General features: G+C 33.1%; 5 protein-coding genes across 7 annotated transcripts in view; 2 read left to right on the top strand and 3 right to left on the bottom strand.

Annotated features, from left to right (window-relative positions):
• The first annotated feature begins 2,228 nt into the window (after positions 1-2,228).
• On the top strand, positions 2,229-9,674 carry LOC132729355 (metaxin-1-like). The gene is made up of 8 exons (XM_060715122.1): positions 2,229-2,357; positions 3,041-3,110; positions 3,808-3,884; positions 4,175-4,267; positions 4,706-4,885; positions 6,081-6,157; positions 6,629-6,789; positions 7,638-9,674. Exons 1-8 carry the CDS (start codon positions 2,274-2,276, stop codon positions 7,817-7,819), a joined length of 924 nt encoding a protein of 307 aa, XP_060571105.1. The 5' UTR covers positions 2,229-2,273; the 3' UTR covers positions 7,820-9,674.
• An 8,659-nt stretch (positions 9,675-18,333) lies between these two features.
• Positions 18,334-46,092, top strand: LOC132729359 (threonine--tRNA ligase 1, cytoplasmic-like). Of its 3 annotated transcripts, none has more exons than XM_060715125.1 (20): positions 18,334-18,482; positions 21,377-21,439; positions 23,156-23,337; positions 23,779-23,894; positions 24,461-24,587; positions 25,061-25,178; positions 26,052-26,116; positions 26,742-26,820; positions 27,090-27,236; positions 27,955-28,053; positions 35,826-35,921; positions 36,150-36,220; positions 37,918-38,080; positions 38,575-38,712; positions 39,176-39,253; positions 39,942-40,042; positions 41,194-41,301; positions 41,752-41,824; positions 44,097-44,211; positions 44,619-46,092. In XM_060715125.1, the coding sequence occupies exons 1-20, from the start codon at positions 18,348-18,350 to the stop codon at positions 44,765-44,767; spliced, it is 2,223 nt and encodes a 740-aa protein (XP_060571108.1). In that variant the 5' UTR covers positions 18,334-18,347; the 3' UTR covers positions 44,768-46,092. The 3 variants fall into 3 exon arrangements, with proteins under 3 accessions (XP_060571108.1, XP_060571109.1, XP_060571110.1); XM_060715126.1 differs by having other exon boundaries at positions 18,402-18,586; XM_060715127.1 differs by lacking the exon at positions 18,334-18,482 and adding an exon at positions 18,818-18,909.
• A 2,256-nt stretch (positions 46,093-48,348) lies between these two features.
• Positions 48,349-56,950, bottom strand: LOC132729358 (uncharacterized). The gene is made up of 6 exons (XM_060715124.1): positions 55,851-56,950; positions 54,687-54,799; positions 52,703-52,823; positions 51,098-51,207; positions 49,553-49,620; positions 48,349-48,742 (listed from the first exon to the last, which is right to left on the bottom strand). Exons 1-6 carry the CDS (start codon positions 56,482-56,484, stop codon positions 48,592-48,594), a joined length of 1,197 nt encoding a protein of 398 aa, XP_060571107.1. The 5' UTR covers positions 56,485-56,950; the 3' UTR covers positions 48,349-48,591.
• A 1,049-nt stretch (positions 56,951-57,999) lies between these two features.
• On the bottom strand, positions 58,000-59,325 carry LOC132729360 (uncharacterized). The gene has a single exon (XM_060715129.1). It carries the CDS (start codon positions 59,323-59,325, stop codon positions 58,000-58,002), a length of 1,326 nt encoding a protein of 441 aa, XP_060571112.1.
• Positions 59,326-69,394: 10,069 nt separating this feature from the next.
• Positions 69,395-72,089, bottom strand: part of LOC132729356 (uncharacterized) — a 3,817-nt gene continuing 1,122 nt past the window's right edge. The window contains exons 2-3 of the mRNA XM_060715123.1: positions 70,602-70,732; positions 69,395-70,246 (exon numbers count right to left, since the gene is read on the bottom strand). Of these exons, the coding sequence (XP_060571106.1) occupies positions 69,974-70,246; positions 70,602-70,732 (404 nt within the window). The 3' untranslated portion in view covers positions 69,395-69,973. The remainder of the gene's footprint in view (positions 70,247-70,601; positions 70,733-72,089) is intronic.

The raw sequence follows: 72,089 nt of genomic DNA, 5'->3' as shown, positions 1-72,089 counted from the left end.
ATTACTACGCATTTGAACTCAAACCGTGCATTATTCTACAACAATGCACTCAGAATTGATATCTATTTAAGAAATAATATATCCCAAACAGTGATTTTATCGCTCAATAACATCACTGTTTGGAGTTCGGATGCGAGGAATTATATCACGAGGGCGTAGCCCGAGTGATATAATGATGCGCATCCGAACGACAAACAGTGATGTTATCAAGCGATAAAATCACTAATTTGGATATATTATTTCGATTCTAACACGACATCAACAAATAAAATTATGTTGCCGTACTTGATAGCTAAGCAAAATTGCGCCTGATTTGTTTCCGTACTTATTTTCAGCGCGTCGGATTTTTAGTGGTTACGTCGCGTGTATAATGATTACGTCACATGTCTAAATATAGAACGTCAAACTGTGCATCTGTTGCATAATAACACACATTATTTCATGCTTTCCAGTGTTTTATTGTAATATATCAGATGATTATATTCTGATAAACCACTAGTGAAATTTATAAAATATAATTTTCACTGTAGCCGGACTATATCTGAATGCGGATGAAAAGAAAATCAAAACTGAATGGAATAACAGGCAAAAATAAATGCCGTCATGCGTAAATTTTGCTTCTTTCGGAAAAGAAAGTTGAGGTCACCATACATTATGTTAAAAATGTAACAAAATTAAAGAAATTTAACAGAACTATATTTCAAACTTGTTGATGTGACGTCATGATGTGATGACGTCACGAAGGAGAATGCGCGACGTTACGCGGCAAAATCAGTAAAAATTACTTAAAATCACTTAAAACGCATGAAATAAAAAGAAAATTTATTTGTTTTACATATAAGATTGAAATATATTTCATTCGTGAACACCAGCTATTATATTTTCACTCGTGGCTACGCCACTCGTGAAAATATTGCATCTGGTGTTCACTCAGTGAAATTATATTTCAATCTTAAATGCAAAACAAACAAATATCCTCTATCTTTCTGTTCTTCTATGTTCAATAGGGAAAAATGCGGGTCGTGTTAGAATTCCTAATTAAATACAGCAATACAACAATTGAGCGATGCAAATAAGAATTATTTCAAGTAAATGAATGAAATAAAAAGAATCTTATCACAATGTCTCAATTAAGAAGGGTAGTTCGCATGAATTTGGAAGAAAAGAAAATGTTAAAAATTAATGTAAAACTCTCAAATCCCTTTTATACAACGTAATTTAATACGATTGGGCATATACAAACTGTTCACAAAATTGCACGAGATACGAACATAGCCGAATTTTCTCGGACGTGAATTTCCGCTGCAAGAGTACGTACGTTACGGTACCATCCAATGCAATACAATAGCAGACGCCACGGAAACAAAACGACAATTGAGCATTCGCGGACATTCACTATATACTGTATTTTCCCGCGCTTAATTGACAAATAGCTAGTGCACGGCAAAATGAACCCGTGACATAAATATGTTGTGGTTTTTTATGTCCATGGGTTTGGCTTGATGATGGTTGGGACCCCATTGGAAATAAGCACACCAGACCACTCTTAACAAAACCATTGTATTGAAATTTTATTATTATTTTTTTTCTTTTAAAATCTATGTTAAACTATTTAGTTTTATTTGTCATGTCTATCAGTAACTTTAAACAATATTCTGTGCTTATTATTATTCTGACTTGTTGTAGTCATAATCTGAACTGTGAATTTTTTAAATAATTTTATCAAATGCCTCATCTTATATTATATGTATATCCTTTTTATGTAACTGTGATTTATGTTGACATTGCAAAAATAAAATAAATAAATAAATACTATTGTAATGATTATGGACAGACTTTGATGATATAAATACAGTAAAGTAGTCATATTTGTATTTGATAATGTGTTTATATGCAGGCGATACATGTGATCTTCTTCTTTTTCCAGTATACTTGCCACCTTCAACTAACTAAAGTTTACTGCCAGGTTAATGGGTTGATGTCTAGTTTATACCTAAAATAATATTCTTTCAATATCTAAAATTTCTCTTGTGTTTCCTTCTAGATGAAATCTTAAAATTTATAATCAATGAACTTCTTTCAAGTTTTTAATTATTTACAGTATTTATTACTTTTTTTTTGGTCAAACAATTTTTTTAAACAAATATTAGATCTATTAATGCTATTTTTATCATCATGCTTTTCCCGTCAAATTGAAATTTTAAAAATCAAATTCAGCACAATTATTTTCGTTACTTCTGTAGTTCCTTTGGGTTTATAAAAAGATACCTAAAATGGACGACAACATTGTACATTTAAATGTTTGGGGAGGAGATTGGGATCTTCCATCCGTTGATCCAAACTGTCTTGCTGCGTTGGTAAACATAATCAAACTTTTACACGACTCTTTTGTAGATCAGTTAAAACAATCATTATTAAATCCTCCAGTATGATGCACACAATAAATATATATTGGTGACCTCTTTACCCCACCCATTTCTGTCAGTGGTGTATAGTGTTCGGATAGGCAATATTTTGGATATCTCTATAAGTAAAAAGCGAAAAGAAGAATGAAAACTTTATTATTGTTGATGAAAATGTTGTTCTAAGGTACTAAATAAAGAATAGACTACATTATCATAAATTTAGGATCATTCTTCCCTAGCATGCCCTCTGACTGTTCTTTTAACTAAATAATATGTATAGAAAGCCTGATTGGGGCCTCAGGCCCAGCAAGGACTGTAGCCCTCTTAGATAACATGCATGACATGAATGTATTATATTGAAATCATTTTAAAATTAAAAAGTTCAGACTTCTGACGATTTTTACTGTGCATGCATGTACCCCTAGCCTTTTGGTTCTTATGTGTGCATGCAGAATTGTGTGCATGAATCATGCACTGAAGGGCATACTGGACATATGTGATTTAGACAGATTGTTACATGTATATCAAATATTTATGTAAGCTTTAACCACTTACAAAAGGTGAACATTATAGCATTTTTCTCCTTAGTGCTAGAATAAATTTAAATACTTGTGTTTCTTTTTTCACATTTTCAGGCATACTGCAGGTTTTCTGGTGTACCTGTAAAAGTTCATAAAAATACTAATCCATGGAGGTCGCCGTCAGGTGAGTAGTAGCAATTTAAGCAGTTTAAAATAAGTTTGAAGACTTCTTATAGGAGATAACTAAGCTATTTCGTTTGTAAAATGTTAAGGTCAATAAAAGATTACTACTCAGACAAAAAACTCATTCAGATTTTGACTGAAATTATTTGATGTAGTTTCTTGTGCATGTTCATAAGACATTAAAATATTTATTAATATCTAAGCTACAAGGTATTTTGTTCGTTCTATATATAAAGTGATTTTCGGTGTACAGTCAAACATGTGAGTAAAGGCCATCTGAAGGAAGGATCACACATGACCTTTATAGAAAAGTGGTCTTTATTTGGAGTATACTCTGTTGTATTTTTATCAATAATATTTGTCTTTATTTACAATATGGTCTTTATTTTGTAGGTGGTATTTAACACAGGTTGGATTTTAAATGCAATCATTGTGTATTTAAATGATGATTATAGCTTTTGATGTTATGAGTGATGTATGATAAGGGCACAATATTTTCTTCTTTATAGAATTTATAATATCTTCATTTCAGGTACATTTCCATGGTTTATAATATCATTATTTCATGTACATTTCCATGGTTTATAATATCATTATTTCAGGTACATTTCCATGGTTTATAATATCATTATTTCAGGTACATTTCCATGGTTTATAATATCATTATTTCAGGTACATTAATAATATCATTATTTCAGGTACATTTCCATGGCTCAAACATAACAACAATAATGAGACAAAAGTTGCAAATATTTTCAGTTATCTGAGAAAACAGGTCAGTTTATAATTTTGTTGAAGCCTAAAGGCTAAACAATTAAAAAAAATGATAATCGGAAAATATGATTTATGTTATGTATTTTATTCTATGTATGATATAATTACCAATATGATATATTGCTGATACATGTATTGAAAGAAAATTAATTAAAACAAACTACATCAAGACAATTTTGAATAAATTACTGAATTTAAGCATGGCAATCATTTACTTTCTATTTCATGAATTGTAAAGAATTCTGTCCAGCAGTTTTGAATATGTATTTATGTTATTTTATTTACTGTCAGAATATGGGATCAGACTTCAACTTGTCAACAAAACAGAGTGCTGATGTAGTAGCATACATGGCCATGCTGGAGGAAAAACTTCTTCCTGGCTTGGTACTCACCTTCTCATCTTAACTCAAGTTCATCACTAGTAAATTGTATCTTAATTAACATGTTTAAATTATTCCTTTATGAAAATTTTAAAAATTTCCTGTTTTACATGTACAAGTTGGTTGCTATTTTAATCATTGACAGCTATGGTTTTACATCACTGGGCTCTTACTGCCATGGGTTTAAATCTTTAAAATGATAAAGTCCTTTCACAAAATTTTGTGAATGAAAGATGTGAAGTTGTACCAAGATGTTCAAATGTGTCAAAAGTAAAATTATTTTCTACACCTTTAACACTTACTTTTAAGTGATCGTTTGTTAATTAGTAGCTTAAAATAGGTAATTATTTGTAGGTTTTACATGTCAACTATTTTTGTACATATACCTTTAACAATTTATCATTATTCCTGGAGGCTGATTTGACCTGTTTGTTTACTTTAGTTACACCTGTGGTGGCTAGAGAGTGAGACATACACAAATATAACACGACCATGGTATACAAAAGCAACCATGTTTCCTTTTAAACTGTGGCTGCCAGGTACAATCTTTAGTAAAGCAGAAAAGAGGGTTTATGTAGCACAGGGAACAGAAAACATATCAGAAGCTGATATTAATTCAAAGGTATTTTGTTTTGTTTTTGATTAATAACATGTTCGGTAATTAGAAACTTAAAGTAACCCTGTTATGCCAAGTGGTTGATATTATTGACTTCAGGCATCTTGCCCCTCACAGGCAAAATTCTTGAAAAAGATTAGTTTTCCCAAATAAAGAAACGAAACTAGGTAAATTAAAGAAGTGGCCATGTGGTCTGAGTACCAAAATTTGTTGAAGGTCTTTCTAAAAACATTACCTTAAAGGCACATTGTGCCTCAGAAATGAATATTTTTTTCCCATATAAGAAAGGGCAAACATCAATTATATAACATTTATATAATGGTTTTAGCATATGCTGGGTGCTTATCACCTGAAGAAATTAGCACTGAATGTTAAATTGTTTGTCTTAAAAGTAGCAAACTATTTTGACTTTCATACAAAATACTTTTATATACTAAACTGTACTAATTCCTGAAAAGCAACAGAAGCAAAATGTAGTTCAGGTAATTGGCCAATTAGTAGCTTTTTGGAAACTATATGACACTAAAAAAAGCGTTTGAGAAATAAAAGTAAAATCATATGAGCCGTGCCATGACAAAACCAACATAGTGCGTTTGCGACCAGCATGGATCCAGACCAGCCTGCGCATCCATGTAGTCTGATCAGGATCCATGATGTTCTCTATCAGTTTCTCTACTCTACTTGTAATCGGGTTTGAAAGTGAACAGCATGAATCCTGCGCAGGCTGGTCTGGATCCATGTTGGTCGCAAACACACTATGATGGTTTTGTCATGGCGCAGCTCATAATAGCCTTTATTTAACAATTGCCACAAGGTCTAAAAAGTGTTGTTTAGCCCTCAGTTCAGTAAAATGTCTGAATATTATTGATGTGACCATTTACAGAAATCATTTGGTTTGATCGTCATCAATCACACACATTGTGAATATATTACATTTATTTTATGTATTGCAAAACTTCTATCATTGTGTGTTTTAGAACTAAATAAAATCAAAGAAGACTATTTGTTCAAGACAAAAAGGACAAAAACTAACATGTTCATGTTGTAGTGTTTTTATTGATACTTTGACACAACATATTTTCATTTCTGTAAAGAATTTACTGCTGTTATACTGTAAATACTACACTAGTATATCTTAATAAGACATCTATGTTGCACTTGTAATTTAATTACAGGGCATTTTTTGTTGTTGTCATTTCAGATTTATAATGATGCTAAAGTTTGTTTAACTCAACTATCAGCCAAACTAGGAGATAAAGAATACTTTTTTGGAAATTTGTAAGTGATCCTATCTCCTTATTTTGTATTGCCAAAGTTATAGGCATTATTTTAAGTTAACTGTTGTAGTATTTATTTTTTCTGGAATAAAGCAACTTGATATATCTATGGCTAAACAAATGTTAATATTGAACATGCTATCCAGTGTTCCAGTTAAAAAAGCAAAGCTTCTTTAGCTGTCAGATATTACTTATTTGTTTAAAATTAAATTTAAGTTATTTTATATGACATGTCAAGTAATCAAAAAATTCCATGAACTTTCAAATGTATGGACCAGATTTAATATAAAGTCTTTGGAACACTAAATTTTTCTGATTGTTGAATGAATAAAACAAATTTCCATTATTATGTTACATATATCTGAAGCAATTACAAAACCAATTGAAATGGATATTTACTAAAGCAATTCAGCTACAAACTCCATGTTAGAAATTCAGTCAAGGACAATATAACATTTTTCACGTGTTTCAGGCCATCATCATTGGATGCTCTTGTGTTTGGATACCTGGCTCCGTTACTAAATGCTCCCCTGACTATGAACCAGTTGACCACTCATCTACGTACGAATTGTGATAATTTATGTATACTATGCACCAGGATATTAAGAGAATTTTTTCCCATGACACCTCAAGGTATGTGTAATATAGTTTTACATAAAGAGTATAAGGACTGGTCAGTAATTTTGTACATGATTATAGTCAGCACAGTTGTGGGTGTGTCCCTGGATGATAGATTAGGGTCATTGACTTCAAACTACTGCCCCTTATCACTGTTAGTTAATATTCCACGAGGAACTTCAAATTCATTCATGTGAGGTAACTATTCAGCTTACTTTTGGAATGTCTTTGGTTCTACTCTGGTGCCTGAAATATAATGCACTTAGGGGCACCTGAGGTCTTCTCCACCAATAGGCTTTAGGCTGGATATATGCGATATGACCGTATATGCAAAAAAGAGAATTAATATTAATGTCTAAACACTGATCAGCTAAAAATAAATATTTATGAAGTTAGATATATGGAAAAAAATCTCAATGCAGAAATGTTAATATAAAAAATATTTTATTTCATAATTTGTTTTATCCAGTAATAGTTTAAGATTTCAAGTAGAATAATCAAACAAACAGACATATTTATAATTATGTTGTCAAACTCCTTAATTACAAAAACAAGCCTTTTTAGGTCCACTTTTCTTAGAAAATGTGTAGCTGTTTTCATAATCTACTTACCGGCACTTGGTAAGGGTATTGGTCCTTTTATTTGTTAATCTTTGTGGTTAAGTTTTCATTTATTGTTATCAACTATAGTACTTGAACAATGCTATTACCAGTTTTCTATCCACTGTTTACTGAGAAAAGTGAAGGGAACTGCTCTTGGAACAGCTCTTGTTTAGAAAGGGGGTTCAGATTATGATTGTACATTTATGTAGTAATGGTGAAGTCTGGTTGACGATTTTCTTTATTATTTTCACCTATAAACAGAAGCTGAACAAAAAGAAGAGGAAAGAAAGAAGCAGACTGAGTCTAACAATAATGAGTTTCCAAACAGGAAGAGGAACATGATACTGGCTGGGGTATTTGCTGCAACAACCATGGTCACTTATGCATTTATGAGTGGACTTATACGCTTCGAAGTTATAGATGATGATGATCCATTAAGTTAAATGAGGAATAAATTAAACATTTATTTGTGGACCCTTTGGGTGAAATTGTGGAAATATAGGGAGTTATTTTGATAAGTTGTTATACATATTTAAGGATCATCTTTCAACTATACTATTATTTATGATTTTTCAACAGATGAAATATGGAATCATTTATGATTCTTGTTTAAGCGTCAGTGTTTGGTACTATCAAGTTATCTCTGTCTAGATAAAATAAAAGTGAAAAAGATATAAATATTGTTATAGTTACAATAGCTTGTGTTAATTTTTGTCATCCTTGTTGTGAATGTGTACAGATGTATACTTCAAACATAACTTTTGTTTAAACCAGTTAATTTACTGTGAAAACTTATTACTTTTATCGGCTAAAATATTCAGCCTGCAGAATATGATCACTGCATGAATGTACATTAGATCCCAGCCTGTGTCAGAAATATATATGGGATTTACCATAGAAAATTGAAATACTGTATTGAATGGAACCATGAATGTCTATCTCCATTATATTGATTTGAGATTATTTTCCATCAACATTTTGTATGCAATATTACATTACCAAAGATAATACTTTAACCTTTGAATGCTATTAGTGATAAAAGATGCTTTTCACATAGCAGTTATTACCTCCCCTGGCCACCAATTTGGGGGTCATACCCTTAAGTTTTAAAGATAAGGTAAAAAATCTGTCATAATTCTATGACTTTCATGAAAACTGATATAAATATTTTACATACCGGTGCTATGATAATATTTTGCTGCATATGTATAAAATAATTCGACAATTAATGTAAAATGGCTGTTTATATTGATTTTTTCATAGTTTGTCAATTACATGTATATAGAATATTAATATTGGACCCCCCATACAAATGGGTGCCACTTTTGGCGAGGGAGGTAAATATTGTAAAAATGGGGAACTATCTATAGATCTGAGGTAATTAGGCTAGACTGTTGGGAAATGCTTTCTAACTGTAGGATATGTTGATAGTGAAATCACAGAAAATATGAATGCACACTTCCAGACTACATGTTTATACATGACAAAGTATTAAGACATTTAGTAAGGCATGGATAAATGTTACAGGTTGTTAATAAAAAAACTTTTAACATTTTTATAAAAATATCTTTCTGAAGCTTTTTACAAACTAAATGTAAAAAAGTCTTTTAAAATGTACATCTTTATATCTTGATAAATTTTGTGTGGAAAATAAAAAAGCAATTAAAATGTAAATATTTGCTAAATGGCTTCATTATTTAGCTCATATTGCTTTGTTGTATTAAATGCTTTTACCTTTATTTAAAGTTATTATCTTGATGAGAGAATGTATGTAGTTCTACTCCAGTACCAGCTGGTGCCTAAAACAATTTGTGGGGTAGCAAATGAGGTCTTCCTTCACCTGTGAAGCAGAAGCATTTCCATGCCACAAAACTCAATTTTAAAGTCAGTTTTATTGCATTTGTTATCATTTACATATTTTCAAATTGTTATTTTCAGATATTTTCTATATGAACTTGTATGATAAAAATAAGATTTTTCAGACCTTTCAGAGGCTTTATGCGACCAAAATATACAGGTCTAGTCTGCATGAACATGTCATATTCTTTTCTGCTTATTAGAATAATCTGGATTTTGATATTGTCTAAAAATCTATGTTTTCAATTGCTTTGAAGAGATGTATTTTATGAGTTTTTTACTGTATTTGTTGTAAAACATTGGGAACATTCTGGCACATGTATTTTAGTGATAGTAAGATTATTTTTTCTGTCATCAAATGACTTTAAAACTGGTTTTCTGTTGTTTTTTTTTATTGGATACATGTATATGAACAATAAATTGATTGATAATTTGACATAACTAGTCTTCACAACTTTTATTGCTGTGGTATCATAAAACAATAAAACACTTGTGGATTCAAGATCAAAATTCTAACATGTGTAATATAATTAAACCAACCAAATTTATAACCTATCTGTACCGATCGGTAATTTTCAGATATCTGCCATCACTGCAGTGATCTGCCATCACTGCCGCCGGTAATACGGTGTGATTAGGTGATTCTGATTGTCTATACTGTATCCCAAGTCACGGATATTAAAATTATGTATTGAACGGCGCATGGTCACGACACGAGAATCTATCCCTTTTCTGTATGTTTGCATACATGTGCGTGTATCTTTTTTATACATGCCTATCAAATACACTCATATTGTTTACTGCACTGTGTCTCTCCAATTTCCGTTTTCGAGGATGACAAGACTTTTTGCCGGCCAGAATTCATTATATGCGTACTGCATGTTATAGGTTTATTTATATTTTAAGTTTCTATATACGTTCTATAAAAAGGTCGTATCTACCATTTACGCCCCATGTTCACAGTAACATGAAATAAACTGCCTCAATATTAAAAGGACGTATCTGCCAGATAGGGCCTTATTGTATCTGTAAGACTGCAGTTACGACCTTATATGATTATGCTTCAGATCCAAAATGCACAAACGACCTTTAATTATTGATGTTATCTGGCTTAAATATTATGTCTAGGGGGCTGGGGACGCCTGCAGGACAGGGTGGACCGTGAGACTAGGCGGACCATATATCGGGACAGGGCGGACCGTCACTCGAGACGAGGCGGACCGTAATTTAAAAAAGTATTTATATGTGGACTAATGTAATAAAAGTATTAAATTATTGATGTTTTTGTTCTTCGTTTTAATATTTCAATGCATATATAAAAGTAAAAATATAAAATAAATTTTAAAAGTTCATGTGTAATTGAATATTAATTTGCTGAATGGACGATGTCACTCGAGACGAAAGTATTTAATTGTGGATGATTTTGGTATTCTTTATAATATTTCAATCTAAACCTTTCTATGTAACATATGAAACATATATATACTGAACCAAAAAAAAGGAAACTTTCGCAAAGTATCATGTGCCAGTTGTCAAGGGTACCACATAGATGTACACACTTGTATATATGTAGTAGCTCGTAAAACTCATTTTGTTTGCAAAATCGGTCAGCTAATCCCCGTTTAAAAGCCCGAAATGTTTATTCAACGTAAAAATCGAGTTTCAAAAGGATTGAAAAACTGTACTAACATATGGGTAATTGAATATGTAATTGAATGGGTAATTAAATATGGCGGACAGTGGTTGCGTTTTTTCAAATCTGTTGAAGTAAAATTGGAAATTTTAGGCTAAATTGTACTCAAAGTGTTTAAAAACTGTTTGTAAGGATTATATTGGAATTTTATAGTGACCTGAAAGGATTATGAATTAAATATTGTGTGAAAATGGAGTTAAATTCAGTTTTTTCAGTACCCGTACATAACAATTTTGAAATACTGAGTGAGCGGGAAAGTGTGAATGAGATTGAAAACAGTAAAAAAGATATGAGAACCGACAGAAACAAGTTTATGAAATCTTCTATTGATGAAAAACTGTTGTTAATGTTCGATGAAATGAGATTTATCCGAGACGAACAAGTAGCCTGTAGCTTAGGAATAGTAAATTTTCAAAAAGACTTTAGTTCAGGTGAAAGAAAAAGTTGGCCAGGTAGTAAATGTTACTAACGCCCAGACAGCCTTACTGAAAACCTTGGCATATAAATCGATAGACGTGGAAGCCAGATCGAGAAGAAATAACCTAGTATTCCGTGGATTTCCCGAAAATAGAGGTGAAAATTGCAAATTTATCATCAAAGATTTACTGCAAAACAGGTTAGATATTTATGATACAGACATATATATTGCACGAGCGCATAGACTTGGTTCACGTGCACCAGGCAGAAACTTTAACAAGAGACCAATTATAGTTAACTTTCGAGACTATGGTGATGTTGAACTGATAATGAGCCGAGTTAACAGGCTAAGAGATGTCCCTGGTATTTCGGTTGATTTTGATTACCCGAAAGAAATACAAAACGCAAGATCAAGGCTTTGGCCAAAGTATAAAAATTACAGAATTTCGAATCCACATTCTAAAGTAAACGTTGTGTATCCGGCAAAGATAGTCGCTGATGGGAGGGTGATACATGACGAATTTCCAGATTGGAATTTCTACATGCGTAACGATAGATTACAAGATATTGGCTTTATCAGCAACCATGGACAAAGCTCTACTCCCCAAAATGAAGAGGAAATAATCAGCAACAAAGCTAAACCAGACAACAGGGCATCAAACTATGGGCCAATATCATCACCAATGGAAACTGAAATACACCAGCCAGACTCGACCCGAAGAGTTCCGCAGATGGACACAGATCCAAACACATTTCAAAGACAATTACCAAGTAACATGTCACATTTATCGGACTTATTAAATACGAGTGAACTTAATCAAAATCATGGAAAATCTATTCAAACTCAAACGAAAAATAAACATTCGTGTACTACAAATCAATCTGAGGATGCAACATACATTCCCGAAAAATCACAAAATGGGAAACGCCTATTTCAGAAATAGCTGTTCTAACAAGTACTAGCTTACAATTATTGGCAGAAAATGATAGTAACAATGAGCAACTTACCTTGAATGCAACTTCAAAGTTATCCCAAGAAGGTTCACTTAATCGAAATGCAGATTATCCAGCTACATCCCAACGAAACATCACTGCACAAATATAAACACAAATGAAAATAGCCAAAATCCAAACATGAATGACATGACCCAAATTTCGTCCTCGAATATAAATACACAAAAAGTAACTACACATTTATCACGTGCAAACAACCGTAGCGTTAAGAGGTCACAATCGTCAAACCATACAATCGTAGTGAATCACGTGGGTAGGAACAGGACTTCCCCAGTTACTATAAATAGGCCGCTCGCGTATACCTGGAGGAGTGGAGGTTAAAAGCTAGGACGATTGGAGAAGGTTTGTTCGATTAGATGTGCCCTGATGAACATACAAGACTAGTCACAAAACGCACAAAAACAAGTTAAATACTGATTTTTTTGAACAATGTTTTCGAAAATAATGATATTGTATTATTTACTGAAACATGGACGAATGAATTTTCAAGTTTAGATAAAGACAATTTTTGAACATTTTGTGTTGCATAGAAAATTAGTTAAAAGTAACAGTAAAAGAAATTCAGGGGGGATTATCATATATGTACGAAATGATCTTGTTTCAGATGACACGTTATTTATATTAGTCAGGACGATATACTTTGGGTTAAGTTATCGTCTGTAAAATTAAACATTAGTAAAGATGTATATATAGGATTATGTTATGTATTGCCTGATGGAAGCAGCCGACAATCTTTAGTTGAAAATAATATTTTTGATAGACTCATTGACTCTATATTACATGTTTGAAAGTAAATCAAACAGCGATAGTTACTATTTCTTGTTGGGTGATTATAACGCACGAACTTCTACTCTTTCTGATTATGTAGCAAATGACAATGTTGATTTAGAACGTATAAATGTATTGCCCGATGATTATACTTGTGACAATGAAATACCAAGGAGATCACAAGATCATGGTCACGTGAATAATAATGGCTTATTATTGTTAGATTTTTGTAGGCAAACCGGTTTGAGAATTATGAATGGTAGGCTAGAAATGATTGCGACATAGGTAAATACACATTCGTTAACAATCAGGGTTGTAGTGTTATTGACTATATATTATGTAAACAAGAATTATTTAAGTATGTTGATAGTTTTGATATTGATTGCCCGAATATATTATCAGATCACTGTCTTGTGTCATGTACTTTGAAGATTGATAAAGTTGAAAATGTATCAATAAATGAGCCATATGAACAAAAGGAAACAATTAATTGTAAATATGTTTGGGATTCGGATAGGAAAGTGCAGTTTTTAGAAAAATTAAAAAATAGTGAGATTGAGCATAAACTTGAACATCTATCAAATGAAATATCATCATGTATGTCTCATGAAAACATAGATTTATGCGTGAGTGATTTTTTCAAAAGGTTATCAATGAAGTGGCAACGCCTTCATGTATAAAATATTTAAATGTTAGTAATAATGAAAATATAATTAGTAGGTCAGAAAATAATCATCCCTGGTATAAATGATGACTGTTATGAGAAAAAACAGATATTTTTAAACATGCTGAATATTTTTTCGCCAAATGCCGACAGACAGTAATAGAGTAAATATGGTGTCTGCTAGAACAGAATATAAGAAAGTGTTACGGAAATGTAGATTTGATTTTGATCATGAAAATACTTCAAAAACTGTTACAAGCTAAAAGTAAAAAATGCAAAAATTTACTGTCTATGTTAAAGGGTTTAGCAGGTGTAAAACAATCAAATATACCATTATCAGAATTTGAAAAATATTTTAAGGCGGTTAACAATCCGGATGGCAATTTTTTCAGTCCGGATGAAGATGTACTCTTATTTCAATGAGAGATACGAGAATCATGAGTTTAATGTTATGTTTAATGAACTTAATAATATGATATCTGTTGACGAAATAATAAATGCCATTAAACAATTGAAAAGTAATCGATCTGTGGACCAGACTTAATATTAAATGAATTTTTCACGGCAGGAAAAGATGTTCTTATACCTGTTTTGCATAAACTTTTTAATAAAATTTTTTTGAAATCCGTTATTTTCCAGAAAAAATGGTCTGATGGCTATGTAATACCATTGCATAAAAAAGTAATATAAATAATGTCGAAAATTATCGTGGGGTGACACTTCTTAGTTGTTTTAGGAAAGCTTTTTACACGTATTATAAAATAATAGATTTAAAATCATGGGCAGAAAATTACAATGTATACATAGAAGCTCAGGCGGGTTTTAGGTCAAACATGAGTACCATTGATAATGTTTTTGTATTAAATGGACTTATAAATCATTTTTTTAAATCAAGGTAAACAGCTTTTCACTGTGTTTGTAGATTTTACGAAAGCATTGACTACATAGTTAGGGACAATTTGTGGTATAAATTGTACAATTAGGTCTTAGAGGTAATATTTTAGATATCATTAAATCAATGTATGAGTCTGTAAAATCACGTGTTAAATATCTAAATAATCTTAGTGAAGAATATACATGTATGCTTGGGTGTAAGACAAGGTGAGTGTTTATCTCCCTTGCTCTTCACTCTATTCATAAATGATTTAGAAGATACGTTATACATAGAGGTTCAGATGGTATAGATATAGATATGTTTAAAATTTTCCTTCTGTTGTATGCAGATGATATTGTTCTTTTTGGAAATTCTCCTGAAGATTACAGCATAGTTTGAATGTTTTAAATGATTATTGTAAACACTTGGAAATTAAAAGTAAAACATATCAAAAACAAAGGTAATGATTTTTAGGAAAAGGTGGACGTTTACCAAGTGATCTTTGTTTTATTATAATGGTGAAATACTTGACATAGTTAACAAATTCTCATACTTAGGTGTAGTGTTCACTTGTGGTGGGTCTTTAAGCACAGCTCAAAGCACCCTGGCGGGCCAAGCTCAGAAAGCAGTTTTAAGTTAAACAAATACTTATATAAAAATTTACTTACATACCACCTCGACATAAACTCGATTTATTTGATAAATTAGTTATGCCAATTTTAAATTATAGTAGTGAAATATTAGGTTTACTAATGATATGTCAATAGAAAGAGTTAATTTGCAATTCTGTAAAAGTATTCTTGGTGTGGTGAAAAAAACAACCCAAAATGATTTCGTTTATGGAGAACTGGGTAGAACCTCTTTACAAGTTATTCATCATATGAACATTGTTAAATACTGGTAAAGATATTAAGAACACGCGAAAATAAGTATATTTATTTGATCTATAACATGTTAAAAATTAGATTTTGAACGAGATGAGCGTAAGGTAAACTGGTGTTCAATGTTAAAAATTTATTATGTTCTCTTGGTTTTTATGATGCTTGGTTAGAGCAAAAATGTTGGTGATGTTGAATTATTTTTATCTTCAGTTAAACAAAGATTAACAGATCAATTTATTCAAAACTGGCATAGTAGACTAAATGTTTCAAGCAGAGCATTATTTTACAGAAACATAGCATTCTTTCCAAAGTCAGCCATATCTTGAATGTTTTTCAATGAATAAATTTTGCCAAGCATTATCTAGATTGCGTGTTTCATCACACAGGTTACAAATTGAGTCAGGTAGATGGGCACGTCCAGTAAGAATTGAAATAAATGAAAGGAAATGTAACTTATGTGGTTATTGGAGGATGAATTTCATTTTGTAATTGAATGCTATCTTTACAATGATTTAAGGAAAAAGTATATACCAAGATACTATTGGAATAGACCAAATATGTTTAAGTTTTTAGAATTGATTAAATCTGATAACAAAACTGTAATTAGAAATTTAGGAATATATGTATACAACGCTTTTGCTATTAGAAATAACATTATGTACGGGCAATGATACATGTAAAATAATGTATATATCTCAGCATTTTTCTTCTTCTCTTCTTTTGGTTGCCACAGCACAGTGGAAATATTACTCCTTTCAAGATATAAAATTCAATACTAAAAGTTTCAAAGAGAAAAGAATAAAAAAATTAATGATATTTTGAATCAATCTACAGTTATTTTGATGATGATGTTTCACGAATAGCCAATGAGTTGACCTTTTCTCTTTTGTTTTCGATTTCGATAAAGGTTGACTAAAAATTGGAGTACTATTCCCATGATTGCATATATATTATAATGTATTGTATTGAATAATTGTTTCTCCTCTATTGGAGAAGTTATTTTAAGGTTGAGTTTCAACCTTCTCCTATATTTCAAATATTTGAAAAAGAGATGTATTATTATCATTATCATGCATTACTCTGTCATGTCATATATATTATGTTTGTAATATGTTGTCCTCATGGGCTTATAAGCCTATTGGAAATGAAATAAATAAATCTAAAAATCATATCTACATTCAAACTTGGAGAGAGTTTCTTTTTTGTTTCAGTATATTAGAGTAGTTTAAAAAAAATTTCTCAAGAAATTATTTGTAACTGCGTCGACTTACGCAAGTGATAATTGACCAATTATCGGGATATAACAATGTTATTGTTTGTATAAGGCGCTAACGCTGCTAAAATTGATAAACTTTATTAAACAATTAGACACATAAAAAAAAATATTTTGTTGTACAATACACGAAATAACAATAATAACGAATAACATCACATTAAAATTATTTGCAATTCAACACAATAACAAAAAAATGAAGTGAATTATTTGAAAAACAAAACTATCTTATTAAAATTTTAATAATAAGCACAGACACATGAAATAAAATGAACACTGAAATAGAATTTATTAAACAATAAGACACATCAAAGAACTTTTAAAACTTACTGTATTTTATATTTTTAATTGAATATTTGAATTGAAATATCAATACGAAGAACAAAAACATCAATAATTACATTAGTCCACATATAAATACTTTTTTAAATCACGGCCCGCCTCGTCTCGAGTGACGGTCCGCCCTGTCCAAAAATACGGTCCGCCTAGTCTCGAGTCACGGTCCGCCCTGGTACGGTCCGCCCTGTCTCACGGTCCGCCCTGTCCGTAATTCATATGATAAATATTCCCATACTCCTTTAAAGATTGAAAGCATGCTTACTGACGAAATCAGCGAAGCCATCTGATCAATAATTGTCTGCACTGTTTGCTATTCAGTAAATTCATTGCATGTTTTGTAATTTTCCCTAATAATGAATGGTTTTGTCCCGCCTGAAAGATGGACAAGTCCATTAAAGATATTCAGGGTGGTAAAGGTTAAACACCACAGAGTTCAAAACCAAATATTTATTTTCCATGTTTTCCTATGGCAAAAAAGGGGTATGTAAATTTAGTCATGGATATGATGATATGATTTACTTTAAAGCCACTAAACATGGTGGTTTGAGCTTATACATTTATATCAGGGTACATAAAGATTTTTTATTCCCTGATTTATATGGAACTGGATGATTAAAATATGTCTTGTTTAAACAAAAAATCATCTTGGTAAAGTATTTGCACTGCTGTAATTTTTAACTGTGGCAATGTTTTATTTTGTCAACTTTGACTTAAATTAGAATCCTGTATAAACATACCTGTTAACTGATTGCAAATAGAACAGTTAGTTGCAATAGAAGTGTTGTGCACCAGGTAGGTTTTTTACAGTATATCGTAGGAAGCTGTGTCTATAAAAGTTCACAAAAACAAAGAGCATATAATGTAAATCGGGTTTAAAACTGGCATTTATCTAGTTCTACCTGCAGCCAGCTGTTCTGTTAGTATATCTTTCTCAAGTGAAAAATTACAACTGTTAGGTCACATTTATCTCACAGAAACTGCAAATTTAATTTCTATGCATATTGATAAAGTTCTGTAAACAAACATGTTGATATTTTTACACTAGTTATGTGAAGGCGAGTACCTTTGAAATGGAAATGACTATGCTTGATGGCAGTTCTGGTACGTTTTTAAATAAATAGAACAATATTTTGTGTTTAGTACCTTACATCCTTCCTAAGGGAGTCGCTTACTGAAGGGAGTAACTTAGTGATGCTCAGCCTTGTAATAAAAATTTGGGATTGTAAGACCTCGCTCAGCGCATGCGTCGTGCCACTTAATTCAGCAAGCATGGCCGACAACGTGGAAAACAAACTGGAAAAGATGGATATATCTGAGAAGAAAAAGGCATGACGCATTTATTTTAATTAAAGCTTAACATGCTGTCAAGATTTTCTTTTTCCTCTCTTCGCAGCCGACTCGGAACAACTGTCAGTCGATTCAGTAGTCGGGTGTGTGATAAATAATTTATTTTGACAGTTGTCTTCTTGAGTCTTGACTAATTTTTACACATTCCACAAATGTGTATTATACTTATAGAAAGATACTCGTTCCTATCATTAATAAATGATTATGTCATTATATGTAATGAGATCCACCCTACTCAGAATCTTGACAAGATAATAAAAACAACTACACGCAAACACACCCGGATTATTTGCGTCATCTATTGATGTGACTTGTGATTGCATCATCCAAATTTAAGCAAATTGATTGATTATGTATTGATATACCTAACGTCTGTAGAGGATAGAATATGGAGGATATATTCTTGGTAAATCATTTATTAAACAAATTGAAGTTTTTAGCATAATGGAATTCCAAAATTTGATATTAAAAACATACAAGTGAAACTGAAAGTAGACCTTATATGAACAGGGAAGTTGGTTTATAAAAAAAAATTGTTCATTGTTCCGTTTTAACCCATTACTTCATGAGCATTTTGTGAAAAATGGCTGTTTTCATTGAAAAGTCTCCCGTTACAAGTTCAAATTGCTATGATACTATTAAAACTGCTTCAACACTAATCAAACTTGGCACAAATGTTGACTGGACCATTGCCCTTGCAACAACATGCTCAGGCTTAAATTTTCTGTTACCATGGCAACGAGGGGACATCTCAAAATTGCCAAAAATCACTATTTTGCGTTGATTTTTTCAATCAAAATTGATTTCAAAGTGCTACAATTTCTCAATGGATTGAGATAGAGTCAAATGCTTTTCAGCGTTGGTTACACGTTACCTTATGATCAATCTGGGGTCATTTACAGCCTCTCACAAGTCCAAAATTTTCTTGGCGATGAGGGGGACTCCGCCTCCCTTCAAACCCCCCAAACATAAGGGGGCACATCCCCCTTCTGGCAACCCCCTGATGTATCTTTTGGTTGGGGGGCCCCGCCGAAAAACAGGTCACTTTTTTTAACAACATTTCTCAAACAAAAACAAGTGTTTGGGGCCTAAATAAGGCATTTTTTCATCATTTGAGACAACAAAAAAGGGGGGGGGGGTGAAAAAGGCGTGTATATGAAGTAATGGGTTAACAGAAAATGATGAAAATACTTGAAATTACCCTAAATCGCGTTTTTTCATGTTTTAACATGGCCTGTCATATAAATTTGAAGAAAAATTGTTTTGTAGATTTTTTGATTTTTTTCATTAACCCATTACTTCATGAGCATTTTGTGAAAAATGGCTGTTTTCATTGAAAAGTCTCCCGTTACAAGTTCAAATTGCTATGATACTATTAAAACTGCTTCAACACTAATCAAACTTGGCACAAATGTTGACTGGACCATTGCCCTTGCAACAACATGCTCAGACTTAAATTTTCTGTTACCATGGCAATGAGGGGACATCTCAAAATTGCAAAAAATCACTATTTTGCGTTGATTTTTTCCATCAAAATTGATTTCAAAGTGCTATAATTTCTCAATGGATTGAGATAGAGTCAAATGCTTTTCAGCGTTGGTTACACGTTACCTTATGATCAATCTGGGGTCATTTACAGCCTCTCACAAGTCCAAAATTTTCTTGGCGATGAGGGGGACTCCGCCCCCCTTCAAACCCCCCAAACATAAGGGGGCACATCCCCCTTCTGGCAACCCCCTGATGTATCTTTTGGTTGGGGGGCCGCGCCGAAAAACAGGTCACTTTTTTTTAACAACATTTCTCAAACAAAAACAAGTGTTTGGGGCCTAAATAAGGCATTTTTTCATCATTTGAGACAACAAAAAAGGGGGGGGGGTGAAAAAGGCGTTAAAAGGCGTGTATATGAAGTAATGGGTTAAAGGTGTCATTCGTTATTTCATGCACTGCTTCTGCTTTCACTTGACACTCTGAACAATCATTATTATTATTAATCTGAAAAGTTGTGATTTTTCCTTATCGGAATACCCTGCCTAATTATTATTCTTGAGTAACATTGAAAATGTGGCTATATCCTGGATTAGACCCCGGGGTCTAAACCAGGAGTATATATAAGGTTCATTCTGTTTTCTTTAGTGTACTATATACAAGTTTTAGACCTGAAAAATACATAGGGGTCAGATTGCCAAAAATGTATGCGCCTGACTAGAACTGACACGGAAAATTTCATTGATAGATATGGAATTCTTTATATTTTATTCTATATTCCCTAACAATTTGAATATGATTGCTTTAAAATAGTATTTTGTTGTAAAACAGAGAATAAAATGAACATCAATTTCCAATGCAAACTAAAGCGATAAATAAAATATTTACGATTACTAGTAACATCAATTCACACGTGAGGTGACTACGCTGGGGGTCACCTGACTCACCTCACGTGACACTATTTGATTAAAATTGAAGTGAACTATGGAGAGATTCAGTTTGGTTTGTTGTCTGTTTTCGAATAAAAAATCTCATTTATAATTGTTATTAATAAGTTATGATAAAAAAATTCAAATTTGTAACTTTCAATTGGGGATATTTTCCTGTGGATTGGGAAAATAATACACTTTTTCAAATTGGAATATGACTCAATAACGGCTATAAAATAACCAAAAAAAAATCCCTGAAAACCCAACCAAGAAAAAAAAGAAAGCTTTCAAAGAACCAGGTGTTAGATTTATATACTATTCCAGAAACTATTATCAGGAATTACCGAATAGTACAACATTGAGTTTTGAAGTCTAAGATGTGTAGTGATAAATAATGCACAGAATGTTTTCCAAAAAAAAAAAGTATAATAGTGTTTTATTGCTCTTGTTTTTTTTCAGTCACAGAAAGGGAAGAAAGCTAAAGCAGAGGCTGCTGGTGATCAGGTTGATAAACTAAAACCGGTAAGCTGTTTATATAGTTACATTAGTTCGCTTTCTGAGTTAAACCTTCTCTTGATCTTAAAGACAAAATGCACAGTATTAAGTTGAACAGCATTAAGCAGTCAGTGGTTCTATGGAACCATGGTACTAAATGTTAAACTGGGTAGAAATTAATATTAAAATCAGACATAAGTTAGAATATTACCTATTTAATAGATGGTTATTTTCAAATGATAGTTATGGAAACCTGACCCACTTTGTTTCGTGTGTTTCACTTTCCTTATTCTTTTTGTGCCCCCACGTTAGTGGCGGGCATTTAGATTTACCCTTGTCCGTCCGTCCGTCCGTCCTTCCGTCCGTCCTTCCGTCCGTCCGTTCACTTTTGTGTCGCACGTAACTCAAAAAGTATTTGACCTAGAGTCATGAAACTTTACAGGAATGTTGATCAGCATGTGTAGTTGTGCACCTGGGTATTTTCATCTGGATATTTTTAGTATTTTCAGAGTTATTGCCCTTGACTTAGTAAAATTTTGCAATTTTCAACTTGTGTCGCACGTAACTCAAAAAGTATTTGACCTAGAGTCATGAAACTTTACAGGAATGTTGATCAGCATGTGTAGTTGTGCACCTGGGTATTTTCGTCTGGATATTTTTAGTTTTTTCAGAGTTATTGCCCTTGACTTAGTAAAATTTTGCAATTTTCAACTTGTGTCGCAAGTAACTCAAAAAGTATTTCACCTAGAGTCATGAAACTTTACAGGAATGTTGATCAGCATGTGTAGTTGTGCACCTGGGTATTTTCGTCTGGATATTTTTAGTATTTTCAGAGTTATTGCCCTTGACTTAGTAAAATTTTGAAATTTTCAACTTGTGTCGCAAGTAACTCAAAAAGTATTTGACCTAGAGTCATGAAACTTTACAGGAATGTTGATCAGCATGTGTAGTTGTGCACCTGGGTATCTTCGTCTGGATATTTTTAGTATTTTCAGAGTTATTGTCCTTGAGTTAGTAAAATTTGGCAATTTTCAACATGTGTCGCACGTAACTCAAAAAGTATTTGACCTAGAGTCATGAAACTTTACAGGAATGTTGATCAGCATGTGTAGTTGTGCACCTGGGTATTTTCGTCTGGATATTTTTAGTATTTTCAGAGTTATTGCCCTTGAGTTAGTAAAATTTTGCAATTTTCAACATGTGTCACACGTAACTCAAAAAGTATTTAACCTAGAGTCATGTAACTTTACAGGAATATTGATCAGCATGTGCAGTTGTGTACCAGGTATTTTCGTCTGGATTTATATAGTATTTTTAGAGTTATTGCCCTTCACTTAGAAAATTTTTGCAATTTTCAACTTAAGTCGCAAGTTTCTCAAAAAGGATTTGACATAGTCATTAAACCTTATGGGCAGGTTGCTCAGCATATTTTAGATTTGCACCTGGGGTTTCGCTTGTGGATTTATCCAGTATTTGTAGAGTTATTTCCCTTGACTTAGTAAAAAGATTGACAGAACAGTGGCGCAGTGGGGGCACCCGTGTCCTATGGACACATTTCTAGTTATTAGTCAAATGATAGTTGTACAAAATACTTTTGCTACTTTCAGCCACTGTATCATTCTTGCTAGCTTTATATATTTTAACTTGAACCTTTCTTGTGAACATGGTACTTGTTACATTGTAATTGGCCTATTTGATACTTTAATAGAGTTTCTGGCCTATATAAAGTTTGATTGTATTTAGATGGATCCCCCACCAGAATTTCTTGCATCAAGACAAGTATTATGGGATAAATTAAAAAAGGAATATGATGACTGGGTGGCAGCACAGGAACGTAAACCAATCAATGTGACACTGCCTGATGGGAAGGTTGTTGAGGGCAAGGCATGGGAGACTACTCCATATGATGTTGCTAAAGGTATCAGGTAAGTGTTTATGTCAGTGGATCTCTATCCACTAAACTGCTGCTCTCATTTATGTTAAATTTTCTGAAAATTGAGACAATCAAATTGAGACAATCTTGACATTTGTACAAATTTGTATTCAAAGTATCAACAACTTTTGATTATAATGGAATAAAGTGGATTATTTAGGGATACAGTTTAGTTTGTTGTCTGTTTTCAAATAAAAAAATCTCATTTATAATTGTTGTTTAACAAGTTATGATATAAAGATTCAAAAACCAACACAGTTTATCCAATCACATTATGCTTTATTCAGCTTATTCATTTGACAAGTCAGAAATGCTTTGAACTTTAAAATAAAAAAATATATATCGGATTGTATCTATAAGTAGGTACAGTAATAGAATGATAATAGTCTTGTACAAAATAAAATGTGTTATAAGACAATGTTATAATTTTCAGCCAAGGTTTGGCAGACAACACTGTAATAGCAAAGGTGAACGATGTATTATGGGACCTTGATCGTCCATTAGAACAAGATGCAACATTACAGTTGCTAAAGTTTGATGATAAAGATGGTAAGTCAGGGTTTTTGTGTATGTAAACTTACTTTCTTTAGACTATTGACAGAAAGGAACAAATGGTTGATTTCAAAAGCACATATAAATATTACACATGTGATATTTTCTGAATTTATACATCTCGAGTAAAATGACAATATGCACTTTATTTTATACCTCAGTCCATGATAGGGTATTTGATATTCATGCTTATTTTAAGCATTAAAATGTATGTTTGATTTGGCAAGCTCTTTGATATTGTTACATACATCTTTATAGATGTTATTGTTATAAATGTTACTATTATTTTCCAAATACCAAGCAACTGGTTTCCTTGCGGCTTATTGACTTGTCTTAACCCAGCACCACTAAATTTGTGTGATTATTTGCTTGAACTGACAATTTTTCTGCGTAAAGGATTTTTGTAGAAAAATCTTGAAACAGAAAACCAAAAGGGTGTAGACTTGTCAAACTTTACAGATGCACCATAATTTTTGGATCTATTCCAAGATATGATGGCAATTTTGATTGATCTTTTTTACCTTTGATGATTGCCGAATAATTTAGATGCCTATATATTGCAGGAGAGTATGTATTCTGGCATTCCAGTGCACATATATTAGGTGAGGCCATGGAATGTTTATATGGTGGACATCTTTGTTACGGTCCACCCATAGAGGGCGGTTTCTACTACGACATGTGGTCAAACAGGTACCTTTTCATTTTGTCACATAGTGAAATAATAACTTCTTAAATTAGCATACATGCAAACCTTTTCCTGTAGAGCCTGAAGTTTTAAAGCCATTAAACATATCATTTGTTCTCTGTTGTATGTTCTAAGTGGCCATGTAGCGATATCACATTTGATGTTAATAAAGCATGTTTACATATGGAAAAAATGTTAAATGATTAGTATGACTGATGGATATATGAGGACAGACATACACGGTAAATTTCTGAATGTCAGACACATTTCATACAAGAGGCTAACATTTGATTAAAGAAGTTTGCAAAGCCTGGATAAATTACTTATAAAAAGTAATTTTTGTTATGTTGATAAAATTATTAACATTATAATATATTTGTACACATTTTAAGAGTTTTTGGATGAGATTTTTCTACTGTTAGTATTTTATGTAAAGTAATAAAATGTAGATAATAGATATTATGTTCAATCATTATAGACAGGTATCAAGCAATGATTACCCTGTGATAGAGAATAGAGTAAAACAAATTGTGAAAGATAAGCAACCATTTGAGAGACTTGTTATGACCAAGGAAAATCTTCTAAAGATGTTTGAGGTAAACAAACAATGGTTATATGTAACCAAACTTCTGAAAAAATGAAGTGTTAACCATCATTGAAAAATATGTTAATACCTTCTAGATATTTTAGGAATTAAGATTACTTATTTTAAGTATAGAGTGACTGTTACATATCTGATAATTTGTAGACATGTTTTAAGTTGTTGCTAATATAAGTAATATAAGTAATATAAATATATGAACTTCTAATAAACTGGCAGCGAAACTGTATGTAATCAAAATATAGAAACTCACCAATTTCTTTTATTAAATTGAAAAACCTTTTAACATATCTATTTTTTGTGATATTAAGTGCCCACAAATATATTGAAAATTATATGCTCTTGGTGGGAAAGAACTGATATTCTTAATTTATTAGATACAGTACATGCAAGACTTGGGGCGTCCCTGGTCGAGTGGTTAAGGTTGTTGACTTCAAACCACTTGCCCCTCAACGCAGTGGGTTTGAATCCCGTCAGGGACTTTGGATTCTTTCATGTGAGGAAGCTATCCAGCTAGCTTATGGAACGTCTGTGGTTCTACTCCGGTGCCCATTTGTGCCTGAAATAATGCACGGAAGGGCACCTGAGGTTTTCCTCCACCAGTAAAGCTGGAAAGTCGCCAAATGACCTATACTGTGTCGTTGTGACGTAAAACCCAAACAAACATGCAGGACTTATTTGATTAGTCTGTAAATATTATTTGGTGTTTCTATATGAAATCAATATTGTTTGTCTGCACCTGCAGGTTGGGTTAAACACTGACAAAGATATTAGATGATTTTAATTTTTCAAAAGATTCATCTCTATGCATAGCTTGAATAAATGCTTAACAAGTTAAACAGAAATGTATTATGATATTTATTTTCAGTACAATGAGTTTAAAAAAAGAATCATCACTGAAAAGGTTACCACCCCAACAACTACTGTGTACAAGTAGGTAACTTTATATTTATAATTATTTCATTGATCCCATTAATCAAGATACTGTATAAATATACTAAATTTCACATTATGGCATGAATATTGTTTAATCTAAAAATGAAGTCCAGGGTTAATGAAAATGTGTTTCAGTGTGTATATAATTATACGTATCTTCAAATGCTGTTTTATTTGTTTCATCATTACAATAGTGCACAAGGTCGTTGACTTCAAACTACTTGCCCCTCACCATTGTGGGTTCGAAGCCCAACAGGGACTTTTGATTCTTTCATGTGAGGAAGCTATCTAGCTAGCTTACAGAACGTCGGTGGTTCTACTCGGGTGCCCGCTCTTGCCTGAAATAATGCATGGAAGGGCACCTGAGGTCTTCCTCCACCAGTAAATTTGGAACGTCGCCAAATGACCTATACTGTGTCGATGTGAAGTAAAACCCAATCAAACAAACAATAGTGCACAACTGCTTGTGATTGGTCCGTTTACTGAAACTGATTTTATATATGATGCTATTCAAGTTGTTGGCTTTTATTATCAGGGTTAACTTTGGCCTTTATTGAGGCCAATAATGGACCCCTTTATCCTTTTAAAAAGTATGTTTCTACCTTTACCTTTTGTATTTTAGATGTGGACCTTTGATAGATCTGTGTAGAGGACCTCATGTACGTCATACTGGTAAAATCAAGTCAATGGCTGTCACTAAAGTAAGTTGTCCCGTGTATTGCATGTATTAATATATTGGGGTATAGATCAGTATACATGGTTTTGTTAGTGAAGTTGCTCACTTTCTCTTAATAAATCCTTCCATAAATAGTACTGATGTTATCTATATATCAAAGTGAACTGTGAACGTTAACTTGCACTTTCTTGCATTGTTACTGCATTAGATTTGACTCAAGCCAGGGACTTGGAATTTATACAATTTGAGGAAATTATTATGTTAGGAAATATAAGATTAAATGTTATATTACAGAATTCATCTACATATTGGGAAGGTAAGGCAGATGCCGAGTCTCTTCAGAGAATTTATGGAATCTCATTCCCAGATCCCAAACAGATGAAGGAATGGAAACATTTCCAGGAGGAGGCAGCTAAAAGAAATCATAGAAAAATTGGAGTAGTAAGTTATCCTTATTTTGTCTTGCTTTGAGTGTTAACAAAGTGCCAAAGGCTGGTTTAACATACATATATGTAAGTTTGTGATAAATAATTGGCCAAAGATCAAGTAAGCGTTTTTCAGCTGCAGACTCTAAAGTTGCAAATTACTGTTGTAACATATTGTGCCATCTGAAATCACCATATGACCTTTATATTGTATTTGACTCAAAAGTTAAAAGCCCAACAAAAATGAAAGAAGTAGAGTGGTTAAGATCTGTCTAAGATTGGTGGTTCTACTCCAGTACCTGTTTGTGCCTGAAATAATGCACACAGGGGCACCTGAGGTCTTCCTCACCAGTAAAGCTGCAAAATCGTCATGTGACCTTGACAGAATTTGTTTGATGAAAAATCCAACAAAATCAACTAAAAAATGTTTGCCTTTTTCTATGGCTAGTCAGATTATTATATGTTATTGTTCACATGTAATGATATTGATACACCATCTATCATAATGTTTCACTGTATTTACCTTTAGCCGGCTGGCAGTAACTGAATTTACCCATGTGAACAGTGCAGACAGTAAAAATGTTCTACACTGTATGGTATGCAGTTAGTATTTATTTTAAAACTTTCCATAAAAAAGATGAATGGTTTTGTCCAGATTTCAAGATGGACAAGTTCATTTAAGATAGCATGGTAATGGTTAAACAGACTTGTACATTATATATTGTATATTTCAGGATCAGGAGTTATTCTTCTTCCACGAATTGAGTCCTGGTTCATGTTTCTTTTTGCCACGTGGAGCACATATATATAACACTCTTATAAACTTTATGAAGGTGAGTGTCTTATGTATTAAATCTTTTAGTTAATCTGCTGGAATTGAAATTGATAAGCCTTTGCCACCAGTATAGATCCAAGTCAAGCTCTATCCTATTGGCTGAACAACTTTAAATTTTTCATCTTGATTTTTTTTAAACTGATAAGAGACTGTTCCAAAAGTGAAACTTGGGCAAGTTCATTTAAGATATTAAGCAGGTTAACCTGTATTAATAAGGTAAGAACTTAAGGTATTAAACAGTCACAGAAATTTTCATTAGCCAAAGTGAAAATTCAATATCACAATTTAAATTCTTGTTTTAATTAAAAAAAAAAAAAAAAACAGCAAGTTAATCTAGAACATTAGGATGAATACAGAAAAAACACCATAAAAGTATATTTCAACATTCATTAACTAATCATTAATGTTTTGCTAATAAATATAGCTTCACATTAAAACATACATTTGTACCAAGAAAAGAGGATACAGTCAAGACTGTCATATGTGACTTTCCAAGGGACCCTTGGAAAAAGGTCACATATGACAGGGAGTCTCTTAATACAGTCTCAAAAAAAATTAAAATACATAACTGTGTGAAGGAATAATATGTAACCAATTGTAAATAAACATAAACTCTTTAAATACTTGATGTAAATAAAATGAGAATCACTGTAAAACATTATAATTAATTGCATGTATATCATATAAAAATAAATTTTATTTTTATATTAGATTTATATTGAATTATTTTAGTACAAATAAACTTGAATCTGATCCATTCAAAATCCTTAAAATAAATATCATACTTTAAGACATATTCATATCTAAAGTTTTTTTTCTCTTTAAATGGAAGGTAGATCTATCAACATTTTCATGTAGAATTCATGTAGCAATGGAAAGGTGAAATAAAAAAATGCTGTCTAAAAAAATCTTCCCTTGGCATTACATAAACAGTAAAAAAAAATCGGACACAAAATGGTAATCCAGTTTGATCAGGTATTATGTACTTCACACCTCAATGTGTTAACACACATTGATTGCATCATGCTTACCATATACTAGTCACTTGATACCTGTATGTACATGTAAACTGTGTATTGATGCAATGTTGTGTAGAGGTTGTTTGAAGTGTACTGACTACTTGATAATAATTGGACTTAATTATTTTGGCCCTCTGGGTGTTAAAACAGGTATTATTTATCTGATAAACGGTGTACGGACATAATCCCCTTCGGACAAAATCCCCTTCATGTCTTTTTGTATATCCGGACATAATCCCCTTCATGGGTGGACATAATCCCCTTCATGTGTGAAATTTTGAAGTGGACAAAATCCCCTTCATAAAATTGCTACCTAGGACAAAATCCCCCTCAGAGGAATTTTTGTTTTTTTAAGTGGGTATGAGAGCCACATACTGCATTATGCTGTGTAGTAAATATCTTAATGTATAAATGAGTAGAACATATTTCAGCAGAAAAGCACATTCAATTAGCAACATTTAAATCACATTAAAATTGCTTTGTTAAAGCATTCATAACAATCAATCAAGTAGTGCAGTGATCTGTGGTTTGATTAAATTATCACTCTTTCATCAATAGAAATTGTAACAATGGATAGTATCTATCAATTAGAATTATCAACTTATACAATCAATGAAACAATTATTGGCTAATAAAAATGTTTTTCATACTAATCAATTTAAAACTATTAAAGAAATTGCCTAATCAAATATGTGTTATGCAGTTGATAATTTACCATAATTTTAATGAAAACTTCTAAACTAAATAAAGGTAACTATTGATACATAATTATAAATAAATAAAAAAAAGTTCATTATTCATCAATTTTTATGGAGCATAATAATACATTAGAAACCTATGAAACAAGGGGATTTTGTCCGGGTAGTGAAGGGGATTTTGTCCAGCCTTGCAAAAAAATGAAGGGGATTATGTCCACCCATGAAGGGGATTTTGTCCGGGTAGGTGAAGGGGATTTTGTCCGAAGGGGATTATGTCTGACATTCCTGATAAACAGACAATTAAAATGTGTGAAAGTCATTTAAATCAGACAAAGCAATGCATTGGGACCAGACAATTATGGTCGCTTGTCACATATGACAGGGATTCGTATAATTCAGACCATTTATATAGCAAAATAAGTAAGTAAGTAAGTAAGTAAGTAAATATTTTATTAATGTGTCATATGTAAACATACAAGCAATGAACAAACAAGACATGTATAAACAATAGTATACACCCGGCCCAATGGGCCTATAAGACACAAACAACATGAAGACAATAAATCTGAAAACACGTGAACAACATAAAAGGTATGTTTAGATAAAAAAAAGAAAAAGAAGAAAGATCTTATTTATCTTCTAGCTCAAAAGAAATACTAATTTATTCTAAATAGTTTAACCACAAGAAAGTACTGTATAAGAAATTCAATGTTGTCCGTAAATATATTTGACAAATAAGAATCGAATGCCCAAAATTTACAAGTTACATTCAAGATTTGTTATCATTTGAAAACGTTGAATTATTATGACAGATTTTTCATAAAATATATGTATCACCTGTTTATAGAACCTTTCACTATGGTTTATCTCAATATCTTAATATGATTGTAACATCATGTACAAATTAAACACGTTTATTGAAAAGTTCTGAATATGTTAACGTGGTATGATTTTAAGTTCCAAGTACTTAACTTTAAACAATACTAAAACGAAAACGAAAATTTAACATTATTCAAAGTTCATTGATGGCTTATCTTAAATTGTAATCTAAAGATAACTGACCACGTCCCTTTAATGCATTATATCTTATAGTTCATAAAAATCATGCTATACTATTTCTAAGTCGATAATAACTCTAACATACAGTTACTGTGATAAATAAGGGATTATCAAAGATTATAGAAAAACCGTTACGACTGTTCAAACCTTAATGTATATCAATAAAATATGATAATAAAGTTCAGATTACAATGTCATAAAATGTCCTAATACAGTGCAAAAAATAGTAAATATTTAAATGAATAAGTAATCACAGTTTCAGTGTCTATGAAACAAATAGTCTCTACGCCTCATATATGCCGATACTAAGAATCTAGCTAGTTTTCTAGGGTGATTCTGAACAATATGTACAAATTTGTCACTGTCTGTAAATTGGGTTAATTGATCATTTGAAAAAATCTCACTTAAATGGTTGAGTCTTATATCATGGTACAAGCTACATTTTAAAACGAAATGCATTTCATCCTCAATAGATCCTGAATCACATAATGTACATAGCCTCTGTTCTGGTAATTCACCGACATATCTTCCTGTTTCTACACGAATTGGTAATATACCGCAGCGCATTTGTGCGAGTAATGAACGTTCGTTTCTTTTTAAGTTGAGTTTAAGGTATGATTCTTGCTCGAAGTTATTTTTAAAGAGTCTATATGTTCTGAGTTTAGAAAATTGAGTCAATTTCTCGCTCCACTCTGACTTATAATGATTTTCAATAGCCGATTTAACGATCATTAAATTCACTGGCGTACGATTGTTAAAATGTTCTACCAGGCCTATTTTTGAAAATATATCCTTGATTTCACTACACCAATTATTATGACAATTACGGTAATCCGTGTTAAATACGTGTTTTGTGATTCTATTTTCGTCCATTGTGATAACCCTGTTCCATATTCGTATCATGTTAATCCATCGTCTTTGATTTGTTGGTATCCATCCAATGTCTCCCGTGATTGCCAGAATAGGTGCGAATCTGTGGACTCCCATGTAGTGTCTAATAGCACGGTGCTGTACATTATCAAGCGATTGGTATTTTTTAAAACCCCAAACACCTGAACAATAGTCCATTATATGCACGACACATGAATTATAAAGCTTTTTGAATTTTTTACAACCAAAGTCTTTTATTTATCGCATTTTTGCAATAATTTTACCGAGAGTTCGACTTGCACTTTTAGCTAGCAATTCCGCATTCATGGTGAAATAATGGTTACTGCGAAAGGTTACGCCAAGATACTTGTAGCTGTCAACAAACTTTAGTACATTTTCACCAACTCTGAACTGAAAATCCGTACGTGCTGATCGTCCTTTCCGGAAGTGAATACATTTGGACTTCTCAGTATTAATAATTACTCGCCACCGTCTACACCAATCACGAACTTTGACTAGAATACGTTGGAGGTCCTCCTCAGATTTTGCGATACATACAATATCATCTGCATATAGTAACATCGAAAGCTTCCTTCCGTCTATGTTAAATCCAAGGTCAAGGTCATTGATCTCCTTCACTAGATCATTTGCGAAAATGGAATATAATGTCGGGGAAGCCGAATCTCCTTGCTTTACTCCAGTAGTACATGTGAACCAGTCTGTTAACTTATTATTTAGACGCACACTTGCCGTAGATCTCTGATAAATGCTCTTAATTGTTGTGTACATTTTCCCGTCAATGCCATTTAGTAGTAATTTGTATAATAACATATCAATGTCTATAAAATCAAAACATTTGCGTAAGTCGATAAAGGATGTAAATACTTCATTATTGTTGCGAATTATACCGCTTAACGAAAAGACATGGTCCTCACAAGATCGATTGCGTCTAAAGCCGTTTTGCTCATCTTCCAGTAAGTCATTTTCTTCGAGATATTTTGTCAACCGTTTATTAACTAGACCAGTGTAGAGTTTACTTACACATGACAATAAACTGACTCCTCTATAATGTAATGGTACACGTGGATCTGACATTGGGTCTTTCAAAATGGGACATATAATTGATTTCCTCCATATAGATGGTATAATGCCGGTATCAAATATCAACTGAAATAGTTCTTTCAAGATGGCAATTAGAGCTGGACATTTCAGAACAAAATACGGAATCTCATCGTAACCGCATGCTGAACGGGATTTAGCTTTCATAACAACTTCACTAATTTCCGTCAACGTAATATTTCCGTTAAGTGTTACATTTTGGTTGTATAATGGATCACTAATATTATTCTCCAACATTGACTTGTGTATTTTAGCCTGATTATAATGCTCACTGTTGAAATCATTAGAATCCGTGCCATTATATAAACATTCAAAGTCACATTTCCATCTATTCAGAATCTCTCTTTCATCATACGTAACATGGCCGTCACCATTAATAATTTCCATTGGGATCGATTTGTTGCTTCTTGGGCCTAGTTTGTTTATTTTCTCCCAGAATTCGTTAGGATTTTTTGTTGTCATTGTTTCAATTTCTTCCGACTTTGATTTTCTATATGCCCGTTCAGCCTGACTTAATGATTTATCAAACGTGTCTCTTGCTATAGTATATTCACGACGTAATGTAGATTTTACACGTCGAGTACCGTTACAACGCAGAAATTCACGTTCTTTTTGTTTTTGTAATTTCCATAGTTCTGACAGAGTTTCATTCCAATATGGTTTTCGAATTTTATGCCTCTTGTCTCTAATAATACAGTTTTGTTTAGGAATTTTTCTGTCTATTTCTTCAAATATCATTCCACAAAAATGATCATAAATGTTGTCCATGTTATCCTGTGTCTCCCGGAAGCTCTCAATTCTCGATATACAGTCAATAATTGCCATCCTCGCTAAATCACTTTCCATAAAATCGTCCGGTACATTTCTTACTTTGAAGCGCGATCGCTTAATCTCCTGACCGGTAGACGACTGTTGACCCACATTTTCTGAATGCGCGGCGTAAAATTGTGTGATAATTGCTGAGTGATCGGGTAACCTTGACCTTTCTCCAAGTAAACCATGTAATCCGCAATTATCTACTATTGACTGCATTGACAGGACGTCAAACGAAAAACACTTTAAATATTGATCATGTGGTACACAGATATAGTCAACGACTGCTTTTCCGCGCCGTGAAACCGATGTCCAACCGTTGCCTATAGAGACGTTACCGTTAGAAGCGTCATTGTTGGCCACTTCACATCGTCCATTGAGAATGCAAAATTTAGCATCATTCAGAAATTCAATAAAGTCATGCCCATGCTGATTAATTGTCTTATCTAACACGTGTCTTTGGGGAATGCTGTCTAAACCATTAATTATATCCGATAATGATCCTATCCGGGCATTGAAATCAGCTGCCAAAAATATTCCATCACTGTCACTATTTATGTATATTTGCGATAATAAATGTGCAAAGAAACTAGAAGCGTCACGACCACGGGCTGAACATTCTGGGGGCAAATAGCATGAAAACACAATAAACTCGTACTCCGAATTTTTATGCAAGAATTTCACTCCTAAAATTCCATCAAACGATTTATCAATAACAGTTACTTCGTATTCCTGATAAATCCATGATTTCACAAACAACCCAACGCCACCTGATGATTTTGGCGCATTTATATGAATTTCTTGTCTATTGTAACCAATCCACGTATATCCAGGCACTGTTAATCCGATATTATCTTTAAGGTGCGTTTCACAAACCGAAATAACGTCACTTTGTAGATAATTTATTATACTTATTCTGAGATCATTGTTATCTTTTGTCCATCCGCAAACGTTGATATGAGCAAGCCGAATTGCCCTTGGCCGGGATATATCCTAAAATTCAGCGTTTGTATTTTGGTCACGTGCATTTTCGGCACGTGCGTCGTTATCTCCAAGCAATCTCTCGTTTTCATGCTGTACTCTCGATTTGATGCGTCCTCTAGCATCGACGCGTAACGATCGTCCTTGGGGCAAATTACGAATGGTTGCTCTTGCATTCATTTCAATAAGTCGTTCGATATGTGACTTACTACTACGTACTTGAACATGTTTGTATTCAGCACTGAAACGTAGTTTGGGCTTATTTCTCAACAGCAGGATTTTTTGCTCTAGTGTTTCTACACTAAATTTCAATATCGGCGGTCTATCGTGAAATCTTGCCGGTAGTCGAATTGCATCCGTTACAATGACTTTTGATTGGACCTCTTCGCCTAATGAGTTCACTAGCTCCTGTGCTTTCTGAATTAAGTCCTCGAACTCCGTGACCTGGATTCCGCTGGCCGTGCATGTTCGATTTGGGTCACTGATTGAATTACCTTGACCAAACGAGGTACCGTTAACGCTTGTATGCGCGGACGCTCTTTCCTGCTCAAAAGAAACCATTCTTTTTTTCAACTGATCAACTTTTGTTAACATCTCGTCAATGCGCACGGATTCTCGAGTGATATCAAATTTGAGCTCATTTTTCAAAGTGTCCACCTTCGAATTAATTGTACTCATTAGTTCCGATTTTAAATTGTCAAACTTTTTTTCAAACGATATACGCATATTTTCTTGACCCAATTTTATTTCCCTCACAGTATTACATAGAAAAGTCAATTGCTCTTTTTCTGACATTGCGCCGTTACCTTGATCTGTGGTCGCCATATTTGATCTCAAATCTTGAGGGGTCTCCTGTGGGGGCTTTGATATCTTGGCAGTGTTTTGAGAATGTGTATGTTCTCTATTGTTTTTAGAAATGGATGGGGATTCGAACACAGACTGTGATAGATTTATTGAATCATCATACGGAAATAATACCGAATTTGTCGCTCCAAGAATCTCACTCACTGTTACCTTGTTCTCCTGTGGCGAACCTCCATGTTTGAATTGCTTGTTTATCTGTGATATTTGATCAGTCAAAATATGTTGGGAGGACTGAAACAAGGTCGGATAAGACAGGGAGTTGTTGAAATCAGGGGGTCCCTAAGGCAGTCTTGACTGTATATACTGTATATGTATATTGAACTAATATATATGTGTATATATTACAGAGTGAGTACAGAAAACGTGGCTTTCAAGAGGTTGTGTCACCAAACATATACAATCATAAGTTATGGGAAACTTCAGGCCATTGGCAACATTACTCTGTAAGTTCACCATAAGATTATAGAAATAACATAACTTTACTGTTCATTTATTTTATGAAAAAATATTACATTAGATATAGCTTTATACCATTTTATCCCATTTTATATTTAAAATTGTCTCTTTACAAAGTTGCTGGATGGTATTTGATTTGTATTAGTATTTAAGTGTATTAACAAGATTTTATAGGATAATCCTTAATTTAATTTAAACTATCGGTAATTTTTCAGGATTGCATGTTCAAGTTTGATATAGAAAAAGAAAAATATGGCCTGAAACCTATGAATTGTCCAGGACATTGGTACGTAATTTCAGATACAATTTATACTAGATCTATATTCTAAAGTAATACTGTTTGCAGTTGGAGAAACATTTTGGACATATTTTGGGAAATCTTCTGTTTTCATATGGCATGAAAAGGTATCTTTATTCTACAGATTCAGTGACAGTCTTAGTAACTTTATTAAATCAATTACAAGATTATGGAAACAATATAACTTTACTGTTGATACATTTTTAGCTCGACTATTCGAAGAATATGAGAGCTATTGTAGTCGCCCCGGCGTCGGCGTCCGCGTCGGCGTCTGCGTTGCTTAAAGTTTTTTGTAAAGTCAAATATCTATATTATTACTTGTGATATTCAATTGAAACTGACAATAGTTATTTATAGTAACAAGGTACATCAGATTGACAAGTTGGATAACTCTGCCTACAATATTGACAGAATTATGCCCCTTTTTAACTTAGAAATTTTGGTTAAAGTTTTTGTAAAGTCAAATATCTCAATTATTGCTTGAGATATTCAATTGAAACTTACAATACTTATTTATAGTAACAAGGTACATCAGATTGACAAGTTGGATAACTCTGCCTACAATATTGACAGAATTATGCCCCTTTTTAACTTAGAAATTTTGGTTAAAGTTTTTTTGTAAAGTCAAATATCTCAATTATTGCTTGAGATATTCAATTGAAACTTACAATACTTATTTATAGTAACAAGGTACATCAGATTGACAAGTTGGATAACTCTGCCTACAATATTGACAGAATTATGCCCCTTTTTAACTTAGAAATTTTGGTTTAAGTTTTTTGTAAAGTCAAATATCTCAATTATTGCTTGAGATATTCAATTGAAACTTACAATACTTATTTATAGTAACAAGGTACATCAGATTGACAAGTTGGATAACTCTGCCTACAATATTGACAGAATTATGCCCCTTTGGAACTTAGAAATTTTGGTTAAAGGTTAAAGGTCTTCAAAGATATTTACTTGAAACTTTACACATGCACGTAGGGTCATAATTGGAGGGTCATAATTGTATGTCACTGACCAAGTTCCATAACTCTATCTTGCATTAAGGCTGATTCATATCCCCTTTTCTACTTAGTCTCTTGGTTAATGTTTACATGCAAGTTTTACATATCTCAATAACTATTAAAGATATTTATTTAAAACTTCACATATGCATTTAGAGTCATAATTGTAGTTCACTGACAAAGATCCATAATTCTATCTTGCATTTAGGCTGATTTTTCTCCCCTTTTTTAACTTAGAAATTCATTGTAAAGTTTTGCTTGTAAGCTGTTATCTCAATAACTACTGAAGGGTTTGTGCCTTTTTTGGGACAATTTAAGCATTAATAATAATAAAGCTGTGATTTACTTAATAAAACATCTTAATAACAAGCCTTTGTACCTTTTCTGTCAAATTTATGTATTCATAGGTAATTAGTATTATTATACTCAATAAAACAACCTTGTGACATTACCTTCCGAATAGTCAAGCCAATACTGTATAATTAGACTCTCTTCAAGGCCTATAACTTGAATTTATAAAAAAAAATTAGCCCTTTTGTGAACTTAAAAAATTTAACATTATCAAGGCTCTTTTACTATCAAGCACTTAGAATAGTCGAGCGTGTTGTCCTTCCGACAGCTCTTGTATATAAGATATAGCTTCATACCCTTTAATACGATATTATCTATTAACAGTTTGATGTTTGACCACCGTATCAGATCGCACAAAGAACTACCATTGAGAATGGCTGACTTTGGCGTGCTACACAGAAACGAGTTGTCCGGGGCTCTCAGTGGATTGACTCGTGTACGAAGATTCCAACAAGACGATGCTCACATATTCTGTGCACCTGAACAGGTATTACTAAGCTAACAATTTTCTTGAACCTTTTAAAATAGTTTTCAATCTTCAGTTTCTGGAATTACTGACAAAAGCTAAAGCTGAAGAAATTCTGACAGGGCCCAATTAAAACTTGCCAAAATATCATGATAATGTGACTTTAGATTTAATTGCTAATTTTGATATCAAAGTAAGAAGCTTGCACCAAAGTCTGGTTAATTAGATTTGCCTACAGACTGTATTAGTTGTTTACAACCTGATAAAGGGTATATCTTACCCAAAATCGGTAGTTTAAATAAATATGTGAACTGTCCTGGTGTTGATGTCTTGTTTCCCCCAGCCTTATAACCTTTTAATTTATAGAATTTATTTTAGTTTGATTGTGTATGAAGCATATAGACATACCCTTGTATTTGTTCCTTGAACAAACTTATACATATCAATGAATGTAAATGTTCTTTATTGTTGTCATAGATATCACCTCCTGCATGAGAATATTTATTCTTTTACAGATTGAGCAAGAAATTATGGGTTGTTTAGATTTTTTGAAGTTTGTGTATGGTGTTTTTGGATTCACATTTGAGTTGAAGTTGTCAACCCGACCTGAAGGTTTCCTAGGTGAAGTTTCATTGTGGGATATGGCTGAGAAGGTTGGTGATTTGTGAAACAAATAATCAGAATAGATATACATTAAAAAAGTAGTCTGTTGAAATTTGTGTTATATGAACATAAAATAAAAATACATGGGTTAATGATTTTTTTAACAGTGCTTGATAGTTGTCATCAGAATACATGTCATGTAATTTCAGAGATAAATGAATAATAAAATTGATAAAAATCAAATATAGACATAATTTATAGATGATATTTTAGTTTATATCTTGAAAATTTAATATATTTATAATTTTATGCCTCCAGTTTAAGTGATGCTTTGGGGTGGGGCTTAAAGTTATGCTTATTTCTGTTTACACTCAGTAATGTTATCCAATCAGTGTTAATAATATTCTACAACTGTAAATGAGAATCATTCAATATGATAACATTATGTTAAGTGATGGTATCAAAGTGGTGCCACAAAATGTTCTAAACATCATTACTTTTGACAATTTCTAGGATCTTGCAACGTGCTTGGATAAGTCTGGTCTCAAATGGGAGTTGAACCCAGGTGATGGTGCTTTCTATGGTCCAAAAGTAAGTAACAGATGTAATCTATATATAGTAACAGAAGTGATCTATATAAAGTACTAAAAGCTGCATGCCTGAAGAAAATAAACAAAACATACTAAAATTGTAAAAAAAAAGAAAAATGATTTAAGATTCAAGTTACAATTTATATCTTTTGTGAGATTATTGCAGTATTAATCACAATATTTCTACTGCGTTACTACCGCAGTAAGGGCTATTTTTGCATTTTTTTGTCCTCATTTTGGTAATTTACATGGGTTGTACGTGCTGTTAGCAATGTGTGAAATATTTGAATTACTTTCTTTGTTTACTTCACAATATTTTACTTTTAGATACATTTTCAAAATTTTCATGAAAATTGGAATGAATCTAGAGGCGTGCTGCTTTATTATGATTGAATGAAAATATCTATTTTTAACATAGTACAATGTCAAATAAAATTCATACATAATTATTTACCTTGCTTTCTTTACTGTTAAAACACGATCCTGTATTAAAGTTTGCAAGGTTGCTGTTGTCTAACATTGAGAACAGTCAACATCCATGAATTGAAAGAGGTGTAAGTGTTTAATTTTATATTGAATGAAAGGTTTAAGTAGGGATGAAAGCTGTCCATTTTAAAGTGATTATGTAAGTTTAATTGCAGTTAACTAACATTACTATAGTAACAGATAGAAAATGTGTTTACATTTAGATTGACATCACCATTATGGATGCATTAAAAAGGTCCCATCAGTGTGCCACTATACAACTTGATTTCCAGTTGCCTATCAGATTTAATCTAGGCTACATTGGGTAAGTTGACATATGCAAGCTTACACTTGTATGTATGCTTTCATCTTTATTTACAAGATTTTAGTCATACCCTTGTATGAAAAAAGAATGCCTAAATAGAACTTTGAGAAAATGAGATTTTAATAAAATGCTGGCATATCGTCTTTGGTGATATCTAAATTTCAATCTTTAGGGATTCTTGATTCCGATTTTAAGACTGGTGACAATTGGTAAGATGCCACTACCTATCTTGAAGTAATGCATAGATTACAATTTCTAATTATTTTCATGTCTGTATTACCCATAGAAATATTAGATGTCGGTGAAACAACAGCATTGTTTATTATCCATACCCAATTCTGTTCATGAGCAATCTACATAATAGTATATGTTGTCCATTGGATTAAAACAAAATATATGTCTATTGCTAAATTTGTTTGTCGACCATTGTTATATTTGTCTCTCTATTGACGCATTTATTTGGCAATAAACAGAAGAATTAATTAAATTCTGTTGGCTGCTATAAATGAATATTTAAACTTATTATTTCAATTTCATAAATTTCTGTTTTAACATCCAACAATATAATAATTTTATTTCATGCTTTCCAGTGTTTTATTGTAATATATCAGATGATTATATTCTGATAAACCACTAGTGAAATTTATAAAATATAATTTTCACTGTAGCCGGACTATATATGAATGCGGATGAAAAGAAAATCATAACTAAATGGAATAACAGGCAGAAATAAATGCCGCCATGCGTAAATTTTGCTTCTGAAGGAAAAGAAAGTCGATGTCAGCATACATCATGTTAAAAACGTAACAAAATTAGAGAAATTTAACAGAACTATATTTCAAAATTGATGATGTGACGTCATGATGTGATGACGTCACAAAGGAGAATGCGCGACGTTACGCGGCAAATTCAGTAAAAATTACTTAAAATCACTTAAAACACATGAAATAAAAAGAAAATTTATTTGTTTTACATATAAGATTGAAATATATTTCATTCGTGAACACCAGCTATGATATTTTCACTCGTGGCTACGCCACTCGTGAAAATATTACATCTGGTGTTCACTCAGAGAAATTATATTTCAATCTTACATGCAAAACAAACAAATATCCTCTATATATATTATGAATGTACATGTATGTTACCAGGGCGTCTGCTGACGGGGAGAAGTTACGACCTGTGATCATCCATCGTGCTATACTGGGTTCCGTGGAGAGAATGATTGCTATCCTCTGTGAAAGTTATGGTGGAAAATGGTAAACATATCTTAAATGAATACATATAAAGAACCTGTGAAACCGCTTACTTCACAGATACTCAATTATCCATTACTCCATAGTGTACATGTAAATTATAAATAAACAACAGGCGCAACAAATTCTGTTAAATCATTTAAAGTAAAATGTTAAAAACTGAAAACATTACTTCTTCGTTTTTGTACTGAATAACTGACTTACTATAGAGTTGTTAAACAAGCTATATATGACTTGTTAACTCAAATTCTTTTCAGAAGGTTGTCAAATGATAGAACAAATTTTGATGGAATTCAGAACATTAAATTTATTCTTGCTATCTTTCATACACAATAAAACTTGAAGAAAAACAGCCTATAATTAGATAAAATCATATTTTGACATTTAGCACACGTTTGGTTTAATTTGGATATATTTATAATGATAATAGTAGCGATATAATGATGATTTCAGGCCATTCTGGTTGTCCCCAAGGCAAGCTATAGTAATACCAGTGGCTCCAGCATTTGATGATTATGCTTTGAAGGTATATTCAATTAATTAAATAAAGTTAATGTTTGATAAATTTGTTGAATCGTGTTTCCATGCTTTAAATTTCAAATTGTCTTATGTATATTTAAGAATTATTCACAAAGCCATCAGATGTAAGGTAACATTCTAACCTTGAACCCATCTCTTGGTAATGGTGGGAATTTTAGTTGGATTCTCTATAAGAATCCGGCTTTGAAGGGTCAGTAATGCGACTGCAATGCATAAGATTATTGTCAGTTCCAGACTAGAGTTGAAAAAGGAAATATTCTCCTTGTTAGTTTATGACAGAAATAAACTATATTTACATTTTAATTTGAACTTGGGCTTTGATTTTCTTTTAGTTAATTTCCATAATTTAGTACCGTTAATGCATGCCAGCTTCAAGATGGTGACAAATAAGTCATACCAGTTGTTCAGTGTAGGATCCTCGGCATTATAGTTGTTGTATATAGAAAACTTGCCTTTATTATGTCGCCTTGAAAAGGTGACATATAGGGGTTACTTTTGTCGGCGGTGTCTTTGTCGGCGTCCGCTAAAGCTTGTCCGGAGCATAACTCAGTCACTATAAGTCTGATTGACTTCAAACTTGGTATGCATGCTTCTTTCAATAACCCGAAGTGCAGTGCACAAGGACCGGTACTCTGCAGTTCTTATTTTTTGAGTTATTGCCCTTTGTTAATTTTCATACTTTAATTTTGTCCGGGCCATTTCTCTTCAACTAAAAAAGCTATGGACTTGAAACTTCATAAGATGATAGATCTCATTAAGAAGAAATGCAGTGCACAAGAACTGGTACTCTGCATTTCTTATTTTTTGAGTTATTGCCCTTTGTTTATTTTCATACTTTAATTTTATCCGGGCCATTTCTCCTTAAGTATAAAAGCTATGGACTTGAAACTTAATAGAATGATAGATCTCATTATTAAGAAATGCAGTTCACAAGAATCGGTACTCTGCATTTCTTCATTTTTGAGTTATGGCCCTTTGTTAATTTTCATACTTTATTTTTGTCCAGGCCATTTCTCCGAAAGTATAAAAGTTATGGACTTGAAACTTCATAGGATGATAGATCTCATTAAAAAGAAGTGCAGTGCATAAGAACTGATACTCTGCATTTCTTATTTTTGAGTTATTGCCCTTTGTTGATTTTCTTACTTTATTTTTGTCCTGGTCATTTCTCCTCAAGTATGAAAGCTATGGACTTGAAACATCATAGAATGATAGATCTTATTGATAAGAAGTGCAGTGTACAGAAACTGCTGCTCTGCACGTATTATTTTTTTAGTTATTGCCCTTTGTTATTTTTCATATTTCATTTTTGTCCTGGCCATTTCCCCTAAACTACATTGTTCACAAGGCGACACATCTGACTCGCGGAGTTCTAGTTCTTTATACACATTACATGCATAGTGTAGGTTGTTTGATTAACCTAATGAAAAGCGTACCATATGAAATTTAGATAAAACAATGTAGTTTATTTCAAACTTTATACATTGTCATTTAAACAGGGTTTGTACAGTCTTAAAAAGTGCTTAAATTTCAGTCCCTGTCTTAAAAAGTGCTTAAAAATGTAAAATAGTGCTTAAAAGTCCTTGAATTTGATTACTGTCTGAAAAGTGCTTAAAAAGTGCTTTTGCTGAAAATATGCTTGAAAATGATTGAATGACATAGTGTCGATAAAAATCAACAGTTAACAAAATAAGAAAAAGATCCAATTTAGTATCAAAATCATTGAAATGTTAAACTTTGCTCAAGGTAACAATAAGTTGACAAATTGCACTTGTTTTGAACTAATTTGTATTTGATGCACCCTTTGTTGTTCTTTTCTATAAAACCTTAATTTGGCCAGAAAATTTGTATAATTCAAGAAAAAATGCTGAATAAACTATCCCTCTTAGGTTGAATATTATGTCGATATATATGTGCAACAAATGTGCTTAAAAATGGGAATACATGCTTAAATAGTGCTTAAAAAGTCCTTGAATTTTGGCATTGGATGTCTGTATGAACCCTGCATTATCACTACCCTTTCGATTTTTTGATTACATCAAATTATTGAAGTCATATTTTGTATTACATAGGTTGCACCTTCATGAATTTGAAAATATAATAAATATTGGTATTTAGATATTCTCATACAGTATATATTTAATGATATTAATATAGACATACTGTTAGGTTGCTGTTTATGTCACATGTCTATTAATAATGAGTTTAATTATGAACCAGTTGATTAGTTTACCTGAGGTGTGTTGATTATTTTACAGGTAAAACAACAAATCCATGATGCTGGATTTCTATGTGATGCAGAACTTGATGCCTCCAATACTTTGAATAAAAAAGTTAGAAACTCGCAGTTAGCTCAATATAACTTTATTCTAGGTAAGTAAACAGCACAAGGCTTGAAATTTGCTTTACTCTTCATGTTATATTGACAAGGAGAGAGCAGGGGCCTCTACAGGTGAGTTGTTACGGTTGTGACTGAATCTTTCTTACCTTGCTATGTCAGGTCTGAAATCTCACCCAGGATGTTACATTGCGGGTTATTTGTGCAGAATCTATTTACTAGGTCACAGAAGATCTGAGGTTTTAAACAGATTCCTGATTGTACTAGAAAATAATGTATGGAGGGATATTGTCTAAAAAGTTACTGTATATTCTATTGTCAGAGCCAGTGAGAGTAATAATGAACCTTGGCTTCTGTAAAACATGGCTAAGGCTGAAAAAGAAAATATTTTCCCTTAAAACTATGACATTGTGAACAATAAATTTTTTTATTTACATTACAGTGGTAGGTCAGAAGGAAGCGCATTCTGGGTCAGCTAATGTACGTACACGTGACAACAACGTGCACGGGGAACGTTCTATTGATAAAATCATAGGAAGGTTTGCTGATTTCAGTGCAAGCAGATGTGGGGATGCTGAGGAACAGTTTTAAAAACATTTAAAATCAAGTCACTTTAGTCCAGGACTTCATTAAAGACAGGAGAATTTATTATTGGCAAATTTTAAATGGCGTAGAAACAGTGGTGAAAAAAATGAAGGTCAACTCTCAAAGTATTCCTTCCTTATTAACAAACTTAGATGCATGAATTGTTAAAGACACAGACACTTTATCTTGAATATATGAAGATTTTTTGAATGTATGCAATAGTCTAAGTGTTTTGTTTCAATAAGTGTATGAATCATGAATCAATCCGGACATTAATTTAAATGAAGTTTTGCTTTTTGCCATAATCATTGTATTGTTAGGTATGATAACAGCGGTACTGACACAGCGTGGTAACTTATCCAATAATCAGTGTAGAGAAGTCCACATTTTATCATATATTCTTTTTGGTGCACACATAATTAATGTAGTTAATGTTTTATTTCATAGCTTAATCTTGTGATTTGAGTTGCAAATTGTTTGACTGTTAAAAATACATATTAAATGTTTTAGACTATGAGACTTAACTAAATTGCAACTGCCTGAAATGATGTTTTTGTTACAATTATCCAGGAATTATGAATTTTAGTCTTATGTCAATTTGAAATATACTGAAGTGCTAAGCGTTATATTTTGTTAAATATGACAACAATTGGCTTTGGCTTTTGTGAAGTAAAGAAACTGTTAATAATTAGATGTTATTTGTATTATTAATAGAGCTTTAAAGGTTTTAAATAAGAATTGGTGTTTAACAGATTTTATTTAAATTTGATAGACTTACAACTAGAATTTTTCAACATATTTAAACGGATTTAGCTTTTAGTTGTATTGTTATGTTGTTGTTTTTTCTATTGATGGACGTTAACATGTGTTTTAAGTCACACCAATTGACTTTTTCCTGGATGTTGGAACCAGTGTGGAAGTGAGAAAAAAATATCGCACTGCTTATGTGACTTGAATCCAAAACCTCTAAATTGGATGCCAAGTGCTCCTCTTCTTCAGCTAATTGGTGGTTATGTAATATTCTGTATCATTTCATGCGTGCAAGATAAGGTATGTTCCGAACGTTCACAAATATCACATACATGTAGGTTTAGAAAAACATTAAATTAATAAGCAAATATATTTGAAGTGAAGATTTCAAGATATTTCTATATTAAGCATTTATGGAAGAATTTTTATGCTACATGTATATGTATTTAATATTTTGATTACATTTGAAAACTTTGTCTCGGTAGATGTAAGCTTCTGTTTTCTTGGAAATGGGATAACCTGTAAACGTTATAACTGCATCACTATCATGTATTTATTGAATAAAATCATATTTGATTTTATTTTGTGTTATTTGTTTTCTGTCCTAATACATTTTCATATTATCAGGGTATCGTATATTGTTGTTCACCAGGTTGTTAGCAATTTCATGTGTAATCTTTTGAACTGACTGTAAGAAATTGAAACAACTTGCTAAACCTTAATCTTAATGAGGCAATGTGCTTTGCGCAGGTTTGACCTTCCTTCCTCAGGTCAAGGTCACAGTCTGTTTGAATTCTGCTCCATATCGACTAATCAAAGAAAATTGAAATTATCTGGCAGAAATGTTCCTCATAATCGAATCGGACGATATACAGAGCACAAATTTGGACTTCCTCTGGTCAAAACTTTCAAAGGAAAACACACAAGTCTTTTTGTGTGAAATTAAAATGCAAAGAGTTGAGATATTTTGCATATAGCATTGCTATGTTAACCGAAACATGTGTCAATATTTGTCACTTGATATTAATAGACCTATTTAAACCTGACTGATGCCCAAAGCTTAGCTATTTGGCAAGTACCATCGCTTAGTGGGCGTGTTGGTGGCTTAAACGCAAGAGATTAAGATTAAATTGGAAATTTCCTAATTTTGTGGAAGCTAGCTTACGGAACGTCGGTGGTTAGTTTATACAAATTTATTATCATCCGGCGGGGGGGTATAGAAGTAGCCGACATTTTTGTCCAGAGCATATCTCAAAAAGTATTTGAGATGTCAATTTGAAACTTCATAGGTGGATAGATCATATTGAGGAGGAGTGCATGCACAAGATGATATCTCGCCTGCATATTTGCAATTTGCTTTCTAATTGTCCAGAGCACAACTCAAAGCTTTGAAATCACATGAACTAAGTGATATACCACTCAGGATTCATGCACATGAGATAACTCTATTCTCATAATTTTGAGTTATTGCCCTTAGTTATTTTTCATACTTAATTTTTCACCTGAGTAGAGCATAACTCAAAAAGTCTTTGAGATGTCAACATAAAACTTCATAGGTGGATTTGTCTTATTGAGGAGGAATGCTGTGCGCAAGAATGATAACTTGCAACCTTTTTGTAATTTTTGAGGTTTTTTCCATACTTTTTGTCCGGAACTTATCTCAAAAGTGTTAAGGTATCAACTTGAAACTTCATAGGTGGATGGAACTTATTGAGGAGATGTTCAGCACACAAGAATGATAACTCTACCCGACATTATTTTTCAGTTATTGCCCTTTGTTATTTTCAGCCATCAGTATTCACATAGGTTTCAAATCTGTAATTAATTCAGCCATCCGTTTTCATAACCAAAAGACCTCTTAAAATTGAATTATTCTGCTCTACTACATATACATTCTTCCAATGAGCAAACACATTCGGCGGGGGATGGCCATGTTAACATGGCTCTTGTTTTAGTTCGGTTGCATTGGAAGGTATAAGCTTATTGAAACCTGGAACCAACCAGTACTAAGCAATGAATGTAAAGTTTCTTGCTCAGGGAAACAACGGCTTGCTCCTGACGGGGCTTGAACCCAAGCGATCAGGAATCTTTAGATTACTAGACCGACGCATTAACCATTTGGCCACGCCGCCATAACGTGGGTGGTTGTACTTGGGTGCTTGAAATAATGGAGTGACTCCTGAGGTCTTCCTCCACTAGATAAGCTGGAATGTCGCCGTATGACATTTACTGTGATGGTGCGACGTAAAACACAATCAAAGGGAAGAAATTTCCTTATAAACATCCCGTTCCCTAATTGTGTAGAAATGACCGTGGCTGATCTAAATATCACAAAGATTAGTGTGGTCAAAATTCATATTTTAAATTCGAAATCTGGACAGATTATCATTAGAGGTCTCAATGTTTCCTTGAAATGACAGAAGGTACAGAAAGTTTCTGGAAAGCTTTTGTTAATTACTTTCCAAGATCATATTTTCTTCAAAAGGTTGATTAAAATAAATTTGACCCCGATCCAAAAATGGATGCTTATTTTAATGTTGATATAATTGTAACAGGCATATCAGCAGTTATAAACATTATGTATTATTGCATAGGCCTAATATAAAAAGTAAGGTCACCTGACGCTGATTATTAACATCTGAAGTTGCTAATGGGGAAAATTTTCACATCAAATTCTTTTTAATGGTCAATCAAACATATGTACAGAATGAGGCCAGCTAAATAAGAAATCATGAATATAAAAAGAACAAATGAATAAAAGTTGATTTCTAAGAGACACCACCTTATAAAGAACAAATATTCATAACTTAGCCTGTTTTTTTATTTACAGGTAAGAATTATTTAAAATTTTGTGATAAATTTGTTTTCTTGATTTAAGAAGACAATTCTGATTATCGAGGTGAGTGTGTTAAAATATTTGTGTGCGTAAGAACTTCTCTATTTTATCGGTTTGTCTACATTCAAACAATTTTTTTGTCTCGCCTTAATCAACTTTATTATAATTTAGAAAATATACAACAACTTCATGGAAGGGTCATTTAAGTAAACAGTTTGTTTTTTGAAACACTAGCAGATTTATATCAAGGTGGTGTAGAACGGACCCCGAACGCGTACTGCATAACATGGATGTTGTCTGCTAGAGTTTTCTTTAATTGAAGAATTTGTCCGCTCTGAGCTTGTTGGATTGGCTGAATGAACGTAACTATGCTCTGGATACCATCAACATTATGTCTGAAAATAAAATAAATGAGCCGAGTCACGACAAAACCAACATAATGGGTTTGCGACCAGCATGGATCCAGACCAGCCTGCGCATCCGCGACTGGTCTGGATCCATGGTGATTGCAAACCCATTATGTTGGTTTTGTCGTGACGCGGCTCATTAATATATATTACTTTTTTTGAAAATTGGCGACAGTAAAGGGGACATGGGAACTCACTTTTTATGAAATTTCCACATTCCAACTTAACTTATAGAAGTATTAAAGGTAATCATCATTGATCAGCTTGTAATGTCGAATTTCTGTAACCTAGTGGAAAACCTTTCTTTTAATATATGAAATTAATATCTCAATAAAAGAAAATAAAAACATGAAGAAGAAAAAACCTGAACACTTGTATACTATTTTGGCGCTCTTTATGCAAAAAAAATGCTTTTCTACTTAATTATGATAGAAATATATCGGTATTCCACCATGCAACGTCTCTTATATTCGACTAAAGAATCGCGCGACATGATGTAACACGATCGACTGATGGCATTTTTGAAATGATAAAGGACAGCCTCTTTAATACTGCAAGTCCATGACACTGATAATATTTTAGTGTATGTGTGACATTTTTAATTTCTCTATATTTAAGATATGCTTAACCAATTACCATTATCATATTATTACAATTATTGTGAATGTTTGTTCACCAGTAATATTATCATTTGTGTTATTATTTTTACAAAGTTTTTATTCTATTTTAATTAATTGTATTGTTAGTGTTGTGTTTTCATGGGAAAGATTAAAGTAGAAATAATGCTGGCAGTATTACCTGAACTGTGTGAGATTTTGTTCATAAGCCCCGAGTTTCATTGTTGCGCTGAATGCATCTTGACCTGCCTGTAACAATGAATAGTACAAAATAATCAAAACACATTTACACAACAGAGTAATCAATAAACCTACTCCGGAATAGATTAACTCCGGATTAAGAATATTTTGGTTTTTCCCCCAGCAAATCTTTGGGTGCAAACGCAATTTTACAGTTATAGCTTCGAAAATTAGCGCAACTGGTTGACTAAACTTTTATGACCGGTAGTGCACCGTGTAGCTATAACGATAAAAGTTTCTTTGTCCCGAGGGATTAGCTTAGAAAAAAACCCACATTTGCCGAGTTCCAGATAACAACAAATTACACGATCACGACTCCATCAAGACATGAACTGACCGTTATATGCATAGACCTATATTTTTCCTGGTAAAAAGTTTCAGAAACAACACATTATCATCGGTGTCTGTTGTCAATGTAAAGGTATTTGTTCACCATTATCATATCCTTACAATTATTGTAAACGTTTGGGTGCACGGTGAGACTTTAATGCCATGAACATTGTCTATGTCATCTCTCAGTTCCGTCATTGGTGCGAGCAGACGTGTCAATTGTTGTACATATTATTAAAGTCCATGGAATGAATTCAATTGTTCTTACAGTAAGATGACCCACTTTATAGTTTACATCGTTTAGCAAATTATATTGGTACATATATATTCTCAGTATATAACATAACATAACATAAATTTTATTTAACATAAAATTGTAAACATACAATTTATTGTCAAATCTGTAAAGTGTTACAAGTTACAATTAGCCGAGAAGTATTGCTAACGATATGAACAAATGTTATGATATATGTAACAGTTTGCATAAGAAATACTTATACATGTAAGAAACAAATGTCAAAGAAGGAAAAATATTTGTTAACGTTGCCGAGAAGTATTAATTTTTGACAAATATAAACAAAGGTTACAACATAATTGCATAAAAAAATACTTATACATGTAGACAGTAGAACGAGATTTGTTCACGTGCCGAGAATTATTGGTGACAAGTATATAATAAGGCCAATTAAGTGCTTTGCTTTATGTTTATTTTTTGTGATATTTCTTTATGTAAGACCCGTTACATTCGTGGTACACGAATACCAAAAAAGAGAAATTTTGCTTAAAGGTCTACAATATCATCAGAAATTCTCCGTAAGGTATAAAATTATATGTTCTTACAAAGTTTGATATTACTTCTAAATGGTTGGATTGGATGAATTTTCTCGTTTGTTCTTAAAGAGCCATCTGACTGCTCGCTTACTTTACTTACAGAATACTCTTTAAAAGAGCGCGTGTTCTTTAGTTATAATCACGGACTGAAAATGCATACATGTAGTCTTATTTGAAGTCAGAAAACATTGTATTGGCGTTGATGCAGTTAATGCAGCATTATAGGTTGTCTTAAATCAGTTGCTCAGCAGAAACTAACTAGTATTCGGAGCAAAATGGACAGAATTCGGGGAAGAAATTTAAAAAAATGTAAATAAAATCAAACCTTTGTCACTTCCTGTTGTAGAGTGGCCTGTTTCGCTGTCAGATCAGCGACGTCATGTGTCGTGTTGTAGATAAATGTACCAATCTTGTCCTCGTATATACGTTCTCCTCCTGTTACAAGAAATAACAAAATTAATCACTCAGACATTGTATTGATCAATCAAATTGTTGTCGAAATACCACTATGAATATCGCCGAATATATGACATTTTTAACAATCCCACGTGACATTTAGGGGAAAGTCTGTGTAAAGCCCACTTCAGAATATCATTTTATACTTTTCAAATAAAGTTGATAAACACTTGCAAGGAAAGTTTTGTATCTCTCTGAATTTCCATTATTATTAATGTTTCTGAGATAATTTAATAGATCGGAATGCTGATTGCAAAAAGTACCGGAAATCAGAGCAAAGAGGTTTTACAGAAAGTAGGAAACAACCGAGCAAAGATCTATTATACTTACAGGTTTTATTTGAAGAAAATCCATTCAAAATAGAAAAAAGATACTTGAAACCGCGGCGTTAATGCTTTTTCTTTTTTACCCTTAATCATTTTATAGAAATGATAAACCACTTGTTTCTTTTTTTAGACTTGAACACATTTGTGAATGTTTTTAATTTTCACCGTTGACTTGTCATACTACTGTTTTCTAAAAGCCGGTGCTAGGGGGCGTGGACGTTACTAGCTTTACATTTACCACTACAACCCATGAACAGGCACAACGGAAACCTTTTCAACTTTACCGATTTAGACGTTCTTTAGGGATTTTGTTAGTTGCTTTTGCTAAGACTAAAACATTTATTTGTCAAATTACTTGAAATGTACGTCGATTTGATCGGTAACTAAAACGTTTGTAGAAAAAAATTAACACAGTGGTCTCTTTGATTTTGAGATTTCATGGTCATATGTTTAAACTTGAAATTATTCACTGGGCCTGCTTGCTTTGTTCGCATTTGTGTGCGTCTTTGATGAGCTATTTCAGTTATAGATGAACAGGTATAAATGGAAGATAACCGAGGGTATGTCCGTTCTATTATAAGTAATGACACGCATCCTTATGGAAAAAAGAAGTTCTTGCTATATGAAACAGTTTCAAATATATTTCCAGCCAATTAAACAACAGTTGAAACATGTCAATCCCATGACAGATGAACCTTCAGATTCGTCGTGATATATTTCTATTTCTTATTATACATGTGGCATGAAGAGTCTATCTGCGTGATAAAAACCGCAGGGAGATTCTTTACGCACACGGACATGTGACGCAGTATAATGCAAATCTATTGCAAATACTTTTCACACTAATAATGCGCAGCATATATGTTTGTAATACCGACCAAAACGTTTGGAGACACGTACAAAATGTACAGAATGAAATAATTACACGAAAAAAATAGAGGACAGGACACGTACAAAAAGAACATTTGGGAACACGTAGGACATCTTCAAAGAAATACACGTCTTGAATCTATGCTATTTCAAATTTTTCTACTGATATTCTTGTGTTCATTACATTAAAATAATAGAATTTGATAAGAAATTATTAAATAAAGCCATAACTTAAATATATTTATAAGAGTTGTTTAAAAAAAAAACCTCACAATTACCTTTCAGATTGGCAATTTGATGAGTTATGTTTGGGAGACGGTTGTCAAGGTTACTAATATCTGTCTCGAGAGAAGTCAGCTTAGCTCCTGCAGCTTGTTCACTACGCTCCATTTGTTGTTCCTGAAATAGTAACATAAGAGATGTGCGATTCCCATGTTTTCTTGTTCAACCTTTACAAGTCGAACTAGTATATACAATTTATTTGTTTTATAAATTTATTTATTTCATTTAGCAACAGATTGTTTAAGGAGGAAAATCGTTATCTTGTAAAATTGACACATTTGTGATTATTTTGATGAAACTCACAATCAACATTACTGTATTTGAACAATAGTGAGAAGCAGAAATATGCTGGAAGTTGTTTTCAAATGGCTTGGACCTTTGTATTGTTGAGCAAGTGTTATTGTATTTTATAGTCTTAGTAAAAATTGCCAATAATGTTATGAAGCACAACATTATAATGTCAGAAATGAAGAACGGAATTTAGAGAAGAGCATTTAAGGTCCGGACATCCTTTAAGCAATATGTTTATTTTCAATATTAATCGTTTAAAGGCGCTGTGTCATGAATATATCTGCAAGGTTTCATTTCAAGTTGTACATGTTTAATGATAAATTAGAAGAGAATATTAGTATAATTTATTGTAACATTGACATACACGAGTAAAGCATTGCTGCTATCTTTATTTTCTTGACGTTTTATATTTCTAAAGAATTTGTACATATGAGCCGCGTCACGACAAAACCAACATAATGCGTTTGCGACCAGCATGGATCCAGACCAGCCTGTGCATCCGCGCAGTCTGATCAGGATCCATGCTGTTCGCTTACAAACCCTATTACAAGTAGTTAAACTGATAGCGAACAGCATGAATCCTGATCAGACTGCAAACGGATGCGCAGGCTGGTCTGGATCCATGCTGGTCGCAAACGCATTATGTTGGTTTTGTCGTGACGCGGCTCATATATCTGTGGACGAAACACAATGCGTGAAGACCAAACAATTCTGCTATTTTAGCGACACCATGGCCGCATTTATCAGCCGAGTTTGACATAAAGATTTGAACTAAATCTTTTTTAATCGTCGAGTTTTTTTCTTCTTTTAACCCAGTTTTTACGTGAAATAAATATTTTAAAAAGTTAATACATTAAATATCCATACGATCACAGTGTTTGTGTTAACATATGAAAGTTTTGTTATAAGATGCCCTTGAAGCTTCCCACTTGATACCCCAGAATTTTTGGGTTGCATTGATTTTCACTAAAAATGATTAAATATGAAGCTTCGGTATTCTAAAAACCGTCAAAACATAGTCCATCTTTCAATATTAATAGCTTTAACATTCACAGTTTATTCTAAACCATTTGAGATTACTTTATGATAAAAATAATGAATGGAATGAAAGGGAAACTGGAATACTTCGCCTACGTGTTGTGGCTTGTTGAAAGAAAAAAGTCTCATTTTAAAGTAATTGTCGGTAATCTGCTTTAAAAAAGACAAACATGCCCTGTATATCAACTGACTATTGCACTGCTTTTGTCTATAGTCAGCATATCCAGTAAGCTAATGAAATCAAATGAAATTCTTTCAATCATTGAAACGAGATCAAAAACATCAAAACCAATGAAGAAAATTCCGTCAATGTCCAAAAACAATATAATAATAATAATAATAATAATAATAATAATAATAATAATAATAATAATAATAATAATCTTTATTTAAAGAAGGCAACACATAAAGACATACAACCGTGAAAACACAAATAACATATCTTGATTTCTGAAAAATATATAAATGATATGAATAAACTGTTACATGTATTTTCTATTATTTTCGATGCATGCTCGGGTAAATTAGAGTTTTCTTCACCAAGTAGCTTTCAAGTCACCGCTTGACATTAACACATGGAGGTATTTTTTTACCTCCCAACATACACAGACACACTAAAAAGTTAGTGTTATTTAAATGTTTTGTTCTTACCAGTTTTTCGATGTTGTCTAGTTGTCGTTGTGTAATTTGTTCTGCTACACTGGCGTTTATTACCAGGTCCGTGATTTGTTGCCTCACTGCCGACAGACTCACACCGCCTACACCTACAATGTTTCAACTTTTTTATATCAATATTTTATTTAGATATTTTAACTTGTTCTTTATTTTCGTATAGGCTGAGATATGTTTCGCATAAAATCACCATTAGACCCTACATGACACTAGACGTGTCCCCGATGTTTAATATTAAATTGCAATTTTCGGACAAAGACCCACTGCTGATGTTGTAGGTATCTGTGTTGAGTGTTGAGCACATGTATTTTCATTCATTTCATATCAATATCAATTATCAAATATCAATAAAGAACATGATTTAAATTAAAATGTCAATCTACAACAACTGTATCAGATATATTTAAACAGATGAAAGCAATTCAGTATTATTGTACTGGCAATAAGATGAAAAAGATGAGCATCATGTCACTTTAACAAGTTATCACAACTACAATGCATACCACTTTATTCAATGAGTGAAATTCTATTATTCTAAATTTGAATGTGATGATACATCATCAAATGAAACATGAAAACAAATATTTAAAAAACGTAATGATGCTATGACAGTGATGCGACGTGTTTGCATATAAATACGCCTGGGTAATATTTCTTTTCAGTAGCATAGCTGCTAGTACGGTAATATGATATCAGATATATATTTGATTCATATCATTAAGGTATGCTTTCTGATATAATTCAAATATAAATCAAATTCTCTCAGAGCATCATAGATGATACAAACATGGGGTTTATAAACAGGGAATATTTGTAAAAACAAAAGAACAGCAGTATGTATACATGGCAAGTCTTTACAGAGAACATGCAGCAATGAAATGTATTTTGTTTTTCCATTTTCCCGGTGTTCCCACCAATTATTGTTTCATTATTGTCGGCAAAATAACGTTAAATTATCTAACTTATATATGTCATTCATTATTGTTATATTATCATTATATTACAACTAAATATAATTTAACATTTACCCTTATCTATCATACGTTTGACTTGGTTCATTTTTGGAATTCGAGAATCATGATTATTTTCTAAACTGTTATTTTAGAATAAGTATATTTTTATGATAACAAACTACATGTGTACCTGGTTTTGTTGTTTTAAGGACATTTCTGATTGTTGTATCAAGGGCGTTTAATTGCTGCTCTGTAGCCGTTAGTGTTAGTTGATTTGAAGTAAGTTCGTTCAGAAGTTTCGTGTGTATAGCTGTAGTCTGAGCGGCTTCTTTAGCGATAGAACTTGAAATAATGGCCAATTTATTTGTAATTTTGGCAAGTTCTTGTTGGAAGGTTGCTTTAGCCGAGTTCAGAAGTTGTTGGGTTTGATTTACAGATGCAGCACGTTTATGTCTCGTTCCGCTGATTGCTGGTATCTCGTCGTTAACCGAGTCCGACAGTACACGACTCACAAATCGTTTTAAAGTTAAAATTTCTTCTTCAACATCATGAATGTTCATATCCGTGCTTTTTGAATCGTCTAATAACGTCGTCAGCTGATGGTTAAATAATTCAAAAGCATCGTATTGAAAGTCTTGAACCGCCTTTACACGTCCGCTTGTCTCATAAATGTTCGCGTCGACCTTTTCTTCCAGCGCTCCTGTTGCATCACAGAACGATATGTCAGGTACTGGCACCTTTACGGAACACTGTGACATGGCCGTAATACGTGCAATGCATGATAATGCACCGATACACATAAAGTAACAAATATATGAATTCATCTTGGCAAGAAAATAAGCGTAACTTTGTTTATGTTTCTACAAATTCACTAAATATATTTTGTTGTAGAGCGAATGGATAATGAACACTTGAATAATTCAGCTGCGAAATCTGGTATGAAAAAAATATTTCCAAACAATAAATAAACATCTACTAATCGTTTATAAGTCCTCCACTTGTTGCGAGTTATTTTATGTTAAGAGGTTGATTAACAAAGTTCAATAACGTGCGCCCTCCCTTGCATGTTTAATGTTGTTTCCTGATATGTCAGCTATATCCAATAGAAGAGCAAGATCCCTGTCTAGATAAAACCTCTTATAGATACCCTCCAAATTTATACACCATCCTATTAAATTAAGTAGACAAACTCATTGTGAGGATCAAACAAGTTGTTTACAATTTAAATTCACAACTATGACCTTATGTTATGTTTTGTGTCGCCTTTACAGCTCCTGGAATGAAGAGAATAAAGCACAAAGTAAAGGTTTCAATGGAGAAACAGCGAACAGTATAACCGCGTCGTCAAGATATTCAAGCTGTAAAGGAATTCACATGGAAATATAATGCGGGAAATATAAACACACTTTAGACGTTTGTAACGCCGTCACGCGTTTAGATAAATTGGACAAACATCGCGCACCAGACCGATAACCGATAAATGACAAATATCAATAATCATCTTCAACTTTCTTGTTAACTTCTTGACAATTCAATTTATATCGTCTTCAACTTCTTGTATTTTGCTTTCTAATGTTTTTTCCATATCTTAATTAATTTTACAGGAAGCGTACCCTAATGTTGTTATTTTTTAAACAGAGAATATTAATCAGAAAACAACAACAGATAATTAGTTATTTAAAAATGACGAACGTTTATAATTATTACATTCGATTTTGACATCGTCAAAAACATCGCAGGTTCACTTTTCAAGATGTGCCTTATCAGTGTCATCAAAATTTCAGTTGTTAAGTTTATCCTTACTAAAACACATTTTGTATTGCTGTAACATCTTATTGTATCATAGTTTGAGGACCTTTCTATTGAAAATGTGTCAGAGTTAAATCGTATACATACATGCACCGTGCGTTAACTAGAGTGCAGGTATTAGTTACCCGCACTCCAGAGCATGCCCATTGATTGGCTCATATTTGCTGGGGTTTACATATTGTGACGGCAGAGAAAGGGAAAGCGACAGAAATATCATATTCATATGTTCGTTCATTGGTTCCTTTTTTGCCGGGGTTTCATGTTGTGACAACAGGGAACGTGTTTTTTATGTTTGGCTATGATACAAAAGAGAAAGAACATCAAAACACTCGGCAATCTGATTAATACTCTGGGGCTACGCCCCCTCGTACAAATCAGATAGCCTCGTGTTTCGATGCTCTTTCTATTATTTATTTCGGTGGCATATCTGAATAAAACATGGAATTGCCCTTAATCTGCTGAAAAGGTATTTTGGACTTGACCTACTATGAATATAGAGCGGTAAATAAAAAATTTAAGGGCTTTCAATACTAAAATGCAGAAATCGAGCTGCCATCAGTATAGTGTTTGGCCAGGCTGCAAAGATGATCACGCATCCGCAGCTCTACACTATCGTAAAGATGAGCACGCATGCCCGGCTGTACACTATCATAAAGATGAGCACGCATGCCCGGCGCTACACTATCACTAAGATTATCACGCATGCCCGGCTGTACACTATCATAAAGATGAGCACGCATGCCCGGCGCTACACTATCATAAAGATGATCACGCATGCCCGGCGCTACACTATCATAAAGATGAGCACGCATGCCCGGCGCTACACTATCGTAAAGATGAGCACGCATGTCCGGCTGTACACTATCATAAAGATAAGCACGCATGCCCGGCGCTACACTATCATAAAGATGAGCACGCATGCCCGACTCTACACTATTATAAAGATGAGCACGCATGCCCGACTCTACACTATTATAAAGATGTGCACGCATGCCCGACGCTACACTATCATAAAGATGTGCACGCATGCCCGGCTCTACACTATCATAAAGATGTGCACGCATGCCCGACTCTACACTATCATTAAGATGTGCACGCATGTCCTGCTCTACACTATCATAAAGATGAGCACGCATGCCCGGCTTTACACTATCATTAAGATGTGCACGCATGCCCGGTTTTACACTATCATTAAGATGTGCACGCATGCCCGACTCTACACTATCATTAAGATGTGCACGCATGCCCGGCTTTACACTATCATTAAAATGTGCACGCATGCCCGGCTTTACACTATCATTAAGATGTGCACGCATGCCCGGCTTTACACTATCATTAAGATGTGCACGCATGCCCGGCTTTACACTATCATAAAGATGAGCACGCATGCCCGGCTTTACACTATCATTAAGATGTGCACGCATGCCCGGCTTTACACTATCATTAAGATGTGCACGCATGCCCGGCTTTACACTATCATTAAGATGTGCACGCATGCCCGGCTTTACACTATCATTAAGATGTGCACGCATGCCCGGCTTTACACTATCATTAAGATGTGCACGCATGCCCGGCTTTACACTATCATTAAGATGTGCACGCATGCCCGGCTTTACACTATCATTAAGATGTGCACGCATGCCCGGCTTTACACTATCATTAAGATGTGCACGCATGCCCGGCTTTACACTATCATTAAGATGTGCACGCATGCCCGGCTTTACACTATCATTAAGATGTGCACGCATGCCCGGCTTTACACTATCATTAAGATGTGCACGCATGCCCGGCTTTACACTATCATTAAGATGTGCACGCATGCCCGGCTTTACACTATCATTAAGATGTGCACGCATGCCCGGCTTTACACTGTCATTGTCGTTTACAGCATGTCAAGGTTTGATAAATGCAGAATTTCGTTTATGCTTTTTTATGCATATAAAAGTTATTATTTTTTATGCAAATACTGTCATAGTTAGGGAAATACTAATTTATATCAAATGTTGAAGCTATGTATTTAAATAATGAAGAGTAAGTGTAACTGCCTTGTAATGTCTTTAAATATTTCAGAAATAACTTTAAAAAAACTCATTTGTATGGTTTTGATGTCTATATTATCAAGCACTTTTACTGAGCATAAAAAAAGGTCATTGTGTGCGTAAATACATTAGCTTATATATGAAATTAGTTATCAATTAGAACAGAAATATTATCCTGTCAGTACAAATATTACTATTTCTAATCATGCTTAACATTAAGGAATTATTCTTGTACATACATGCTCAAATTGTCGATGTCTTTTGCGAGTTGTTCTCAATTTCTCTCAGTTCACATCTATGAAGGGACTATAAGTACAGGTTCTTAAATTTCATTCACTAAAGTGCCAAACAGTAACACATTGGCGTGAAAAGAATGAAATTTACAATGTTTCTCCATTTTTATCGTCATACTACTTAAATCAAAGGAGTTAGTAATTTTTGAGTGATTAAATTACTTTTCAATGATGTGTAAAATATGGGAATAAGCAAACTTATGTCCAGCCCTAATCCTCCGGAGCCGATTGTTTACGTCGTTGTGAACAGTTTATGATATGATATCAGTTATAACCACCTTAATTTAGATAACGACAAAATCTGACCACAATCAATTAGAACGAAACAGATTGAGCCCTGTACATTTACATATGAGAAACAGTAGTTAGTTGAATTTGCCGTGCATACAGAACATCATAGTTAAAATACTCACTTTTAATTAATACTCAAAAAGTTATAAAACATTCAGTGCATGTCCATAAGGAAAAGAAAGCTGCAATCACAGATATCAAGAAAACGAACCATAGAAAATCTCCTTATATGGAAAGGACCAAAATGTTGCAGGTTCGGATTGACAGAGCCTGCTTTTTGCTGGAAATGTAAGTTTCTGTCTATGCCCACCACCAACGCCGCTTTAAGAAAACAAGAAAATTCTGACATTAAATGTTCATACTTTGTTAATAGTTAAACCTTCAATGTTGAGTCACCTGTTAAAAAGTACATGTCCAAAAAAAACAAAAAAAAACAAAACAAAACAAAACAAAAAAACAACGAGAAAATCAAGAACGATTGTCGGAACAAAAGAAAATGAAACATTTCAAAAAAGTATTATACGCAACACAGCCGTCAAAACATACAATTAAGGTATAGGAGAAATATCTTAACTTCGGTTGAACAGATCCCAAAGCAGGAACATAGAATAATGATAATTAAATCACAGTAGCATGCCTTTATACGTTTCAGTTGTTTTGATTCAGAATAGACACTAGTGTTGTACTGACCAAATAAAATTATCGACGAGTCTTCAGTTCATTTTCATTAACTTTGATTTTTACTCCAGGTTTTATTGAAAATCTTTTAAATAAAATTACCTTTAATACGAGATAATGTCAATGTCAACTGGGATGTTATGTAAATCTTTTGAACAAATTGCAATTGTTAAAGTTTAAATAACTCTCTAAAACAATCATATAAATTACTTATTAGTCTTAAAAAAATGATTTAGAAAATGTTTTAATATAGAATGTGTTGTTAGCAACGTACTTTTATTTATTTTTTATCTATGAAAAACCCGAAGCAAAATTGTATGACTAATCCAAATTACCAGGTAAAAGTACAGTCATTTCAAATACAACAGATTTCTTTCCTTAATTAAAATGATAATGCTATACAAATGCATGATGCACCCAGGAAGTTTTTTGTGCCTAAAACCGTATAAACAAGATAACATTTCCTTCATTGAAAACAATGTATGATTATTTGTTACCAAATCAGCAACCAAGACTCCAAAACTTCCCCTTTTTTTGTTAATAAGAGTTCATGTTAAAACCCCAAATTTTACGCTGTACTATGTATAATGTACGGAAGAGCATTAGTGCCAGGTGTATGTTTTTTATTAACTCGAAATTTCGAGTTACTAACTCGAAATTTCGAGTTACTAACTCGAAATTTCGACTTACTTATCTCGAAATTTCGACTTACTAACTCGAAATTTCGACTTACTAACTCGAAATTTCGAGTTACTTATCTCGAAATTTCGACTTACTAACTCGAAATTTCGACTTACTAACTCGAAATTTCGACTTACTAACTCGAAATTTCGACTTACATTGCACGACTTTCATTGGTTGCCGGTGAAAGCAAGGATTGAATTCAAGATACTTTCTTTCGTGTGTATATAGCTGTTGCACATTGACAGAGCACCTTTAACATTTATTTAACAGAACAATTTTATAGGGTCAAATTGTCCACACATACTGAACATATCCTTCGCTTTTTTGTGGAGGGGGGGGGGGGGGTTGTAAAATCACACTTTCCACATTTCTGTGTTAACCGGGTGTTTCTTTTTCTTAAGCACACATACAACCATCATGTGGAGAAACAACAAGTCCAAAACCCACCCTGTTGTAAACTACATGTGCAATATCATGTGTTAAATAAGTTTTAATTGGCGTGTATACGCCAGTTAGTCTGTCACGTTTCTTTATACTAATAATGTTTTTGTAACATTATTCATCATTTACTAATACTTTGATATTGTGTTGATAAAAGTTGATAAAAGTGATACTTGTTGTTATATAATGTTGGGAATAATATAAAAGCATCCGATTTTACAAGAAATATAGTCAGTCCAACAATTTTGATAAAGGCCTCAGCACGCCCTATTTTGGCCACGCCACGATACTTTCCTCAGATGTCCCACACGTGAAGTATAGGATCGGTTTTTTTACAGGGATGAGAAGAATTAAGATTAGTGAAAAGATATGTTCGAACAGATGGGATACAATACAACGTCTGAAGAACGCCTGAACGTACAAATTAAGGAAGCCTTGTTTTTTTAGGTCGGGTGTGTACATGCCATTACTAAGTTTAAGTTTAATTTCAATAGTTTTTGTCCAGGCACCCGTTTCTCCATCTCCATCGTTCAAAGGCACTGCCTACTATATCTTATACCATCTAACTAATAACTTTGGCCATTCTTGTAATGTTAATAAGTCGAAATTTCGAGTTACTAAGTCGAAATTTCGAGTTTGTAACTCGAAATTTCGAGATAAGTAAGTCGAAATTTCGAGTTAGTAACTCGAAATTTCGAGTTAATAAAAAACATACACCTGGCACTAATGCTCTTCCGTAATAATGAGTGCATTGTTATCGTTGTTTCTTGTCAACAGTGCTGCATGTCTGAAACTTTTTCCGAATGATAAAATGATCACCTTCGAGAATGGTATAAACTATCCACTGATTATGTGACTGTATATACATGTATACATTTAAGTCATTGCAGATCACTAATTCTATGGTTTTTAATTCTTAAACAAATATTTCAGTAATTACAAGTTACATGTATATCTTATTGTTTACAAGGATGAATGTACTTTAAAATACCACGTGTGTGCACCATGCACACCAGGAACTTATTTTTGTCGGATATTTACGGTTTCCATTTATATTCATTTGTTATATTGTTTATTTGAACAGATGACAGTTTAGGTAATTAGGCATTATACACTTCCATCACTTACAATTATTGCATGTTGAAATGTTTGAGCGTTTAAGTCAACAGGTACATTTTAGGAGAAATAACATAAACAGTTTGCATCAGGAAGGTGTTTAAAAGCTTTGACTTCTACAAAAAACAATATACACAAAGTAATCTGCAATCTCAAACATTTTTAATTCCTTTTTCATTTTATAGATGCACACGCACATTCGCACTCTCACATAGCGGTTTCAGTAAAAAAGAATTACCTTTAGTTAATATATGAATTAACCATATGGGTTAAAATATCTCGCTGGTCCTCACATTAGCGGCGACTTTTCCAGCAGAATCTAGCCCTTTCTTTGTTCGATATGGTGGTAAGTAGTTGACAAAACTTCCAAGGCATCATTGTTTCAAACGAAACGAAACGGTTTCCTTCCTACAGCTACAGTCTCACTTACATCCCGGCAGAGCCCCGGTAGACGTCCGGGGTGATCCGGGAACGACCGGGGTACAACCGGAAACAACCGGAGTACATCCGTAACTCTGCCGGCAACGTCCGGGATGATCCAGGATGATCCGGGAACATCCGGCATTCGACCCCGGATAGAATAAAATATCTAATATCACCGGGGTGGTCCGGGATGATCCGGGAAGGTAGAGCTTTGCCGGCTTCCTCCTTAGCTCTACCGGGAACGACCGGGGTTATACCGGGGAAGCACCGTAGCTCTGCCGGCACAAACCGGGGATGATCCGGGGTATGATATAGCCGGTAGAGCTACGGTAGAGCCCCGGTATATGCCGACAGAGCCCCGGTAACTACAGGCAGAGCCCCGGAGGATGAAGGTAGAGCTACGGTTGATTCCGGTAGAGCCCCGGCATAGCCCGGATCATTTCAAAAGAATAACGACAATTTGCGATGATTGCAATTGTTTGTATTAAAATCCTTCCCATTTCCCTTCTATCCAGTATGGCATAAGGAATTTTCAGAAAATCATCATGAATTACTATTCTGGAACAATAGATATTATATTAAATAAAAATTATGTATCAATGTTATTTTTTTCGGTCGTTTTCAATCCACCGGGGTTCTACCGGGGCTCTGCCTGGATCGTCCTGGGCTCTGCCTGGATCGACCGGGGCTCTGCCTGGGTCAACCGGGGCTCTTCCGGCGTCATCCGGGAATGACCGGGGAAGCACCGGCATGAACCGTAGCTTCACCTGGGCTCTGCCTGGATGATCCGGAGCGCATCCTGGGTGGTTATTTCGGAACTACCGTAGTGCTGCCGGGGTACGTGTGACCGCAACGATAATTTCATCCCGGATCGTCCCGGATCATCCCGGTAACTTACCGGGATGGTCCTGGGCTCTGCCGGGAGTGAGACCGCAGCTTTTAAGGTTGTCAAGACAATGGTTCCTAGGATGAATTGACATTGACCTGTATATCGTCTGGTTAGCTCAATAGGTAGAGCGTTGGATTGTGAATCGGGTGACCCGGGTTGATTCCCGGATGGCGCAAGTCACTTTCGTTGTGATAGACCGTGAAATCCTTTCTAAGGTCATTCGCATTGTTCCCCTGCTCTGCATGTACAGAAGTTATCAGTACCTTGCGAAACTGAAGGCAACTAGTAATGGTAAACTGTTTGACAGCCTGCCGAGGAACGGTGCGGTGGTTGAACTTTACCATTGTAAATTCAATGTGGCTTTCTGCCGTGATTCGGAGTAAAAACTACCAAAACCGCAAACACCACCACATTGACCTGTTGTGTACCTTCTCCGCGACGTGCACGCCTCAGTCAATGGACAATGTTGTAACGCACATTTTGAAAACAAAATTTTTACATAATGCCAGCTTAAAGATTCTGTAACACAATTTTTTATGGTTTTATATAATAAATATGATGATCAAAATTAAGATTTATCCGTTTTTTTAAGTTCCAAAAATCATTATTTATAAAAAAAACAATAACCGAATTTAACCTTTCATGCAAATAAAGGAAGGTAATAACAATTATTTTCTTAAAAGTCTATGTCAAGTTTTTCAGTAAGAAATGAATGCATATATTTTAATGATAACATATAATATTCACAAAAATTTGCAATGCATATTTTACATATTCTTCGATGTTTGAAAATTGTTTTATAAGCATAATAATATACATTTATATAATTTCAGTTAAGTGTGGTATACAACCTCAATTAGAACATACAGGATCTTTAAGGTTACTACTTTTCTGAAAGTATTACAGTGTATAAAGCTATATCGAATAATATTTTTTGGTAACATTTATAAACAATTGAAATTCTTTTGATGCCAAAAATATAGGTAGTTCTCGAATGTCTATTATCTAACGCACATGAATTTTGTACGTAAACATACTGAAATGTTCCAAAACAAAATATTATGCTACTTTTCAAGCGATAATAAAAAGGGCCATTTTAACCTATTACTTCATATAGACGTCTTTTCACGCCTTTTCACTTCCCTTTAAAGGCCTAAAAAGAGAAAAAAAATGCCCTATTTAGACCCCAAACACTTGTTTTCGTTTTGAGGAATGGAGTTTAAAAAAGTGTTCATTTTTTGCGCCACCCCCTATCAAATAGATAGATCAAGGGGTGCCAGGGGGTATGTGCCCCCTGCTGTTAAGGGGGGGGGGTGGTGAAGGGGGTCTGCAGACCCCCTCATCTCCAAGAAAATTTTGGACTTGTGAGAGTCTAAAAATGACCTCAGGCCGACCTTAGAGTAACGTGTAACCATGAAATAAGATGTATCTTAGTTTTCTATTAACTCTGTACACTTATACGTTACCTTCTTGAATTAAGATTTTATTATTATTAATAACATTAAGTTTTTTTCTTCGTTTGTTTTTCTAGCCGTTTATCAGAACTTATATCACAAAACTGAAAGTTTAATTAACTGTAGGACTTGCAAACCTTTAATTAAATTGGTTTGAAAACTCATTTTATCAAAACATTAAATGATAAACAGACAATGATATAGTTTTATTTCTTTTCCGTTGACATTAAAAAAATCACCCAGAAATTTTAATAATGGAGTCTAATAATAAATGATTATAAGTATAAAGAAATAAACACTGATTGTGGCTCACATATAATTATTTACAATCATTACAATCAGTACACACTCTGAACCCAAATGAGCATTGTCAGGCATTTAATGTTGAAAACTTCGAGAATAAGGCATTTGACTCATTTCTTTCTTAACAATTAATAGCCAATATAGCCAATTATTCAGAAGAATATTTGTTATCATAGATTTACCGCACATGCCTGCAGTATAATATTTGTAATTATAACACGCTCCACATGTCCTTTTTAATGCTCCAAAAAATTTACAAATGTAGTGGTCTACTTCTTTCATTAAGGAATGGCAGCCGTCTACGTTTGAGAAAAAGAACATGCGTGAGTAGAATGAAGAACTTTGAACAAAGAGCTTAATAAGTTAAACATTTTGTTTAAGCATCCCCATGTCTGCATTTTATTTTATTTTTCGAATCTGAATAAAATTTACGCCTTGAATTAAGGCAGGTCGAGCTGCAGAACTTTCAGTTTTGTGACACTGTCAATGTCATACATGTATTTTGATAATAAATTTTCCTAATTGAGTTATTCATTTGATATTTAAAAAATAAAAATTCGATATATTTAAGTAAAAGTTATAAAGTAACGTTTTCTTCTGTGCTTTGCTGACACAAACAGAATAGCTCTTTTCAGGGCAAACCACCTTCTTTATTGACACTAGATACTGTGCGTTTATGTGCTTATTGACCGCTGTACAGTGAACTTCTTCCGGCTAAAAATCATTTCTTTTGTTATACTCGATAGATATTGAAATTATAACCACATTTTGCTTAAAAATCAAATATCTAAAGGCATGTGTGGTGAGATGTCCGGGGTCCGTACTCGATAGTTAAAGCTGCGTTTTTGTCTTAACGGGCGGATGGACTCTTATAAATTACATACAAACATACTATAGCCAATTGTTATTGCTCGGAGCTATTTGTGTTTACTATTTTTTTGTCCATGGGCCCGGATTTGATCCAAAAATCCCTTCGATTTACAGCTAAAAATAAATCTGCATTCAAGAACTTTCGATTTCTATATTGGTGATTCGCAGCTGAACATGAATTCGAATATAAATGTTCTGATTTTTGACACTTAGGTTATAAATTTGTTATTTCCCTTTTTTAGTAGTACATGAAATTATAATTTCTTACATTTGGAATTACATTTACACACAGCATATCAAGTATACTCTTAGTGAACGAATTTGTCAATATAAAGAAGATTTCAGGCATAAGACTTTAACAATTTTGCTTTTGATAATTATTCTTAATTTATATTTATGAAATTAAATGTTTGATATATTGGTTGTTTTGAAATAATTAAACTTTAGTATATAACGTTACATTTCATTTGCGTTATTGGAAGAGTATACCACTTTGTGCTTTAAGGGTATGACTGGTGACATGTCCGGGGGTCCGTACTCGACAACGAAAGCTGCATTTTGTGGCCTTACGAGCGAATGGACCCTCATTAAGCATTGGCTATAGAGAGATATCATTATAACAACAGAAACTTTGATCTGCAGTTTGAACATGAAGTGTAATGTTTTTTATGCAATTCAACAAAAGTATATTTTGATCTCCCAATAAATCAATTAACAATACTTTTTTTTTATATTACCAATGTCAAATAGCTTTTATATCTTTGACTCGCACGAAGATGCTGTTAGTGAATTTCCTCATACCTGCCTAAAATTCAGGTAAAAGTCTTCTATTATATTGATAAATACTGTATCACCATGTAACGCGTGTACAACAAACAAAAAAAATCCTGAATTTGGTCTTTTTGAAATTCATCCCATTTTTTCATTACAGAGTGTGTTCTACTTTCAATATTGAAAGAAACCATTTTTTTTTAATTTGACATGCAAAAAATGCATGTAATACTACTATATTATAACATTAGTCCCTTTGGTTACTATTTGTATATTTGTTACAATTATAATAATAAAAACCAGACTTTGATATTTTTATCATCTTATGTTACTGACTACAGTAGTGACACAAACAGAACATAGTACAGTCATGTCAGATAACATTTACAAGTCTTGTAAGTATTGTTTGTATTCAATGGAAGTACTTTCCTTACCAGGTAGGCGTCAGTGAAAGCATTTTTTATATTAAATATCTTTCCCCTCTTTTTAATTATGGACAGTGCATAAGATAAGTATAATTATGCCAAAAATGGTTTACAAAACATTCGGAAAAAATCTACAATAGTACTTAATCTGAATGTAGGAATAATTTGGTAAGGTATCTGTAATGAGCGCATTTTTTGCGCGGAGCTTCTCAATTGCTGCATTGTAGCAACATTTGTACTTGTTGTATGTTGTTTTTCCCATGTGACCTATTTCTTGGCTCAAAAATCGTTTCTTTGGCGAATACCCCTATTGAATCGACATTAACTTTATACGGGCATGACGGTCACATGTTCGGGACCGGTACTCCTTGTATCTAACTGAAGCCGGATATACCCTCATTCAACTAAGATTACATGCATATTCACATACAATTGCTCTGAAGTTAACATGTATGATCTGACTGGAGAGTTTTGCTTTACCAAATACAGAATACTAGCATGTGCCAATAAGAAGCTGAGCATTAAAGGAAGGATCACTAAAACGTTAAAATAGCATGTCCAATACATATCTTCTCCAATTGCATATTTTAACGCGTATATATGTCATGTTATTTCCCACCAAGTTATCAAAGTGAATAAAAAAGTAATACGTCAAACCATTTGATCTTTTTAATTGGCAGTGATTGGTAGATTCTGTATTAGAGCAAAGTTTCAAAAATTAAATAAAAGAAAGTCTCTCGAATAACAATGATCATTGGAAATTGGCATTATTATGACATTGTTGTTTTAATCAAGACAGTACGCATGTGCTCTAGTGGAATACTTTATATTTCCAAATAATCTTCAAACGGTCGCGTTCAAGTATCACAGTATGAATTCATATTTCAGATCATACCTTGATAACTTTCATTTTTTACAAGTTTTAATCTCTTTAGATCATACTTTGTTCAGAGTTGTTTGAAACATGTTTTTTTTTCACTTTAATTTGAATAGTGGTCATTGTTTACCATGCCTATGTCCAATCAGGTAATACATTTAAATGATTGAACAAGTATATTTACCCTATTAGGTGCCTTTCTTTCCGATGGGTTTGTGTGACTGGATGGATATTGCAAAGGACTTTGTTCCGTTAATAAGATCTTTTCAATAACATGACATGAAGTACGGTAGTTTACAATACCTATACAAATGTATGTTATGTATTATATATATATAATTGTTCCTTCTTCTGTATGGTAAATAACAACAAATCAAACGAAGAAACAATACCATTTATATGGCTTCTTTTTTAATGAAACATGAGAAAAAACTGTTTATCAAAATGATACAGGCATAATTGGTTTAAAGACTCATCGACAAATTATATACTGTAATCTTCTCCCAACGAAGGTTGCAAAAATCTAAATTGCATTCAATCATGAAAAAATCGAATACAGATAACCGTTAAAGTATTTCTGCTGAAATATTTTCAAGAGAATGTTAAGTATCAAGTTTTAGCTTATTGTTCAATAAATAGGGTCACATCAGCCATTCAGCAGTAGTATTTTTATACATCAAAATGAAGAGTTATCTGTCAAAGTTTCAAATTATATTGAAATAAATCCTTATCCCCTTGGTCACAATCGGAATTATTCTTACATTATTCTTTAAATGCCCAAAGAATTCAAATTGCGGTGATAAACCAGTTTTTGAGACAACGAAAAAAAAATCCCTTGTCTAACTCTGTGTAATAATTTTGACAACAATATATGTAGTAATAAATTAAACAAATTGTCTCCTTTTAAAGCTAGGTATACCACTTCTTATACAATATTCATCAGTCGACACTTATCCGGACGAGGGACCAGTGCTGATTGATCCAAGTTTATTTTTGATAGCAGTTATAGCCTGTGTAAGGTCTTGAAGCTGCTTTTTGGTTGGTGTTTTTCCAGTAGACACTGCATTTAATACGTCAAGAACGCTATTGTTCATCTGTGTTAGCTCAGCTAGAGGTATGGCATTTTTCAATGAAGTCATTCCGCTCTGGATGTTCCTTATTTCGTTCTTCTGTGATGTTAGATCAGTCTCTATTTTCTTAACGTCTGTCTTCAGCTGGTTTGACTAGTACGAAAGATGAAAAAAATAACAACAAACAATGAAGTTCTGGTTAATAATTTACAGTTCAATAAGTATAGCTTGGTGTCACACATTTGTTATATACTTGTAAAGTGATATAAGTGTCTGCATGAAACCTCTTCTAATAGTGGTATATTAAAACAAACTATGTATGTAATTATTTTTGGAATTTGCACGTCTTTATAAAGGAGTATTTGCCGGAACATTTATATACATTACTTAAATTACCTTGGTGTCTAAGGCTGTAAGTTTAGCACTATCTTGTCCTACTTGCATTAAATTACCTGTGTGTCTAAGCTTGTAAGTTTAGCACTATCTTGTCCTACTTGCATTAAATTACCTGTGTGTCTAAGCTTGTAAGTTTAGCACTATCTTGTCCTACTTGCATCACCAAATTAAAGGCCGTCTTTGCTACTCTCTTGACACTTGCATCGATGGTGGTCAAGTTTGTTGTCAGTTTCTGGACATCACCTTGAGGAAAATGACCACATATATATCTTCATAATTTTTCCAGTTCTTTTAGTAAATAAAAGTAAAATAGTTACATTTTAAAACCCTTTGCGTTACAATTTTAATGTCTATATTATTACTTTATTATTATTATTATTATTATTATTATTATTATTATTGTTGTTGTTGTTGTTGTTGTTGTTGTTGTTGTTGTTGTTGTTGTTGTTGTTGTTATTATTATTATTATTATTATTATTATTATTATTATTATTATTATTATTATTATTATTTCAGAATACATCTGATCATATTGGTAGTATTTGCACAAGTTACAAATCTATTGTATTCGTAATTATGGCTCTAAACTGAAATCTCAGAAAATATCAATAAGTACTAAGTACTTGGTGATGTCCATTAACGATGAAGTATATTTAGATTATTAAATAGATATAAATCAATCAATCAATCAATCAATCAATCAATCGATAATAAATTAATAATTAATTAATTAATTAATTAATTAATTTACTAATTAATTAATCAATAAATCATTTCATTTATTCAAAATTGCTGCTTTTATAGTAAGACAATACGTATTAAAGATATTATCATTTTAAACACTTTGTCTCTCGTGTAACGCTCTTACAATGATGTTCCTTTGCATAATTTGACTGGAAAGATTTTCCAAGACTTGTGTTCCATTTGATAAAGGTCTAAATCAATAACTTGTATATGCAAGTTTTCAGGTCGTTTCCTAATCCCATTTTACCAGAATGATTATTTTTATTGTGCAAAATGACCCAAAAAAGAAATGAGCCGCGTCACGACAAAACTAACGCAATGCGTTTGCGACCAGCATGGATCCAGACCAGCCTGCGCATCCGCGCAGTCTGATCAGGATCCATGCTGTTCGCTATCAGTTTCTCTACTTGCTATAGGGTTTGTAAGCGAACATCATGGATCCTGATCAGACTGCGCGGATGCGCAGGCTGGTCTGGGTCCATGCTGGTCGCAAACCCATTATGTTGGTTTTGTCGTGACGCGGCTCATTAATGCCTTGCAACGCTTATCACAGAATTGCACTACCTATTGGTCTGAGGGTATTTATTATTAAACTTAGCAGATTTTTCCATTTTACTTGCGTCACTTGATAAATTTCATATAATTATGCAATACACAATTCATCGGTGTATTCAGACTTATCGTGTTACTTAAAACATATTGAGCACCACATATCAAAATACGTTTTCAACAAAACACTTGAATATATTATAATATACATGTATTACATTTTCCCACTTAAATCAGTGTCATCATCGACACGTCATCATCGATTGACAATATATGATAAAATGACTTAAGTTAAAGGGACTCCACT

This window comes from Ruditapes philippinarum, unplaced genomic scaffold (assembly GCF_026571515.1).
Source record: "Ruditapes philippinarum isolate M1 unplaced genomic scaffold, ASM2657151v2 ctg3895_1_1_1_1, whole genome shotgun sequence".
NCBI classification, from domain to species: Eukaryota; Metazoa; Mollusca; class Bivalvia; order Venerida; family Veneridae; genus Ruditapes; species Ruditapes philippinarum.
Note: the sequence above shows the minus strand (reverse complement) of the source record. Positions and strands in the feature narration are given on the sequence as shown.

Bases quoted from the DNA above. Each gene is read 5' to 3' on its own strand.
- LOC132729355 (XM_060715122.1), top strand. From the start codon at position 2,274: ATGGACGACAACATTGTACATTTAAATGTTTGGGGAGGAGATTGGGAT. The intron at 4,268-4,705 runs GTACTCACCTTC...TGTTTACTTTAG, and splicing joins AAAAACTTCTTCCTGGCTTG to TTACACCTGTGGTGGCTAGA. The intron at 4,886-6,080 runs GTATTTTGTTTT...TTGTCATTTCAG, and splicing joins AAGCTGATATTAATTCAAAG to ATTTATAATGATGCTAAAGT.
- LOC132729360 (XM_060715129.1), bottom strand. From the start codon at position 59,325: ATGCGTGCACATCTTAATGATAGTGTAAAGCCGGGCATGCGTGCACAT.
- LOC132729359 (XM_060715125.1), top strand. From the start codon at position 18,348: ATGCTCAGCCTTGTAATAAAAATTTGGGATTGTAAGACCTCGCTCAGC. The intron at 21,440-23,155 runs GTAAGCTGTTTA...GATTGTATTTAG, and splicing joins AGGTTGATAAACTAAAACCG to ATGGATCCCCCACCAGAATT. The intron at 26,821-27,089 runs GTAAGTTGTCCC...GTTATATTACAG, and splicing joins AGTCAATGGCTGTCACTAAA to AATTCATCTACATATTGGGA.
- LOC132729358 (XM_060715124.1), bottom strand. From the start codon at position 56,484: ATGAATTCATATATTTGTTACTTTATGTGTATCGGTGCATTATCATGC. The intron at 54,800-55,850 runs GTACACATGTAG...GAAACATTGTAG, and splicing joins CCTTAAAACAACAAAACCAG to GTGTAGGCGGTGTGAGTCTG. The intron at 48,743-49,552 runs GTAATACTGCCA...TTTTATTTTCAG, and splicing joins CAAAATCTCACACAGTTCAG to ACATAATGTTGATGGTATCC.